Raw genomic sequence first — 60,948 nt, 5'->3', positions numbered from 1 at the left:
TTCTTCAAGTGTTTTTGGTATAATGCCTTCTTATTGGAAGGGATTTCACCTCAAAGTTTTCAAGGAAGATAGGGCATCTTTGATACACCTTCTCATCCCACTAGTACTCAATTTGGCGATCCTCATATATGCATTGCTCCTCCTCCAAGTCCTCACATTTTCTTGGCAAAGTTTGCAACACCCCCTTCTCCAATTGCCTAGACATGAACCTATCATACATGGTGTATTACATATGAACAACACGATCACAAGATAGCATTGCAAATATGCTTGTACATAAGTTGGCTAGCTAGTGAGGGATTCAAAGGGGCTATCAACTTGTATGATGCATGTTAGTAATTTGGCCATTGCTTTACTACAAAGCACAAAATGACATGCCTTCATTGGAGGAGAGTTCCATAAAGCTGGACCTAATGCAAAGAAGCTTTTTAGTTGACTATAACAAGCGAGTAGCCCCATACCAATTGTGGGAGCAAGGATGGTGGAGGAAGTGAATTGGAATTGAAATGCATCAACAACCCGATTTTAAAGATGACAATACAACTATAGAGAGGAAGTGAAAGGTTGATGGGAAAGTGGGGTCAGAGAAAGTGAACGCTTATTACACGCCTAAGTATATAACTGAAAACTAGCCTAGAAGAAGGAAGGGTATAAGAAAGTCAAATTTTGAAGGCCCTTCACCTTCAAACCAAGGGTAGTATCTTCGATTTCTTTAGAGGAGGTGTTGGTGGAGATAGACCTTCATAACACAATATGGGCCATAAGAAGGATTCCCACTCGTAGCTATGTCTAATGCTAGGGTTGGTTGGGGACTTGACAAGGAAAATGCAAGAAACCAATTAAAAATACGATATCGCACATTCTCTTTGGGGCATCATGGAGTGGTTCAACTCAAGAGGGGAAGTTAGCAATTAACATGGACTATGGTGCCAGTTCATGTGGTTTTGCAATGATAGTGTAGACCTTACCTTGAATATATGTGCTTTCATTTAGCACACACCACCTAGAGTTCCATGGAGGCATATTTGGTATGCAAGTACTTGTACTACATGCACCTTCAAGTTTTTGGAATAGATGCGAATGTAAACATATTTATACACCAACCTATGCTTACCGAAGGAAACTTACACCTCGTATTTGGAAGCAATCACACCTTCGCTTTGGGATATCATGGAGTGGTCCAACTCAAGAGGGGAAGTTAGCAATTAACATGGAATATGGTGCCACTTCATGTGGTTTTGCAATGATAGTGTAGGCCTTACCTTGAATATATGTTCTTTCATTCAACACACACTACCCAGAGTTCCATGAAGGCATATTTGGTATGCAATTAACACAAATGCATTTTATTTTATTGAGAAAATACAGACATAGCTCACTTGGTTAGCTATAATAAAAATTTTAATAATCTTTTAATATCCTTGTCTCTATAATAAATTTTTAATAATCTTTTAATATCCTTGTCTCTCTTAGTTTATGAAGCAACAATATACTTGCCATAAGACAATGCAATATAAATCTAGATCTATATTGCTTGCATGAATTTTTTTGTGTTGTAAAAGAGAGAGAGAGAGAGAGAGAGAGAGAGAGAGAGAGAGAGAGAGAGAGAGAGAGAGAGAGAGAGAGAGAGAGAGAGAGAGAGAGAGAGAGAGAGAGAGAGAGAGAAGGTTGTGGTGTTGGCAGTGGTGGTGGAAGTGGAAGTGGAGATTACATTTAAGGGTGGAAGAAGTGAACTGTGTGGAACAAGAATAGAGGGGTTGCTTAAAAAAAGCTCGCTTCTTGCCCTTCCCCTTGAGGACTTGTGTCATTCATTTGGTCCTGTGAGAGCAGACAAGCAAACAAACATTTTTGATAAAAGTGATTTGGAAACGATTTGTAACTCCCACTAGTGGGAGTAACTTTCATTAGAAGAACATGAACCAACCCAACAAACCAAAATCGTTGCGAGTCTTTTGTGCATTAGGCTACTCTTATATTCACACTATAAAGTGGTATTAGAAATTCAGATAGGCTTCCATTCAACTTGTGTGAATACAACCTTACAAATCATTAAAGATGATGAGATTTAATGGCTCTAAGGAAGATGCACATCAATCATCAAGAAAAGCTTACATTTTAGGGGCAATGCATGATAATTGAACATTGGCCCCCCATGGTTTAAGTACCGATTTAGTAATAATTAAAATTGGGCCATGAAGATTAAGTACTAATTTACTTGCAAAGATGATATTAATTAAGGAAAACGTAAACAATTTAGAAGTAAGGCAAAAAAAGGAGAAATTCAGGAAAAAACAGTATCATCATCATCATCCGTCTCTGCATCAATCGCGTTGTTCTGATGCCCTTTGCTTCCTTCTCTTCTGTCCATCCCGTCTGTGCTTTCTGTAAATGCAGCCACTGCGAACTCTGGCTATGGTGATTGCCCTATTTTATTGACATTTTCTCATTTCCTTCCCTATCACATCTCCCCCCCCCCTCTCAATTACTTCGTCCAATGCCCTCTTCCTCCCTCCCTCCCTCTGCTGAATCGACACTAGCCGGCTCGCCTTCCTTCCTGATTTGAGCTGATTTTCGCCCAGCTGCGATCTCCGGAATGTCGTCCTCTCAAAACCCTAATTTTTGCGCTGCGGCGAGTTTTCCTGGCCCCCCTTTTTTTTTTGGAGGGCGCAAGCTCGAGGACGTGGTCCGAGAGTGGATTAACTGATTCAAATGCGCAGTCCATCCATGTCCAGACGGGGTCCTTTGTGGCATTGATTGTGAGAGTGTTCGGTACTTCTGCATCTTTTCCGCAAGGTCAGCAGCATTAGAGTAGGTTCTCATATTGGTAACACATAATTACAGCATCAAGGGTGATATGATGGACGTGTAGAATGGATGTTACTCAAGGGAATCTATGATCAAGAAGCAGCATGAGACTTATAGTCAGGATCAGATAGCATCGTGGAACTAAAGTGCAGTTATTTGGCAGCCAGTTACAGTGATTCAGGTGATAGAATTCCCTTTGTAGAGCCCTTACATTGAAGACATGTGCTGGGCTGATCGTTGGAATTTCTCGGATCATGTTCAGCATGGTGTGAGCTGCTGAGCTGATGTACTCACTACCACATGTATCATTACTATCCCCTGGCGTCCCTTGAGGGAGTTATATGTATAAGAAAGTAGGCCAGTGGGCACCATACTGGTGCAGAAGAGCAGGAAATGGCAACAAATCCTCGTTCTGAGATTAGCTCCAGCAGTCCAGACAGGGCTGTGTATGGATATCAAAACAGTCACCGAGGACATGCCTCAACTGGGCCAAACCTTGAAAGAGTGTCCAGTTTCCGGGAAACTCATGAAGGTCGTTCAGCTCAGATCCAGGGGGCAGCAGGGTTGGGCATGACTGGGACCAGCAGTTCAGAACTTCCTCCCCTGTCCCAGGTTTTGTCCCTGGATTTGATAGCATCAGGAGAGCAGAAGTATGCACAACAGTTGGAATTGCAGAGAGCGACTGTTGCTGCATTGGGCATGGTGGGTGATGTCCATGGGAACCTGCAACCAAAGCCTCTTGAACAACAAGGACTGGATGATCTGAAGCGCATCAAAGCTGGTCTTGCTGATAATGCAGCCAGGGCTAGGTAACTTTGCTCTCAAAGTGGAAAATTCAGTTTAAGCTAAGTGAGTGGTCAAGTTTGTCTTCTCTTTTCTTTGGAAAAGGGAAAAAAAGGGCCTCTCTTCTCTGTACACATAGACCTGCAACTGTTGAATGTGAAGCTGGTAATACATTGTTATATAATGAACTCATCTCCGGTATTATGTTGTATCAGAGAAAGGTCCCGTAGCTTGGCGGAAGCAATGGCAAAGCTTGATAGGTACCGGGCCTCATGGCAGACACGGAAGCGAGCTCGGGCTGAGGCTGCTGTTCATGAACGGCCTATCACTACCATATCAATGGAACGCAATTGTACCACTGGAAATCCTGGAAAGGCAAACTTTGTCCTATCACCTAGCAATGTGAATGCTGATGGTGGCACACTCAAATCTGAAGATAAGAACAAACCTTTTGTTCCAAACAAGCGTGTTAGAACATCCATGGTGGATTCACGGGTAAGTGAATTCAAAATTTACTTATTTCCCATGCTTGGTAAGTCAGTTTTTATATCAACTTAATCATATCTCAAAGCTGCTTTAGGGTCAAGGGGCTCCTTCTTCTTAAGGAACAGAATTACTGTCTGTCATGATGGCTTGTGGCTTTTTGGCCTTGGTAAAATTCTTGGCTGGTTATTTTTTTGCTGTAATTACTGGGTTTACTGACTAGATGAACATTTCCTATTTGTGCAGCATGAAGGCCGCATGAACCTGCAAAGATCTTCTGGATTAGGTGATCGAGATTCTTTGAAGAACAGCTCCTCTGCTGGCTTGGCTGATGAGAAAGATCGAGTTGTTTGTACGGGTAGTGAAGCCTGGGAGAAAACCAAAATGAAAGGCAGAAGATCAGGAACTAAAACTGATAACATTGTGGCAACCCCAGCAAATGGAGTTTTGGATGCTGAGAGGGAGCAAAAATGGGCAGCCCATCACAGAAGTACTGTGGAGAATCGTTCCAGGCCAAGTGAAGGCCATGGATTTAGGTGGTGATTGTTTTTCTTGAGCATTCACAATATGTCTGTACTTTGAATCTATGATTGTACCTTGTAACATGAGTATGTGGGTTGGTTGTATGGCCATATTGGTCTGATACAGGAAGCTTATGGTGTTGACCCTTTTTGTGGTATTTTGGGTATACACGTGTGTACGTCATCTGCATAGTACATGTGGCAGTGCACATTTTGTATTGATACGTTTACACATTTGCTCTGTGTGCATTTGTACTGATATGTATACACATTTGTATGGATGCCATCCCTTCAAAAGAAGACATGTTCATGCATATTTACTTTTTAAAATTCCAAGATATAAATTTTTTGTTGAAACCGTTCCTAGTTTCAAATCCCTCAACATATATGCTTCACTTGCTATTTGATAATTTATGACTTGGTGGCTCATTGTCTTTACGTTTGTGAAGTGTTCTTCAGCCTTGAAATTTTCAAATCTTTATAGTCCTCATTTGGTATTTTATTAAACATCTCCAGGTCTGGCCCTGTTCATGGTGTTGTATCTTTGCACAAAGTGGAAACTGCACAGCAGGCTGCAGTGCCAGTTCGCTGTGTAAATAAAAATGAAACTGAAGGGCCTCTTTCTATGGGGGATAAGGGAGATCGTGGTGGATTTATTACGAAGGAGCGTTTGCACCAGAAAAATGGTGTGAAGTAAGTTCCCTTATTCTTCTTAATGCTTCGCTAAGCTCACAATTCTTGTCCAGGATTGAAGTTAGGTTTCTAGATTTCGATTTTATGATTTTATTTCTCTGGATGTACTGCAGGTTGACACTTAAGGAAGAAGGTACTTTTTCAAGTGCAACAACAGTGACAAAAGCAAAGGTTGCCCGGGCTCCTAGGTCTAATATAGGGGTTGCAGCCAATTCTGCTAATTCTTCAAGGCCACTGCCTGCAGCTGATATGATGCACCGTGCCCCTGGCAGGCCTCAGCTCCCTGTTGGTCCAGGCAATCGTAAGCGGCCTCTCCAATCAAGGCCCTCATCTCCTCCAGTAGCTCAATGGGTTGGGCAAAGGCCTCAGAAAATGGCCCGTATAGCAAGGAGAACGAATCCAGTGCCACCTGTTGGCACTATACCTGCCAATGATGAAGTTTGTACTCTGAGTGAGGCCCATCATGCTCGTGAGAATACCTCCATAGAGGGAGCTAGATCAAATTCTGGCACCTCTGCTGGAGGGCTTGTAAGAAAAGTTGCCAATGCCACTGCTACTTTGTCAGCCAACAAACCAAAGGTTGATAGAGTTGCCTCCTCCATGGGTCTTTCTGAGAGTGAAGATTCAGAGGCTGGTGATACCAAGTCCAAGGAGAAATGGAGAAAACAGGGGGAGTTTGAGGGCAGGTTTGGAGCTGTTAGTCAGAAGATGGCACCTTTGGCTATATCTAGCAAAAAATCCCGTGTAGGGTTAAAGGAAGATTCTGGGGATGGGGTTAGAAGACAAGGTAGAAGTAACAGAGGTGCGATTGCAGCAGCAAGAGAAACTGCAATTGTAACTCATATTGAGAAGGTTGAGGCCAATATAGTTGCAAAGCAGTTAAGAAGTGGAAGGCCTGGGCTTGAAAAGCTGGAGAAACCTATGGAAATGTATGTTGAGTGCATTTGTTTGAGACTGATTTGTTTGCTACATTTCAGCTGCATCTTCATGAATGATCACTTTCTCTGTTTCTTCTCTTTTGATGAGTTCACATTATAACATATCTGAGCTCTGTTGTGTATTTTCTGCATTAAAGCTGACTGGTTGTCACCAACCACTTTTACAGACATGCCTTGTGTTTTATCTGATACAGAGTTTTTTGGGGAACTAATGATATCTTTTTATCTGCAGCAAACCTGGTCGGCCTCCTTCAAAGAAGGCAAGTGGTGATCGTAAAAGCCTAACGAGGCCACGTCGTCCACCTGTTAATGGTGTGGGAGATGCTTTAGGTATCAGCAACTTGAATATGTCTCGGTCCATAGCTCTTCAGATCTCTTGGGTCCTGTAAAATCCCACAGTTAAACTTCTGTATGAATTTGCAGGCGATTCAGGCAATGACCATGAAGAGCTGGTAGCAGCTGTGCAGGCTGCTGTGAATGCTAGTGGTGAGCTCTATATGTTTTGGGGAATTTCTGTAGGATAAGCAATGCGAGTGTGTCCTAGTGTTTTTTTTTCACATGGAGTGGGCATGTGCACTTATGAGAGTATTTTGAACTTGAATTTTGATTTTTTAGCAGGCTTTGTTTAATGCATGAGTGTTGATTGCATGGTGTTACTGTCTTTATATGTTTGCTTTTACTTGAGTGTATGATTAATGACTTGGTCACACAGCTGCACGATGCACCAATGGGTTTTGGAAGGATATGGAACCATATTTTTTGTACCTGATACCTGAGGAGGTGGAGAGTTTGAAGAAACAAGTGAGCATATTGCCTGACCTTTTCTCGGACAAATTTCCAAGCTGATTTATGTTTTTTTTGCATTTGTTTTAAGTCCTGTGCTTTTAATTTTTGTGAAGGCAAGAGAACTTGAAGAAGCAGAGCTGTCATTTAACATATTAAGGGCTGATGACAAGTTTGACAAGGTAATCAGATTTTATCTTTGAAACCATGATCTTCTCAAGGATTCATATGTAATAACTGACCAGAGTTTGTGTTTGAAGCAGAGTGACGCTGTTTTGGCAACATCTCCTGGATCTTCTGTGGTTTCTGTAGAAGGCAGGCTTACTAGATCTGGAAATGGAAGCATGGATGTTGATGGAGCCACAGTTTCAAAGATCTTCAACAACTTAAAGGGTCTGGACAGCAAAGAGTTGCATGGAAGCTGGTCCGATAAGGGGCTGCCTCTGTCTCAAAGACTCCTAGCAGCTCTCATTATTGAGGTAGATTCAGATGATGGAAGCCAAACTGGGCGGCAAGGGTATAATACGGTGGATGGATCTTTTCATGATCATAGTGACAGTGAACAGGCCGATGTGGAGAGAAAGGACCAAGATTCAGAACCAGAAGTAGAAATGAAAAGAGAGGGCAGGAGAAAGTTGAATGGTTGGGTGAAAAGTCCATCATATGATATTTTACATAACTGCAATGGAGTTAAACCTTGGGATTCGGAATCAGAAATTTTGAACTCTCCAGCCAAATCTGAGTTTCGGAAAGATGAAAAGCAACATCTCTATTTAAACGGTGTAAACAACTGCGAGTCTCAGTATCAGAGCCTGAAGTTGGATGAGAGGATAGCCCTAGAGCTTCGAAGTGCTGGATTGTACCCAGACCTGGTGCGCTTGTCTCTCTCTCTGTGCTTTTCGTCTTTTTTAAATGAACAAATGAACAAGATTTTGGGCTTTGGACAGCATGGGAATTTCAAAATCATTTTTCATTTCAAGACGATTCTTTGACCTTAACATATTTTTTGGAGGATTCCTTCAGCAGTCATTGTATGACTGCTTTAGCTTGGAAGATATTGACCACACACAGTACCTTGCATTTTCCCACCATTTCTGGCATTCTTGCAGATATAGATCACCCTAAAGTATGTTTGAAGTTCTTTTGACACTCTTGGAGGTCTAGACCATCTTGATCTGGCATTGCATGTGAATCTAAGAGAGTAATAGTCAGTGTCGAGAAAGAAAGAAAGAAAGGAAGAAAGATATATTAACGTCTACTGAGGCCTAAATCGGCCTATGAGACAACCATGTACAATGGTGATCATCACTGAGGATCAAAGTGTGACATACTGAAATGTCATCTGTGATGACAAGATGTGATCTGTGATGGTGATATACAGTGCCAAGAGAAACTGCAAAAGTCTATGATGCAAGATAATGTGAGTACAGTAGAGAGAGAGTGGAGGAATCTATGGATCTGCGAACTCCATCCAGTGGGGATTGGGGGGTAGAGTATGTCATACATCCTTGAGGAGATGGTGTAGGGGTAGTATTTGGTTTGATCTCCCGTCTCTCCTGGGTACTGGTCCTGTCATTAGCCTCATCTCTCTCCAGTGTAGCCTTTGTGTTATAGGCTCTATGTCAGCATTCATAGTGCTCCTTGCTCTCTATCTTCACCTGACACAATCTATAGATCCACTCTGCACTGGGGATATGAGTTGGTCTCCCTGTTTCTATCTCAAGTTGATGGGATGAGACCTTGAGCTGGCCAATGGCAACCCGCATCTTATGCGGCATTTTTACATCCAAATATCTAGGTCTCACAACGAAGTCATCTGTTGTAGTCCTCAAAAAAAATGGTCTTTGTCGTAGGACATCTTTGTAGGGAGGGGTTGCCGATGTGAGATCCATGTGTGATGTATGTGTCGTTGGTAAAGATCATGTTGCATGACAAGGTTTCTCTTTTGAGTGGGAGGTGTATGGAGGGGGAGTTAGGGTCGCACTGGAAGGCGGGAGGTGGCCCATGTCAATCTCAAAACCTATAGGCCATTGCTCCACTTGTGCATGCCATGAGGTCTCACATCCTATTTGAGCTCGTTGTCAAGAAGCCTCAAATGCTCTCTTGGGTAGTTGATCTAGATGCATTGCCTGCACCTGATGGATAAAGGTGATGGTCTAGTGGTCTAAAAGAGAGCCTCTATCATCATGGGAGGTCTAGTGACCTTTGCTTTGATGATCTCATGTGGTACTGATGGCTTGATGACATGTGGTCTCTCAATCTGTGTCTATAAGCTAGTAGCCAAGCTAGGGGTCCAAAGTGGTGCACCACACATTATGGCCGGTGTGACTAGTGAATCAAATAGTCATCTTTGTGTGTGGGGCTCTTGGGAATGTGTTGGTGGCACTATTGCTCCAACCTGGCCAAAGTAGCAATCCTTGTGTGAGTCGATCCTTGGCTGCCTACTCCATGGTGAACCTCCTTGCCGATGTAGTAAAGGTGACTTCCAAGTAAACTTATGAGTCTACCACCTCCACTTGTCTCAATTCCCTCTCTTAGGGTGAAGATTGACCTCATAGGGGCTGATGTGTGGAAGATCAAAATCTTGGTCGTCCCAAGATTCATTTTGTCAATCCACACTGTGTATAGAAATCGTGAAGGACATGTAGATGCCACTGTAGACTCTCTTGTGAGTCAGAAACAAACAATATCATCAGCATAAAGTAGAATGGAGACTACAATACTACTATATCGAGTCCCTTCTCCTCCTCACATTATGTGGCTCTCTTATCCCATCAATGTAGAGTCCAAAGAGCATGGGGAAGAGAGGACATCCTTGCTTCACTCCTATAGTGCTAGAAACCTTGTCCTATAGTCCTCCTAGACATCTCACCTGATGAGTCACCCTTTTATATATGCATAGATACCCCAAATCATATTTGATGGGATCTCTAGTCTATCACATGGAATTGTGTCAAAACCTTTGTGGAAATCCATAGAGCGTCAATAGAGCTTCTTCTTCCTCATCTTTGTTTGCTCCACCATAGCCTTGAGGTGGCTCCCTCAATGTGCGCCAAGCTATGGCTGCATCTCTACTCATAAATACGTGGTAGAGGTCCCAATTCTACGTCTCCTTATATGCTTGTCCCTTACAACAAGTTAAAACTCATTTGCTTGTGAGCCTCTTGCTTGTTGGTAATATGTCGTAATCCCCTCTAGGTTTGGAGATGTTTGTATATCTTTCTACTCTCATCATTATACCATTGGTTCTAGGCCATAGTCCCATATCTTGCAGAGCCATTGGTGCATGTGGAGTGTGGGAAGCATTTAAAAGGGCAACTAAATGTAGAATGGAGGTGAGCTGAACAGTGAAAGGTGAGTGTCCCAATTCTCCATTCTTTGGTAAAGGGAAGTGGATCCTCTTTTTTGTACCCCAAGCGAATGCATAGCTCCGTATCATCATCTTTGGATGTTGAGCCCTCCTTTTTAGGATACCATTTACCCTCACATTTAGTCTTCTTGCTTGCCTCATTCTCTCTTCTTCAAGGGTAGTATTAATAATGTGTATCTCTTCTTTATGATGCTCCTTCTCCACTTCCTTCTTGATGTTCACCTTCACGCAACCTCGACCCATCCTTCTCGTGTGGCTTCAAGCTTGAGATCCATTGCCTTGTGGATTTGCTCTTTAATTGCAATGATGGTATTCTCTCGGATTCTTGTGTGGCTTTAAGCTTGAGGTTGATTGTGCATGCGCGCGAGAGAGAGAGAGAGAGAGAGAGAGAGAGAGAGAGAGAGAGAGAGAGAGAGAGAGCAATGACAGCGGAAGAACAATTATTGAATAGTATGAAGAATGAGCAATGAAAGAGAGAAACCAAGAACTCAAAAAAATAAATGAATAGGCAATGAAATTTGTACACAAGAGATGATATGTATTTACAAACTACATAGGTGATGGCACTTGTGATGACCTATAGTATCTTTAGTCCTCTCACAAAATGGATATGATTTGATGATACAAGAGTGGAGTGGAGTATACATAGAATGAAGAACGAGACCCAAGACAAATAGGATAGCCCTAAATGAGTCACCTAGCTGCCCATATGGGTGCCAAATAAATGTGCCTAACACCCATGGGATGTTCATTGCTTACAGCTTCTCTTAAATCATGTTGATTAGTACAATAAAATATACAATGATAGGAGCATACAAGCTCTTAAGAGCCACCATCATGTTCCCTATCACAATTTAGTTGCCTTCAGTTTCAGAAACGATGGAACGAAAACGCGTGTCAAAGTCACGAAATGGAGTTTTGGCCCGAGGCTGAAATGAGAAAATTCATGTAAATTGAGAATGCACACTTACCACTTTAATCTTGGACATTGAACACCTTTTTGTCCCAAAATTGGCACCCCTTGCGGCATTTCTTTATCTTATATTGCAAATGGAAGGATTACAATTGAGATCCTTTGATCTCCTCTGCTTATCCAAGTGCTTAAATTGCTGAAAAATGCTAGGATAACTTGAGAAATGGTTGGGAAATGAGAGAGAATGTTATAGAGAGAAAAATTTCAGAGTTTTATCGTGACAAATGCTGAAAAGTTAGTGCTATCCTGCTCAAACAGCCATGGAAGCTGTTACCTACAGCTTAGACCACCACAGCCAAGAACTTGCCAAGTAATGCTTTACAATGCAAATAGTACAAAGTATCCTTTTTGCTGTCCTTAACAATCAACATAGAGCTCTTGTGGACCTTCCAGGATCCACCACCAAATGTAGTAAAATATCCTCTTGCATCAAGATGTCCTATTGGCAACAGACTTTTGTTTATGCTAGGTACATATTTGACATCCTGTAAAATCAGCTCTTGGCCGTTTTCAAGGGCCAAGTGAATGGTATCTACATCCTCTATCTCACATGCATAGTTGTTGTCCAAGTAAACCTTGCCTAGGCAACTTGTAGTGTATTTAAAAAACGACTCCAAAGAGGGAGTAACATGAAAAGAGGCACCGCTATCCACTATCCATTATTTTGATAGCCTATCATGAGCTAAAAGTAAAGCATCAATTACCTCCTTTTTGGTGATGTGCGTATCACTTGCTGCTGCCATAATATCTACATCATTGCATGAGACTGCAACAAGTAATCTCTCCAGTGTCAGAGAGCTCTTCAATGACCACACTAGATGCGACATTCACCTTGGCAACTTCTTTTGAAAAAGAGTTGCATCATCTTTCTTGTCATTCTTCTTTTTGTTTCCTTGCTATTTCTTTCTTTCTTGCTCTTTCTTGTAGTACCGACAATCGGGCTTTTTATGCCCTTGCGCCCACACTAATAGCAAGTAATATTTTGTTGTTTGCCCTTGCTTTTACTCTTGCTTTTACCTTTACTCCATTGGACTTTCTTATGATCTCCTCATTGAGAATAGAGCCCCTAACACCATCAAAGGTTAAAGCGGGGTTGTTGCTAAGTGAAATAACAAAAAACTCCCAGCTTTCAGGCAAAGTCATCAACAAGAAAATGGCCTTTAGTTTCTCATTGAAGGGTTGCTAACCAGAGTCCTACAATTGACTCAAAATCTTTGTGAAAGCACTCAAATGCTCAAATGTTGGCTTAGACTCATCCAACTCCATGTTCACAAGTTTGCGCATGAGGTGTACTTGATTCATTGGAGTTGTATTTTCATAGGTGTCCATTAACTTTTTTCATATGGCATAAGCCGTATCAAGGCGCTTAATGTCTATGAGTGCATCATGAGATACTACCATTTTAATGTATGCAATGGCGTTCTTGTTGAGTCTAGCCCAATCCTCATCTATCATAGTTGCTAACTTGTGCAGGCCATTGCCTACTCACGCCGTCGCTAGCTGATCTCCATCTGCCCTTTTTGGTCAAAGACAACCATAGCTTGTTGACCCGCTGCCCATGTTGGCGTAAAACGATACAACTAACCAACTTGACTAGTTGCTTGGTCAAGTCGAATGCCTGCTGTCCATCGACTAGCTGAAAGATAAACAACTTGGTTCCTTCTTCGGCACCTGTATGCTGAATTGACTCGCATTGTCCTCCGGAAGTGTGCACGCTCTTGTCGTAGCTCTAATACCAGTTTGTTGGGATGAGTATGCAATGAAGTGCAAGACAGAAATGGAGCAAGAGCAGTGTTGAGTGAGAGTGAGAGAATCCCAAGATGTGTACTATTGAGTGACGATACTCAAAGAATAAAATGTGTTTATATGTCAGGGTACAAATAAGGGTGTGTTTACCCGTATAAGTTTATACACACGGAGATTAAGGGACTTTACACCTGAAGGGAATTTACATCCAACATTGTTTGTGATACTCAGAGTGCAGTATGTTTGGCTAAGAATGCCATGTTCCATGCATGTACCAAACACATAGATGTTTGGTACCACTTCATTTGAAATGTCTTGTGTCAAAAGATGACGTACCAGCGAGACAGTAGGGCTTGCGGGGAGGAATATGGAGTGAACTTGGAAAACATGGAGAAGAGAAGAGAAGAGAGAAAAAACTCTGATGAATGGAATGATGAAGTTCTGAATTTTGGAGTGAATGTGATACAAGGGAACAAGGGTGCCGTAGCACAAGGAAGATGATGATGATAGCCACGAACCATGAACCTCAATGTCCTCCTGAAGGGGTGTGAGGGTAGTGGAGAGGTTGGAGAGAAGAGGTGACGGATTGAATGAATCAGCCGTGAGGAATGAATGAGAGAGTGGCCTATAAATAGGCACAGTTAGTCTAGGATGGCGCCCCTTTTTGGGGCTGCAAACCCTAAATGCAAAACGCAAACTGCGGGTAAAGGGTTTCTCAACACCCCCTCTCAGGCCCAAAAAGGGGAACAAGAGAAGAGTGAGGTGGAGATGCAATGCTACATGCTGAAGAATGCTCATGCAACAGGTGCCACTTGGACAGTGTTCCTCATGGGGAAATTGTTCACTTGCCTAAGCGCCCTAGTACAAAGATAATGAAAACATGCAATGCATAGGAGGAAGGTCGGACTTTGTGTGGTGCCGAGAACCATAAGGATATACCCGTACTCGATCTCGGGAGGTGGCTCCATGTTGACCAAGGGACGAAGAAGATCCACCTTGTAATCTGAGAATACTACCTGAAAGGAGACCTTTGAAGATAGTCAGGAGATTGGATGAGTTGTAGAACTCGAAACTCAACCTCGGGAGAGAAGCCATTAGCCTCATGACTCCATGCTGGAAGGAATACGAAGGCTTAGCCACCAAGTTGCTGCTGAAGGTCCAAGGGCCCCGATCTAGGTAGATCCTCTAGATCCTGGGTATAAGTAGAGGAAATGATTGCTCAAAGGAGAGCCACTTCTCGAAAGTGAAAGGTGGTAGTGTGTGAAGAACTTCATGGCGCATAGGATCCCTCTCTGAATCGGAAGGAGTAGAAGTAGGAGTCCCCTCTAAAGCTGAAGAAGAATTGGAAGTCCCCTCTAAGGGCAAAGTAAGAAAATCCCCCTCTGAATCCCAGTCTGAGAGAGAAAGGAAATCCAACCACTCATGGCTCACGGATTGCAAAGCATCTAATGACGAAGAAAGTGCCGCTGGTTGGAAGAAGGTATCTGAGGCTCAGAAGAAGAAGCTGGAAAGCATCCAAAAGTGACTCCTTGAACCTGAGTGGAAGAGGGTGGGGAAGAAGGCTCAGGATGAGCCAAGGGTGGGGAACAGTCATGGGCTCTCAGGAGAGTGGGTTGTGGAGGAGATGTGGGCCGTGGAAGCCACTGTGGTAGGTGGGGGAAACCTCCGTGCAGTGGGGTGGTCTCCAGGAGGGCTTATGGCCTTGTAAGGTCTTAGAGCCTCCGTGTGCTCGAAAGGACTCGGTGCGTGTTGGGTGTGGCTTATTGCCTTGAGCATAATACTGTGATAGCTGATGTAGAATGATCTCTGTGGCCGAGAAAGGAGAGGCGGCACAAGGAGTGCCTGGTGGAAGATGCATAGACTCCGAAGGGGTGGGGAGCAAAGGTCGATGTCGATAGTCTTTGGTGGGATGATTGTCCGTGCCGCAATAGTAGCACCTAGTAGAAGGACAATCTGTTGGTGGAGACGCCATGGTATCGGTGTGGCAAACTGGAGAAGGGAGGGTGGGAGGGAGAAAAAGGATATCTCCCAATGTGCAGCGGAAATGATAGAGAAATCAAATGTGGATGCCGAACTCGCCACCGGTCTTGTCTTCTCTAATGAGGAGGAGAGAGAAACTAAAAACGCAGGCTGCAGGAGAGAGAAAGTCTAAAAACGCAGGAAAAACCCAGCCGTAGCAGTCAGCATGCTAAAATCATCTTTGAACAGTGTGTGATAGGCTGGAAATAGGCTCCAAGACTGTTGTAGGCAGCAATGGCCAGCTTGAACCGCGATGTCCTCCGCATTCGGGGTGTGGGCAGCAAGCTGAAATACCTGAAATCTGCAAAAACGAGATTGTTTTTTGAATGGCGAGTGATTAGCAACAATCACTTTGCTGTAAACAGCTGCAAACTGCAGGTGGAAGGCTGGAAACAGGCGCCAAACTGTAGATGACAGCAAGGAACAGCTGAGACTGTGATGTCCTCCGCAAAAGGGGTGTGGGGAGCAAGCTGAAAACACTTGAAACCTGCAAAAATGAGATGTTGATGCAGCAAAAGAAGAAGAGAAGGGGATGCCAAACCCGCCACCGGTCTTTGCCTTCACTACTAGGGCGGAGGATCTTCGTTGCTAGGTGCGCAGATCCAGCTCTGATACCATGCCAAAAGATGACGCACCAGCGAGACAGTAGGGTTTGCGGGGAGGAATACAGAGTGAACTTGGCAAACATGGAGAAGAGAAGAGAAGAGAGAAGAAACTCTAATGAATGGAATGATGAAGTTCTGAATCATGGAGTGAATGTGATACAAGGGAACAAGGGTGCCGTAGCACAAGGAAGATGATGATGATAGCCACGAATCACGAACCGCAATGTCCTCTTGAAGGGGTGTGAGGGTAGTGCAGAGGTTGGAGAGAAGAGGTGATGGATTGAATGAATCAGTCGTGAGGAATGAATGAGAGAGTGGCCTATAAATAGGCACGGTTAGTCTAGGATAGCGCCCCTTTTTGGGGCTACAAACCCTAAACGCAAACCTTAAATGCAAAATACAGAAACACAAAAACACAAACTGTGGGCGAAGGGTTTCTCAAACACTTGGATGATGGTCTTGTCACACAAACTAAGGCCAAAACTCAAAATAACCTTGCAAATGTTCTCACTAAGAGTCTTACAAAGTCTTAGCATGAGCATTGCATCCGATTAGTGGGAGTTGGTTACTTTAAAGGTACCATTTCGGGCCTTTAAGTGGGAGGTTGTTGGGTGTAAAGTCCCTTCAGGTATAAAGTTCCTTAATTTCCATGTGTATAAACTTATATGGGTGTGAACCACCCTTATTTGTACCAATGTATAAATACATTTTATTCTCTATGTACCGCAACAAATTGGTACACGCATCATGCACGTGTGGCTCCAAAATGTATCCTTCACTATGACTGCTCCTTGTTGGAAATAGAGGAAACCAACAACAAAGTTGGGGAAAGCTAGCTCGAACTAGTATGCACAGCGAAGGATGAAGAGAGGAGAGGGATTGCTTGCTGGAAACACTAAAAAACAGCTCCAAAACTGAGGGAAAAGTGCTGCAAATAGTATGGACAGGAAAGGAAAAGCATTGGGCAGCTGAGGGATGTGGGATGTAGGGTTTCAAGGCTGTAGACAACAGTAGATGTGAAAGGAGGGAAGCAAATAGCAGGTAGGGAGAGTGATCAGTTGAGAAAGAGGGTGGAGAGTAGATGAAATAGAGAAAAACTAGTGAGTTTACCCTTCTGTCCAAAACGGTTGCTTCGGGGCGAAACATTTTGGGGCCAAAATATTCCCATTTCGTTCAACCTGAAACATTGTTTTAGGCAACTATGAGATTCACAATAATGATTTGTTAGAATTTGTAAGATCATAGTACATACAATAGTGAGTGATGATTTAAAGAAGATGCTCAAAGTACTTGAATGCACCATCGAAAATACTCAAGATTTTAGCTCTAGGTCATGACTCCTAGTCCAAGAAGACATTTAAAGAAAAAGCACCAAGTTGATGTCGATCATACTCAAACCTAGATCACAAAAAGTGAAAGCAATCAAATCTTGATGTGTGTCTCGAATAGCCTTGAAAAAGCATATCATGACCATGGATTTCTTTCCTCTAGCAATATCATCGAAGTGTCCCCCCATGTGGAAATACATTAAAAGCAAACTCCACTTGTTGAACGATTCCGTCATGAACCTAAAAGTCAAACCAGCTTGAACCACCAGAGTAATCTAATGCATGCAGGCAAAGATCGACATTCAAAGCCTCGTTCTTACTTTGATAAATCGAGAAGAATATAGTCTTCTCACAGTGCACGTATTGTAGGTTCTTGCATAGCTATGATGGCTTCCTTTGTTCAAGTGCCCATGCTTCCTTCTCTTCCCAAAGAAGATTGACTTGATGTGCAAACTACTCCCTTTGGTTTTGCAAAGTGGAGTGCATCCTTGACACCTTCGACTTATGGGATTTTATTACTATTTCAATATCTCGTCTAGTGGAGGATCCTTGTATTGATTCTATGATGAATTAAGTAGTCCTTGGGATTGGTTCAATTCTAGAGCATGATCTTTTCTCTTCATGAGTTTGTAGGATTTTGTCCTTGTGCATGTGCGTAGATTCTGGACCACAGCCTACCAATTGTTGTAGCAACTATGGCAGCCCTCCTCTCTCTCTCTCTCTCCTTAGCCTAAAACACGTCTCCCACTTTTTGGGCAAGTTTCCCATTTTCTAGCATTATCCAGCTAATTAAATTAATTTCCAAAAGTAAAATTTTAGAAGTATTATTCTGAAAATTAATTTAATAATTATTCTAGTGCTTAGAAAAATAATTCAATGATCCAATAATTAAATTAAATTGGCCAAGACAATTTGTCTCGTTAGTATCCTTGAGCAATTATTGACCCCTTGGCATTAATTAATTAATTAATGTCTAGTATTTAATGTAACCATTGACATTAATGGCCAAGAAATTGGTCTAGATCTAAATTTGACATCGGGTACCACCTAGTATCTTTTAAACATAACCTATTACAACTTTTTACTTTTGGTAGCAACTAATATTTTGGGGCTTTGGGTCTTCCACATTGTGAAATAATTAACTTGCACCTCACATGTGCAAGTCACATTAGCACATTTGATTATCTCTTAATCAAATGCTAAGCAAAGCAATAAAATTTCATACCCTCATGACACCTTTAGCCACATCTAGGATCTAAGGGGGGGTGTTAGTAGCCATGCATTTCATCCACAATCATCTCTTGCTTGTGAGCCTCAGTTTGAGTTAGGTGGGGACATTAGAAGCTCTAACATCTAGTTTGTCATTTGTTTTGACAAAGTATGCAGCTCTTTGTGAAGAGTATGAGAGGAAGCACTCAAGAACTGCGCGCCTCAATCGAGGTGTGTGCAGCTGTTTAGTATAGTGAGAGAGTGAAGAGTCGAGAGATAGGTGTGTACCAGTGTGGTACACACAAAGAATAAAAGAACATATTTATACTTAGGGTACGGTACACTTACATCCACAAGGAGCACTCAAGAACTGCGCGCCTCAATCGAGGTGTGTGCAGCTGTTTAGTATAGTGAGAGAGTGAAGAGTCGAGAGATAGGTGTGTACTAGTGTGGTACACAAAAAAAATAAAAGAATATATTTATACTTAGGGTATGGTACACTTACATCCACAAGGGTGTGTTTACGTGTAAATTAATATATACACGGGAGTAGCATAAGGGCCTTTACACCCAACAATCTCCCACTTAAATGTCCTAAGCGAAGCTTTAACCAACTCCCTCTAGTCGAATGCAATGCTCATGTTGAGCCTTTGCAAGACTTTTAGTGAGAACATCTGCAGGGTTATCCCGTGTTTTGATCTTAGTCAGTGTGACTAGAACATCACCCAGAACATGTCTAATAAAGTGGTATCGCACATCAATATGTTTAGTACATGCATGAAACATAGCATTCTTAGCTAGGCATACAACACTTTGGCTATCACATCCAAGTACATGTGTTTTGGTGGGCAGCCCAAAATCCTTGACCAAATGACCAAGCCAAATAGCTTCTTTCAAAGCTTTAGTGGTGGCTGAAATATATTCAGCCTCAATGGTAGAAAGTGCCACTATCTTTTGCAATCTAAACCACCAAGAAATTGCCCTACCAGGCAAGGTAAATATGTACTTGCTAGTATCCAAGTCACTTGCCATGTCTGCATCACAATACCCCTGTAGATCTAATGTACCCTTTCCATAGCAAATACATTTTCTTTGTGCCCTTAAGGTACCGGAAGATGCATTTCACTGCTTCCCAGTGTGCTTTGCTGGGATTTGACATAAACTTGCTCACAACTCCCACTGCATGAGTAATGTTCGGTCTAGTGGCAATCATAGCATACATGAGTAAACCACAGGTTGAAGCATAAGAAACACCCTTCATAGAGTTGGCTGCCTTATCATCTTTTGGACAATCTACTTTGCTAAGCTTAAGGTATGGTGGTAAAGGAACACCAAGTGGCTTAGTATCTGCCATAGAAAATTGATCAAGTACTTTACTGATCTACTTTTCTTGTGAGAGAAATAAGAGCTGCTGCTCTCTATCTCTTGTCACATGCATGCCCAAAATGTGTTCAGCTGCACCCAAGTCCTTCATGGAAAAGGCTGAATTCAGCTGTCTTTTCAATGCATTAACTTGACTTTTATGCTCACCAACAATAAGCATATCATCCACATAAAGCACGAGTATTACCATCATCAGTCTTTTTTTATATATAAGCAATGATCTGCATTGCTTCTTTTAAGCCCATGTGAGAGCACGAAGGCATCATACTTTTTATACCATTGTCTTGGAGTCTGTTTTAAACCATATAAGCTTCTTTTAAGCCTACACACCAAGTGTTCCTTGCCTGGCATAACAAAGCCTTTTGGTTGTTTCATGTACAACTCTTCTTCTAAATTACCATGCAAGAATGCAATTCTAACATCCATCTAATCAAGTTCAAGATCCATAGATGCTACGATAGCAAACAATACCTGAAGAGTGGTCATTTTGACAAGTGAAACGACTTCCTGAAAGTCAATCCCTTCTTTCTATGTATAGATAGCCCTTAGCTACAAGCTTGGCTTTGTATTTGGGTTTGCCATCCACACACTTGATTTTATAGACCCATTTGTTAGGAATAGCTTTCCTATCTTTGGGCAATGGAACCAAATTCCAAGTATCATTTTGATACAATGACTTCATTTCTTCGTGCATAGCTAGCTCCACTTCTTTAACTCACATGATAATGCCTCTTTATATGTGAGATGCTCACCCTCATCTGCGAGAAAAATGTAGTCCAAATAGGGATTTAGGCAATGCATCCACATCCAAAGGAATGTCAATGACCTCATTATTTGGCTACTGAACTGCATGTTTAGGTTGCTGTAATGCATTTTCAGGCTGCTGTAATTCATTTTCAGCATGCTGATTTTGTTGCCCAAATTGATTTTCTTCATCCCTTTGCTACCCGTTTTCATCTTGCTCAATGATGATACATTAATTATCATAACTAGTATCAAATAGAGCTGAATTTTTAGTGGTTGATGGTTGTTCAAGTGGCTGATCATATTGAAATTTCACTTTTTTTTTTGTCCAAGTCATTAGATGTGGCAATTTTCAGCAGCTTTGACTCATTAAATACCACATCTTGGTTGCATAGCACCTTTTTCATGCTTGGAACCCAAACTCTATAGCCCATTTCACCTTCATCTCCATAACCCATGAAGATGCCTCTATGGGATTTCATGTCAAGTTTGGCTCTGCTATCAACATGTACATGTGTATAGCATTCGCAGCCAAAGACCCTTAAGTGGTTATATGAAGCAGGTTTGCCAGACCAAACCTCTTCAGGGATGCCACTTTCAAGTGCAGAAGGTGGAGATTGGTTATAAATATGCACCGCGGTTTTAAGTGCCTCTTCCCAAAATGATTGCGGGAGATTAGTTGTGGATAGTATGCTGTAAAGAAATACCCTAACACAGAACCATAAACAGAAACCGTACGACAAAGCACAGACTGATAAAAGAACATAGTTAGGGTTAGGGTAACTCAGAGACAATGAACAGAGTGAATGAATGAAGTGATATGACTATTGAATATACGATGCTCATGCAGCAAACACACTATGCAGTGAATGAATACTGTACCTAAGACTTCTGTATCTCAAGGATCAGGGCAGGGTTAATGAGTTGGAGAGTGTGTCGTACTCCGAACGGATTCCGAATCGCAATAAGGCAGCCTATGGATGTTGAACACTAGCAAACACAACAGTGAGAAGTTGGATTTGATGCAAACAGCAGTGAAGAGAGAGAAAGACTAAAAACGCAGGCAGTAGGTGAGAGAAAGACTAAAAACGTAGGCAAGATAGCCTGCAGGAAAGAGAAAACGGCCAGTCGACAGGCAGGACAGTTGGGCGACAGCTTGTAGGAAGCAAACTCAGGGCTGTGATGATGTGGCAAGCTGTAGACAGTAGGTCTGCGCAGGAACAGCAGTCGCCTGCCTAGAATCAACTTCGAACTGCGTGAAGAGGGCTAGAAATCAGGTGCCCACTGATGGAGACAGCAATGGACAGCTTCGGTTGAGATGTCCTCCGCGAACGGGGTGTAGACAGCAAGTTGAAACACCTGAAATCTTCAAAAACGAGATTAGAGAAGAGTGGAGGGCTAGCTGCCTATGGCTGCCTATTTATAGAAAATTAGGGTTCTAGATCCTCTTCCACTTAACTCTCTTAATCCGCTCCCCATTTTAGGGTTTTGGCTAAAATAAGCCCAAAGTATGACAGCAGGTCTGTGCAGGAACAGTAGTCGCCTGGTTGGAATCAGCTTCGAACTGTGCGAGAGGGCTAGAAATTAGGTGCCAACTGATGGAGACAACAATGGACAGCTTCGGTTGAGATGTCCTCACGAACGGGATGTGGGCAGCAAGTTGAAACACCTGAAATCTACAAAAACGAGATTAGAGAAGAGTGGAGGGCTAGCTGCTTATGGCTGCCTATTTATAGAAAATTAGGATTCTAGATCCTCTTCTGCTTAACTCTCTCGATCCGCTCCCCATTTTAGGGTTTTGGCTAAAATAAGCCCAAAATAAGCATGTTTTGGGATTGTTTAAGTGGCTAAGTGCATTTCTTAGCATAACACATGCATAAAATGTTCACATAAAGTGCGATTCATTTTCTTAGCCACACCATTTGATGACAGATTATAAGGAGCTGTAAACTATCATTTAATCCCATTGACATCATAAAACTTACTGAATTCCTTAGATACATACTCTCCCCTGTTGTCTGTTCCAATGCATTTTAATTTTTAGCTCTTTTGGGCACTAATAAATGTATAAAACTTTTTAAAGGCATCCAATGCCTTGCTTTTGTGCTTAAGCAAGTAAACCCATAGCTTTCTAGAATGGTCATCTATAAAAGACACAAAATAATGAAAACCACTATAAGTTTTTATTGGCATTGTACATACATGAGAATGGACTAAATCTAAGATACATGCCTTCCTAGCAGCTCCATGAGAATATGAACTCTTTACATGTTTTCCCGAAACACAGTCATCACAAAAGTCAAGCTTTGAATTTTTCATATAAACTTTTCCAAGTGAAGAAAGTGCTTGTAAACCCTTTTGGCTCATGCATCCAAGACACTTGTGCCATAACTCCATGTGTGATTGCACTTTAGTAACTGCAATAAACTTTCCATGAAGTGCCTTGCAGTGGAGATAATATAGAGTTTTCTTTTTACCACCTCTAGTGACTTTTGTATCTTCCACATTCCACCATCAAAGGTAGTGAAGTAACCTCTGCTGTCTAGCTACCCAATAGAAAGCAAGCTCTTCTTAATGCTAGCTACATGCCTAACATCATGAAGGATCAATTCTAAACTATTTTCAAGAGCCAGGTGTATGGTGCCCATTGCTTCAATATCACATGCATGGTTGTTGCCTAGATAGACTTTCCCAAGGTTACCTTCTGTATAAGAAGAGAAACACTCCAAGGATGGAGTTACATGAAATGAAGCACCACTATCAACAATCCATGATTGTGACAAACCATCATGAGTTGACAAGGCATCTATCACATCCCTTTAGTGATATACATGTCTTCCATTGTCATAGCATGTGGATCTGAAGATGCAACCAGCTAATTAGCAACTTTATCTTCTTCTATCTCCTCAATAACAACATTAGATACTACATTTGCCTTTTCTGTTTCTTTAGGGATAGAGTTGCCATCCTTCTCTCTCTTTTTATCTTTTGCATTATCTTACTTTTTGCGCTCTTGCTCTGTTACATTAATAAGGTCATTTATGGGAGACAGGCGCGAGGCATGACCGTCCGGGGGCCTTGGGCAGCCGAACGGGGTCAAGGGGAGCCTAGAGAGTAAGAGAGTCCAAGAATAGTAGGACTCACTTGAAGCGGACGGCTGACAGAGGAAACGGGGAGAGGGGAGCCAGCACTTATCTAGGCGAGGTTGGGAGGTGAAAGGAGGAATCACTCGTGCCATTTCACACACGCCAGACTTAACCGTCGTGAGGAGTTTTTTGCTACCTCGTCATCTCGTCATTCATCCACACTGGATACTCGTCATCCGTCGTAATCTCACACTGGTATCAGAGCCGACGGGTCCTTCCGAAGAGTTGACGGGTCTTGTCCTTGCGAAGAGCCACCGGGTCCTCACGAAGCCGTCGGATCCTATCTTCATCGGGACACGTCAGTCAACAAATGCGACCACGACGGATGGAGAGCAAAACGGATTACGTTTATCGTCAACAGTCCTACGGGCGATTACAATGGGACTAAGTCCCACTTTAATCTTTAATCTTTAATCTTTAATCTTTTTGGTTCACAGCTTGTTTTCCCACGTGACCTGTCAGGGGGTGATTAATTACATCCATACCCAGCGCTCCTACCGACAAGCCGTGTTCCCTGCTGCCTCCTTCCCACCATCTCTACTTTACAGAGATCATTGACTTCTGTTTTATTGTAATCAGGGAAGTACCCCAACTTTGTACGCAAATTTCTTATATTTGCTTTCCAATTCCAGTGTATTAATGGAGGGAAAAGGGAGAGAGGGGGTAATTGAGGGCTCTAGTTCTGGGGACCACCCTATGGTAGATCCCCATGAAACAGTAATACAAGAAGAACAATGGGAAGATTTTTTTGCCACACGAGAACAATTCGATGATCTAACTGCTCGTATGCAGGCACAGGGGGTTCAAATGGAATTTCTAACTCAAACACTCATCGAAATAAAATCTCAATTAACCTTACTACTAGAAAGGGATAAAATAAGCTAGAAACCTCGGATATTCCATCTTCATCGAAAGATTTAGATGTGACTATGCGAGATCCTAAAGAACCCCACCAAAAGTTGAGGGATAATCCAATGTTAAAAGATATGAAACCCCCTCAGTTTCACGGGGAGGAAAAAGACAGAAATAAAGACACTATCTTTAATTTTCTCCAAAAATGGGAGGATTTGCACAAACTTAAAAATACTCCACCACATCTCCAAGCGCTGGAGGCCAGTTTAACTTTGGGACCAAAGGCATATAAATGGTGGCGAACTTTAAAGGAGGCAAATAAAATACCTGAAACTTGGGCTTAATTTGAATAGGTCTTTTTGAAAGAATTCCTTCCTGAAAATGAAGTGGAAAGAAATTGGGAAGATTGGGATTATGTCATACAAGAGGGAAGACCCCTGCTGATATATCTGGAGGAATATCCTGAGATAATCCTCAAATTGGAAGGAATAGATGAATTTCAAAAGACAAGAGGATTCATTAGGGGACTAGATAAGGCCTGTAAAAAGGAAGTGAAAAGGAGTTTACCTAAGACGCTTGAAGAGGCAATTAAATTTGCATTAATCAATGAAGATAGTACGTGTCCAGGTATACTCACTAGTCTCACTGATACGGAGCCCAAGACTAAGGAATTGGAAACCTCAAAATTTGTAGGAAAATTTAAAAGGAAAATGCCATTTCTTAAGGGCAAGAAACAACCCTTTGAAAAGATACAATATGTAAGGCCAAAATTAAGTCAAGATGACTTTGATAAGGCCAAAAAAGAAAGGCTGCGTTCCAATTGCCTATCCCCTAACCATGTTGCTTGGAATTGCCCTCAAAGGAAAAAGGGGGAAGATAAAGGAAAGGATAAGGACAAGGGCAAGGGAAAAGAAAAACAAATCCATGTAGTGCAGACCCTGGAATTAAAGGGGCATGAAAAGTATAAATCTTTAGAGGTCTTGCACAAGGATGTACAACACAGGTGTTGTATGTCAACTTCTATGTGGCAGCCTACCTTTGGGCCACATGATTTAGTTAGAGTGTATGGATTGATAGTGGGAAAGAGGGTTAGAGTCTTGATTGATGACTCTGCTATCCATAATTTCATAAATTATGCACTTGTCAAAAAATTGGAACTTCCCAACAAAAGAGTGGGCATCAATATGTTGTTCGTATGATGCAAGGTCAAGATAATAAAATATGGGATACAATGGTATCCAATTTGAAAATTGAGATCCAAGGATATAAAGATAAACTTGATTTTTAAATTATGAATATGGAAAGAGTTGATATTGCTTTAGGAAGTGAGTGGCTATGGGGATTGGAACCATCCTTAAAACGTAGTTATCATCATAATACACTGGAATTTGAAAGGGATGGTAAGACTTTTGTGATTCAAGGTGAACATGAAGTATTTGATAACCCTTTGTTGTGTTCCATTTAAGTTCAGAAGTTGATAAAGAAGGAAGCTTGTGAGGTATATATGTTATGGTCTCTTCCTGTACAAAACACTTTTACTTTCTGTAATATAAAGCAACAATTTTCTTATGTTTAAAAGTTGAATGTAAGTAATGAATTAAGTGATTTGTTAGATGAATTTAAAGATGTGTTTCCTTCTAATTTACCAAGTGGCCTTTCACCAGATAGGGGTGATATAAATCACCCAATTGACACAGATAGGGATACACACCCTATTTCTAAACCACCTTATAAGCTAAGTGAAACACAACACCAAGAAGTTGAAAGACAAATTAAGGATTACCTTGATAAAGGATTTATACAACCCAGCAATTCACCTTGGGCTTCGCCAATTTTATTGGTAAAGAAAAAAGATGGTTCTATGCGGCTTTGTGTTGATTATAGAGCACTTAATAAGATAACAGTGAAGAATAAATTTCCTATGCCCAGAATGGAAGATCTTTTTGATCAATTACAAGGGATAAAATTCTTCACAAAGATAGACTTAAGATCAGGCTATCACCAAGTAAGAATTAAGGCACAGGATGTTCCTAAGACAACATTTTGTAGTAGATATGGGCATTATGATTTTTTGGTGATGCCTTTCGGCCTCACTAATGCACCAGCTACCTTTATGAAGCTGATGAATAGTGTGTTACGGTTCTATCGAGGACACTTTATAGTAGTCTTCTTGGATGATATCTTGATTTTTAGTAAATCAAGAGAAGAACATTTGGAACACTTACGATTAGTATTCCAATTGTTAAAAACATATTCCCTTTATGTGAAGAAAACTAAATGTGAATTCTTCGCACAAGAGGTCAAATATTTGGGGCATATTATCTCGAAAGAGGGAATCAAGATGGATCCAAAAAAAGTAAGGGCAATTATTGAATGACCATCTCCAAGGAACCTGAAAGAGCTGCAGATCTTCTTAGGATTATCTGGATTTTATCGTAGATTCATTCGAGATTATGCCAAAATAGCTGTTCCAATGACAGACCAACTTAAAGGGAAAGGGAAGAGCTTTAATTGGGGAACAGACCAAAATGAATGTTTTCAAAAACTTAAGGTAGCTATTGCTACAGCTCCAGTACTATTAATTGTGGATCCCAATAAACCATTTGTGGTTGAAGCTGATGCCAGTGATAAGGCGATAGGCGCGGTCTTATTACAGGAAGGTCGACCAGTTGCTTTTGAAAGCAAGAAATTAGACCGTGCAAAACGGAATTATTCTGTTTATGAGAGGGAACAATATGCAATAGTACATGCAATGAAGAAATGGAGGCACTATCTGTACGGTGTCAAACTTTTGATCTTGTCGGATTATGAAAACATTAAGTGGCTTAATGACCAACCAGATCTACAAGGGCGTAAAGCCAGATGGGCCGAACTCCTTCAAGAGTTCGACTACAAAATAAGGTATAGAAAGGGGAAGTACAATATAGTGGTTGATGCACTCAGTAGAATGCCCATCATAAATGAATTGAGTTTTACTCAGTTCACTTCCGATTTACTTGAATCTTTGAAAGGGAAATGCCAGGTTGATCCGGCATATTTCAACACATGGAAAGCAATAAATAATGGAGATCCAAATGGAAGAGCCTCCACAGAGGAAGGAATATCTGAGGATGTTCATCAAGGAAATGGAGCATCAGGGGTTGCTCAAATGAGATTCAAGTGGAAGAATTTTACCATTGATAATGGTTATTTACTCTACAAGGGTAGGGTATGTGTCCCGAAAGATGAAGAAATAAGGTACCAGATACTCTTTGAGTGTCATGATACCCCTAGCGCGGAACATCCAGGAGTTAATAAGACTTGTAGTCTTATTAAAAGGCAATTCTATTGGCCTGGAATGAATAAGAACGTCTTTGACTATGTGGTCAAATGTAATAAATGCTAGGTTAATAAAGTTGAAAGATTGAAAATGGGAGGACTTCTCCACCCATTAGAGATTCCTTCGGGAAAATGGGAGAGTATCTCCATGGACTTTATTGTTGCATTACCCAGAACACAGAGGGGGCATGACTCTGTGTGGGTGATTGTGGATAGGTTAACCAAAATGGCTAGGTTTATTCCAACTTCAACTGATGTTAAAACACCAGAATTGGCTAGATTATTCGTGTAAACGCCCCGAACAACGTAGTATGCTTAACAATTATGATATTTGCTTGTTTTCGAGATTTAATAGAAAAGAGAATGAACACTTAAAGCTGAAAATGAAAATCACTCACAAAATTACAGCCATAAAAATGTAAAAGTAATGGAGACAAGATTGAGGGTTGAAGATGGGCAACCCCCCCCCAAGGAATGTATTTCTGCTCAACCCAAGTCCCTTGGGGAAGAGCTCAGTTACAATCAACCTGAGAGTGAGAAGAAGTAATTCTCACTCTCACAAGATCATGCAAAGATGTACAAACACACATGCATTATCTATTATGCAATGATAAGAACTGATTTCTTTACAGTATGAGAGAAGAAAAAGGGGAATTCAGCCTTTCTCCATCGTTGATCAGCAGTACAGGGATAGAGCTTGCTTCTTGTAGCTAAAACGGAAGAAAGAGCTCAAGAAGGAGGTGCTGTAATGAATTTACAGGCTTGCTGTCTTGTAAAACAATAGTGATAGAAGAGGGAATATGGAGGAATTTGATAATGGAGAAGTGGGGGATGATGATGGGGATGGATGGGGCCAGTTTCTGGCTATCTGTGGGTGCTGTACATGAGTTTACAGCAAATAAAAATGATGCTCAATGAAGAAAAACGAGCTCTTATTTGTAGGAGAGGGGAGAGCTAGTACAAAAGGGGAAAGTGGAGTAGCACAAGACAAGTGTCCAGCCACATGTCATGAGATGTGACAAGTGGTGGGACACTTGGAAACTTGTGTAACAAGTGTCTTGACACTTGTCTCTTCTTTATGGCCTTCCTTTTTGGGTTGAATACTGTCAAGAATAGAAACAACCAAATTTAGTAAGCACAGTCAGAGTACAGAACTTACTATTTTTAGAATGACATCCCTATTTTTTAGGACTAGCATTTTTAGGCTAATTCGAGGCTCCTAAAATTTAGGGACATCCTAAAATTTAGGGATCTCCTAGAATTTAGGGACCCCCCCAATATGGGTATCATATGAAAGCTTTTTCCGTGTACATCGCAAAAATGGTATCCGAATCTTCATGTGACTTTCCTATGCAAAGAAATGTGCATTTCAAGCTTTCAGCCCACACATGCACATTATACAAGCATTTCATGATCATGCCATCTTGTTGATTGTAACTGTCTGTTCTGGTGGATCTAGCCCACACTTCAAGGCATCAATCCTTTCTGTGTGCGAGTCTAACCCTGATATGCGTGAGTTCTAGTCACAGGCGCCCAATCGGGTCATATAGGTGGAAGTGTGAACTATCTTTTCTCTAACCCACTGTGTGGGTCCACCATAACCTGTGACCACTCATCAGTGGCCAGCTCCAATGCACTTTTCTTTATATCTAATTAGTGCAAAGGAAATAAATTTAATAAATCATTATATAGATAAATTAATGAAAAATGATACAAATTCTGTTTCTATAGAGTTGTGACAATTCGTAGAGAACATATACCGATTGTATGGCCTTCCGGCAAATATAGTTTTTGATCGGGATAGAAAATTTGATAGTCAATTTTGGTGTGTTGTATCTAGGAAGTTGGATACTAAACTTAGCATGAGTACAGCGGACCACCCGCAAATTGATGGGCAAAATGAAAGGGTTAATCAAATCCTTGAAGATATGCTCAGGGCATATGTAAGTAAAAGGCAAACTAATTGGGAAGAGTATCTTCTACTGATAGCAGAGTTTGTATATAATAGTGCCAAGAACTCTTCCATTGGATATAGTCCATTTATGTTAATGTATGGGTTTCAGCCCAGAGCTCCTCATGCAATAGGACCGTATAAGGAAAAGGTTCAGGCAGCCAAGGACTTTTTGGAGGATATGAATAGCATGTTAAATTTTGCTCAAGAAAATATTAAGAAAGCTCAAAATCGAGCTAGAGCTTATGCAAATCCTCACCGAAGAGACATCTCCTTTGAGAAAGGAGAATTGGTCTATCTTAAGGTGCTTGAACAAACTAAAACCATGAAAACAGGACAATGTCCAAAGCTTTCACCAAGGTATTGTGGTCCTTATACAATACTTAAAAGAGTGGGAGAACGGGCTTACGCGCTCCAACTACTTGCTGGTAGTAAAACACATCCGGTTTTCCATGTAAGTAAGCTAAGGAGGAAGCTAGGTGATTTGGATAATCTAATCTTAAATGATAACATTGAGAAGCTATTAGATGACCAATCTAATCCACATGAACCAGAAAGAATATTAAATGTTCGTAACAGATGAACACGGAATACTATTCATCAAGAATGTTTGGTCAAGTGGAAAGATTGTTCAGAAGAAAGCTCAATATGGGAGCGAGTAAGTACCCTAAGGAAAAGGTTTCCCAATTTACAGTTGGACCTTCCAAAGTATCGTTTTCGAGGACGAAACCGATTCTTAAGGGGAAGGAATTGTTACATTAATAAGGTAATTTATGGGAGACAGGCGCGAGGGATGGCTGTCCAGGGGCCTTGGGCACCGGAACGGGGTCAAGGGGAGCCTAGAGAGTAAGAGAGTCCAAGAATAGTAGGACTCACCTGAAGCGGACGGCTGGTAGAGGAAACGGGGAGAGGGGAGCCAACACTTATCTAGGCGAGGTTGGGAGGTGAAAGGAGGAATCACTCGTGCCATTTCATACATGCCAAACTTAACCGTCGTGAGGAGTTTTTTGCTACCTCTCGTCATCTCGTCATTCATCCACGCTGGATACTCGTCATCCGTCATAATCTCACATGCTCCCTTTTATAGTACTTGCAATCAGGCCTTTTATGCCCTTTTTGTCCACATTGATAGCAAGTGACATCTTGCTATTTTTCCTTGCTTTTGCTGTGATTTTTATTCTTATTTGCAACATTTGACTTCTTTTCAATTCGTCCTCTTACATTGTAGGCTGATCCATTGTTTTCCCCACTTGCCTTGCGTCTAATCTTCTCATTGAGAATAGAACTACACACACCATCAAATGTCAAGTTGGGGTTGTTGCTCAATGATACAACCAATGCTTCCCATGAATTGGGCAAAGTCATGAGCAAGAAGATAGCCCTCAATTTAGGATCAAAAGCTGGCAAGCTTGCATCTTGCAACTGACTCAAAATACCAGTGAAAGCATTTAAATGCTTTGGGGCAGGCTTAGACTCATCAAGCTTCAAGTTGACCAACTTTCGCATCAGATGTGCTTGATTGATAGGAGTTGTATTCTCGTATGTAGCCTTGAGTTTCTCCCAAATTGCATAAGTAGTAGTAAGTTCCTTGATATCAACCAAGATGTTATTTGTGACAACCATTTTAATGTAAGTAATGGCTTTCTTATTCATTTTAGCCCAATCCTCATTTGACAAAGCAACAGGTTTATGTTTTGCCAAAGCATCATCACAATCCTTTAGAAAAAGTATACCCTGCATATGATCTTTCCAAAGATCAAAGCCATTGCCATCAAATTTACGAATCTCACACAGATTCTTGTGTTAGATGTAGATGCATTGCCAGCCATCTTTAGCAATAAAAAACTGCAAGAAAATGCTGAATACTTTCAGCCAATAGCAAGGTTGCTGAATATAACAGCAAGTATACACGTGTGTTTCCAAAGGTGTCCAAGAAGCAGATGTTTTGCTGCAAGTTCAGTCCCAAGTTCTGATTATAGCATGTACATGAATCAAATATGATACAATTGCACAAATGATAGCTCCCACTTCAATAATACATCACCATAATGCCCAAATGCAATAACCTAAGTGCTGTATGTATCAGTGTTTCATTGCATAATGAGCATTCAGCAATACATGTACGGAGAGAAGCTGTCCTTTTATAACATTTGATACATCCCAAGTCCAAATTTCTCCCACTAAGCAGTGAATCTGCTGTAATTTCACTATCAAAGCACGAATCGGCTCGAAATGCATCACTGATGCAAAAACCCCCAAAATTCTTGCAATAGATCCGTCCCAATTGCATCAATACATCATCCCAAGCATCAAATAAGGGAAAATGTTGCAGAAATTTCACAAATTCTGCAAAGCCCCCAAATTTCAGGGTCCAAATATGCACAAATTACAGTGAAATTGGCTCAGCTGAGCAAAATTTCACTTGTGTAAGAAAAGCCCCAAATTTTGAGGCAAATGCACACAATGTCTGCAATTTTTGGATAAGATATCACTCTTTCGCATGACTAGCATCAAATCCGAGAAAAGCCCCAAATTTTCAGGCATAAATTTGCATAGATCTGGGCTTTGTGCTTGCATATGTGAACCCCCGTTAATGAATAAGGGGCTTGCTTGTTGGAAAGAATTAAAAATGTGAGAAAAAGTGTCAAAGAGTCAAGCGGTTGACTTGTTGACTGCTTGCAAGCTGTTACCAATTGAAATGTTGCCTCAAGATGCTGTGTCTAGTCGCCGTTGACTTGTTTGCACCCTGCGACTATTGTCATAGGCTTGTTTGTCGCCTACCAGCTTGTCACAATTGCGCCTGACTGTGCAGACGTCGCCTAGATGCAAATTGCCACGCTTGCCTGTTGCCTGTGCCTATGCCTATTGGTCATGACTGCTGGTCAGATTGACAATGACTACTTGTTCTGTTCCTCAAGAGCATAGACACGTTTTCCAATGCTCTGATACCAGTTTGAAGAGTACGAGAGGGTGCACTTGGGAATTGCGTGCGTCAATTGAGGTGTGTGCAACTATTCAATATAGTGAGAGTGAAGAGTTGAGAGATGGGTATGTACTAGTGTGGTACACACAAAGAATAAAAGAATGTATTTATACTTAAGATACGGTACACTTACACCCGCAAGGATGTGTTCACATGTGTAAATTAATATGTACACGGGAGTAGCGTAAGGGCCTTTACACCCAACACTTTGTAGAGCATGCATTGCTCTTTTAGTTAGTTCAGGTGTGTCCACAGTGGTTGCTTAGTTTCCGGTCTGCATTTTTTTTCTCTAGTGGATTTGGTTTATATGCACACTGGCCAGGATGAGTGACCAGTTGACCTAATAGGTGACAACATTTTCTTGATTATTTTGTTCAGGTTGGCCAACACTTTTGGGGCTAGTTTGACTAGGTTGGCTAGATCTGGGTATTTTCAGCTATTTACAGCAGGCCTAGTTAGTTGGTTGATCATTCTTAGATTCAGCTTTGCAGGTTTCAGCACACTTTGACATACAAGGACTCTTCTCCATCTTCCAGTGCTGCCTTTCATCATCAGCCTAATCCATTGTCCTCATTGATGCCTTGGGTTGCGCGCAAGGACTAATCCAGTCCTCTTTGTACGCAATGTTCTTGTGGAGTTCAATGCAGATTTTCTTCTTCCATTCTCTTCTTTCATTGCAATCTTTCTCTTTGCTTCTCATTAGTGTTCATGTTTCCTCTTCTGTTGTGTACACTCGCACTTAGTCTCAAAAAGGTGCTCAAGGAGGAGTGAAAGAGACATTCTCCACTTAGTAATCCAAGTATTCCATCTGAAAGGAAACTTGTAAGAAAGAACAATAGATAGAGTGTGTAGATAGTGCCCAAAATTCAACCTTAGGAGATAATCTATTAGCTGTGTGTCTCCATATTGGTAAGAGTGTGAAGGTAGAGCCACCAAGTCATGGCTGAAACATCCAAAGCCTTGACCTATGTAGAACTTGTAGATCATTAGTGTTAGTATCAAAAGAAAAGGAGGACAAAAACCACGGTTTGGGCCAAGGTGCATGGATAGTCGCAGTATGGAGGGGAAAAAACAATGTCCCTTGATGAATGAGAAGAAGAGAAAGTGATCCGCACTGAAAATAGAGGATTAGAATCCTCCTTTGAAGGAGATAGAAAATCCAAAAACTCATGAATTATGGACTCAGATGAGTTTGATGACCAAGGAAGGACCGCTGATGTTGAAGAATGTATCAGAGGTTGCAATGGAATAGAGGCTAGATAACTTCCAAAGGTGGCCTTTTAGAATTGAGTAGGAGGGGAATGGGAGGGAGGGAAATCACAAATAATCTCCTCTACCCTCATTAGAGTTGGTGTCCATGGAGCCATACAAGGGAGTGGGAACAAGTAGCTCATTGAGAGCCATGAGTAGGTGATGACTTGTGTCTCTTGGTGGAGCAGAGTGTGGATATTGGTTGGCCTCAAAACTAGTGCCTCTTTCGTTATTTCTTTAACTTTGATTGCTAATGGAATGAGTACAAGCTGAGATTCCATGATCTCCTTTGTTGTTTTAGAAGCGCCTTGTTGTAATAACAATCAGTAAGCAATTCGGGCCATTTGCCCCTTGACTTTTCACCCAGGACTTGCACAATTGCAACCACAAATTGGCCAAATGTTGCCCCAATTTACAATAGATGGTTTGGCATCTAAATTTCGTGATAACCACACAAATTTTAGATGCTGAATTCAGTGTATAATGCCTTCTCCTATTGGCATTGGTTTTGAGGTGGCAGAAATTTAGGGTTTACAGTAGAAATCCTCCTGTTGTCCACCAAATATGGTCGAGATCTACTCCAAATGATTGAGAAATGTTATAAGATATTTTGAGAAATTATTGGAGAAGATGAGAGAAAGCCAAGATGTGAGAGCAATTTGATTTTCTTCGTGAGAAAAAACCTAAAATCTACCTGCTGCTTACTCCAGCCTGCATTTAATGTAGTCACCTATTGCCAGGCACCTCCAAAATGTTGTCACCCAATTTGCAATGTTGTTGCTAGCCCCTAGAATGTGTCTCCCTGTTGAGGCTCCCAAATGGCTGTCTTCTACAGTAAATTGCGGTTCTTTGATCAGAAAATGAACTAGTAACCTAAAGTGGTCCTCAAGATTGACATTAATTGATTTATTAATGCTAGTCTCTAGTATCACCATTGACACTTATTGGCTAAACAACTATCCTAGGGTCAAAACTGACGCCAAGTGACCCCCCTAAGCCCACTAACTTATCATAACTTTTACCTTTGACATGTGCTGCAATCCTCGGGGTCCTTGGCCTATTACCATGAAATAAGAGCCATGTGTATCACATGTGCTAAACAACCTTGCACATTTGATTAACAACTTAATCAAATGTTATCAGCTATATTAAATCATCTTAAAAATCTCACGTCTTTGTGATAGAAGTAGTTGCCAGGCAGCTGGAGGAGCAGATGGAGTGATGGCAGTAGTCGTCACGGAGGTTACAGCCACATGGTGGAAGACTGATGGCTGAAATTTGCACATAAGGGTGAGAAACTTGCACAAAGGATGGGGCTGAATGGTAGGCAGTCTATCTATTTATAGATGTGGAAGGATTCACCCAAATCATGGTTTTGCATGTGGAACATAATAACGCTCTAGAACTATCCCTGTCTAATGAAATTTTTGGTAATTTGTTGTTTTGGGGCCATTTTAAAGAGCTAATCAAGATGTAATGAAGTTTTAGCTCAACATCATGTGTATGAATCACAATTGTTTTAAGTAGCTAGAATTTTAGACATGTAGACGGCGTGACAATGAAATTTGCACACAAGGGTGAGAAACCTGCACAAAGGATGGGGCTGAATGGTGGGCAGCCTATCTATTTATAGATGTGGAAGGATTCACCCAAATCATGGTTTTGCATGTGGAACATAAGAATGGTCTAGAACTATCCCCGTCTAATGAAATTTTTGGTAATTTGTTGTTTTGGGGCCATTTTAAAGAGCCAATCAAGATGTAGTGAAGTTTTAGCTCAACATCATGTGTATGAATCACAATTGGTTTAAGTAGCTAGAATTTTAGACATGTAGAAGGCATGACAATGGTCAAGCAATAGGTGTACATGCTATTTAACTATGATGCTAACATGTATTTCTAGCGGTTACTAATGCCTTCGTGTCATTGCAATGCACTTGAGGATGATTCCAAGGATTTAAGGGGGATGTTTGTCACGGGGATATGTATTTTTATTGCTTAGCTTTGGCATAGTTAAGTTGTGTACATGTGAGGTGCATACGTGAAGCGCAAGTTAAATTAAGTCATGATGACAACCTAAGTACGCTAAGCATGTAGTGGTGACATTGGCAAAAGTTGTAAAAAGTTCTGCTAGATAGGTACTTGTAGGTGCTTGTTGTCAATGTGGGCCTAGGACATTAAATGGGCCCTTTAAAATGTATCGTGATAACATTAGAACTAGGCATTAATTAATAAATTAATGCTAGTCTAGGGCCATCTAACGTTGGGAACAACTTAAAGTTCCAAAGGGATTAGCAGATTAATGTGGATGGGCAGTAGCCAGTTAACGGGTAGGGTCAAATGGATGCTTAATTAATTTCAGAAATTAATTCTGAAAATTACTTTTGGAGGCTGTCACTTGGCAAACTTGCCAATGCAAGCTGAGAGAGGGCTGTTTGGGGTTGGTTGAGTGTGGAGGCAGCCATTTAGGGTCTGAGGGAGGAAGCAGGAGCTGCTGAATGCTGTTGGCACTTTTGTAGGAGTGGATTTCAGCCAGGGAGGCTTCTAGAATCAGGCGACAGCAAATTGTGCATGTGCAACAGGACATGGCAGCAGGTTTCCTAACCATGTAATGTAGTATATGTGCACATGTCACATGCTACCTATAATCAGGCATGAGAATTATAAGTGGCTGACCTGATCTGGGAGGCCTAAAAATGGCCGAGACCCAGCCCCGACAAATGCATGATAAATGGATTGATCCTAGTGAAATGGTGTAAACGATAACTCGTAGGTTTTACTAATGCAAGTCATATGGAACAGAAAATGATGACATCTTCATTTAATCCAAACATTTTTTCTGAAAAATCCACATGGTTTAAGACAAAATTTTGCAAGTATGATTAGCCCATATCATACATATGATATGCAAAGTATGATAAGTGTGGTTCAACCAACCTTATCTCGGATAGAAAATTGGAAATGGCAGGCTAATTTAGCTTTTATTTCAGAGTAGACACATATACTAGCTGGATCTCTCACCTTTTTTTTCTTTTAAGCTGGTAGCTAAATTCCAACTTCCATCTTATATTTGAACATTACACCTTTAAGTGAGGTGAGTCTGGAAGTATGCTATTTTCCCACGTTTGTCTAACTAGTAACCCATTTGCTTTTTATTCTTGTGATTTTGATCTCTGATTTTGTGGTTGACCTAGTAGTCCAAACTCCATATGAAACGTTATGAGGGTTTTTGTTTTGCGCTAGCAGTCAGAAGAGACAGCACAAGAAGATGATGAGGTGAACGAGGAACTGCAGAAGTCTTGTTTCGAGCTTAAAGACCAGGTTTTGACCTGCTCCTTCCAGTTTGGCATGCACATAATTCTGCTATCAGAGACACTCTTGCTTCTATGAGATTGTACTGCAACCTCTATTCTTTTGGCTTGACTGCAGATACGTGTAAATAAAGGAAGACTTTGCTTTTTGGAAAGAGCTGTTTTAAATAGGAGAACAGAAGAAGAAAGGTTTTGATTCTTTCCCTCCCTACTTGTAGGTGCATGCCGTATGTTTTGAGTCAGTAAGCGTGGAAGATTGCATATTCTGTGATCAAGTTTGTTGACTGCCATTCACCATGCCGCACCGTTGATTTGGGATGCTTGCTTATGGAAGTACAAGTTTTTTCAAAATGGAACTCCAGCATTGAGGACATGTAGTGTAAAGGAAAATGTCGTCATCATTTTAGAATACAAAGTATAGTTTTGTCATTGAATATTCAGACAAAGTAAATGTTAAAGTTAACTTGGCAGGGAGTTGGAGCACATGGCTATGTCAAAACTTTTAGAGAGTGCTTTCAACAAACGATTGGTATGGACCTCATCCTATTTACTTTGCCACGTTTACTTTTGGTAATGTTTGCTATAATGCACATGCGAGTTTTTGAATGTTGGCATGTCTAACTATTTGAACAGATTCAGCATTTTTCTCTTTGAAGGTTGTTCTGTTTCACCAGAAATAAACCATTCGTTCTTTCACATAGAGGAGACTTATCATTAGAAATCATAGAGTCTGTAGCTGTGTCTGTGGTACGAAGGTGCTACTTTAGTATTGTACATTCTAACTATCTACCGCTTGGCTGCTTTTTCCTCGTCCCTTTTACATGAGGAAAAAAAATCATACCTGTCCTCTCTGGTAGCCGTTGGTACTTTTAGAGTTAGTCTGATGGAGTGCATTTTATTTTGTTTCACTTCAGTCCGACCTACTACTGAAGCTTTTTCTACCTTGCAGGGTTCTCGTGGGGGTTCATTAGGATCATCTGGGAGTAAAACTTCAGCATCCAAGGCTGCCAGAGGTGCAGCCTTGATGTTTGCAAAGCGAACACTTACAAGATGGAGGCATTATGTGGAGACCGGAGAGAGTTGTTTCACAGATGCTGGGTTAAGGGATAGCCTCCTCTATTTCTCTTCAAAGGATGCAAAAGTGAGAGCTTTTGACAACTGTAGAACTGTGCGAGGCAACAGCTTTGCGGGATTGCATAGCATGAGTCCTTTAGAGCTGAAGCCATCAGGTTTGCAATCTTGTTTGGATATATTTGTAGTTTTCCAATTCTGTTTTGAGGTTTCTGGATGCCATATGTTTATTGAACGCAGTAACTCCTGTCTTTCCTATTATAGCCTCTATTGGATATAGCTTGTAGTTCATATCTTACCTATTTGGTGGGAACTACATAGATATTGGACATGTTTTGCTGAAACTTGCCAGCTGTACTGAATATTCAAGGCACACTGCTAAGGAGCCATCTTTTCTAGGAGTCCATTATTAATGATCTAAGTGTAGTACCGAGGGTTGTCTGGCTCTGAGACACTGCATCTTTGGGGTTCCATTAGCAATTTTTGAGTGCATGGCCCAGACATTATTATTCACACCAGCATGGAACATCTGAAGCAAGCTGTGCAAGCAATTGAAAGTTTTAGGAGTCAAGAACTCTGTGTCAAGGCAAATTAAACATAAAATCTTTTCATGTTAATTGCCCCTTGTAACTGTTTGTGACCTCTGCTACAGATTCCTGATAATTGGTCTTTGTAGTGCTTCACTGCACTTTGACAGTGTTTTGAATGAGCGTGAGTAAAAGGCATGCCCTTCTGTGGTGTTGTTTTACTACTCTCTGAGAAGTTGGGGCTTGTATGAACTAATACATGTTGCATTGTTTGTGCTGAATTGTATGCAGTAAAGTAGCTGGTTCATAAGTTGATCTTTATTTTTAAGAAGAGACTTTGAAATTCCAAAGAACTAAATGAAACACTGCACTGGCAAACTTGGACTTCAAATTTTGACACTGCATTCCTTTTTCTTGACTTCAAAACAAATGGAGAGTTCCTGCTTCAATCTGTGTTCTCAGACCACAAAATTCAGGCCTAGGAAGAGCTCTAACAGAGAAATTAAGTCCAGATTAAATTTGGTTCTTGAAACATACAATTAGTACTATCTGAATTTTGATCTTTGCCTTGATGGCTTCACTGTTGCAATTTTTGAGCTGCCTTAATGTCTAATAAGGATTTTTTATGAATAGCGTCTGAAGGAACTGGACAATTATGCCATACGTCTCATCTGGAGAAAGCAGACAAAGAGTCTTCTGAGAGTGGCCAAATGACAATCAATTTTGAAGCAGTTGGAGAGAGGGATGATACCTGTTCTTTCAAGCCTAGAGAGATACCACTTGATGTTGTGGGGAGTGCCAATGTAGGCAATAGCCTTCTTGCTGGAACCAAGGGAAAGAGGAGTGAAAGAGAACGAGATTGTAAAAGCCAATCCAAGGAACTAATTGGAAAAAATGATAATGGTAAGGGTACACGACAGGGCCTAGGGACAATCAAAGGTGAGCGGAAAAACAAAACAAAGCCCAGGCAAAAGACTGCCCCTCTTCTCAAGGCTGTGAATGGCTTGCTAGGAAAGCCTTCTGAAGGTACAACTTTTTCTTCAGAAAAGCCTGGCCTTACAAAGGCAAAGGACGAACCCTTGCTACTTGATCTTGTTGGTGAATCAGCTCAGGCTGAAGGGGATGGAACTCTGGATCTCACCCATTTGCAGATACCGAGCATGGATGATCTAGGAGGGCAGAATCAAGACTTGGGATCTTGGCTGGATTTTGAAGATCCTGGATTACCAGATGCGGGGGGCGATTTGATGGGTCTGGATGTGCCGATGGATGATTTGGCAGATCTTGCAATGATGATGTAAATAGTGTAGGACACTAAAATGTTAATGTAGGGAAGGGGTCCATGGGCCCTGCCAAAGAAGTCATCTCTTCTATGGGCTTGGATATTGTATTGTAGTAGGTTCATGGCATTCTTTTAAAGTCTTGTATCAACAGCCTCATGTGGAAGCCACAGGTAAACAGATGGCTTTCCTTTGTAACAAAACCCCAAGTCCATGGTCTAAGGTTAACCCAGTTGACCTTCTAAAGGAAGCGAAAGGGCACCTTATCAAAGGGTGTCAATTGATACTGGTGTACGGGTTTCAACCCATTCTTTAATAATGGCTTGTGTTGTAGTTAAACTTTTCATTCAAGCAGTAATCACAATGTCCAATCTTGGTTTCTTTTATAGCATTTTTGTTTGTAATAAATTGGCTGTGAAGTGAATGCTCCCATTGTTTAACTGCAAGTAAGGCATTGTCTTCTATCTGTTACCACTCATTTCTCAATCTGACCACTCAGATCTCAATTTAGGATTGCAAAACATCCAGTAAACATTAATTACCTATGGTGAGCTCTATCCATGATTGTGTTCTTCACCAACTTTTTGTTTTGCTGATTCATTGTATTGTGCGCCACCAAAGTGCCACAGGATTAAATGGCAGGCCCATTTTTTCTTTTCAATGAAATGGACTGATGTTGGGGTTTATTTTCGCAACATCTTTTTCTTGATTGTTGACAAAAGGCAAGGTAAGGACACTTACAGAGCCTCTGAGCCCCAAATGTTACAAACTGACTTCTCTTTTAACATGGCTCATTTCCAACAAAGACCTCAGGTATTGTCATGGATGAACGTCTTTCAGGTTGGCAGGGGTTTGTCTTATTGCTCTTTAGAAGCTCTTTCTTTTGATGATTTGAAACTCTCAAGGAAAGTTTACATTTCTTCTGTTGATGTCTTTAGATTACAAGAATGTGCGTAAAGACTCCAGGTTTCCTTTATAAACTTGTTAAGGTCAGTGTGAGGTTGTTTTGTGACTATTTGAATACCCTATGTGCTTGTGAATCATTACTAAAACCTCATTACTTGCCTTCCCCATTGCTTTTATTGTCACATATTCAGGCTTGAAACGAGAGTTTTCTTCCAATGGACCTTGAGGGGTACATACTTCACCAGAGTCTGTTCTTTGAATCGGTTAAGGTCAGTGGGAGACTGCTTTTTGTGTAGAGACTGATGATTCGTACAATTGCCACTTTCTGCCCACCAAGGTATTTTTGTTCCATGTCAATCATATTTTGAATAAAGAGAGGGTTTTTGTTATTTTATGGACTTAAGATAACTAGGCTTCATATATTGAGAACAGTTACCGACCAACCTATGGAGATGTGTACACATGACAGACAATCTTGTTGCAAAGTATAAAAGTATACATAACTAGCACAAGGGAGCGACTTTGAACATGTATTTATGGTCATGAGGCTTGGTTACATCATAGACAATTGTGTTGGTAAGGCTAGCACGATTCTGAATATGTATGCATTTTGTATGCTTTTAAAAACAAACAGAAGCCAGGATGAGTTTGCGTTAACGTGTTACTAATAGAGGCAATTTAGCCATTCAGTGTTGATTAGCAGAGATGTAGTGTGAAAGGAATAGGTGTGTGAAAGCGTGCAGCATGGCCTCCTGCAAAGCTAAGAAGGCTGGACTGGACAAACTATTCATCATTGAAGACGATGGCTGAAGTGAATGTGTAGTGCATGAGGATGGCTTGTACGGCAGAAACCTAGCAGCCCAAATATCTTAAACCTGCTCTTGTATTTTTCTGATTACTTGTTTGCATTGCAAAATAATTCTCTCTCTGAAACGTAAAAGTTTAGAAAATCATTTGAAGGATTCGTTAAGCTATGTAAAGTCCCATGTAAAGCAATTCTGCCTTTTCTGTTAGATGACCAGATACTGCTCTGGAGAAGCTAGAGAATGCCTCATTGTTATTGCAAGAATGCAAAGCTTAAGAATTGTGTATTGTATTTATGGCCTGGGTGTGGTGCAAACTAGGCAAACATAAATAGTCAAACATATTAAGGATTCACTAAGCTACTTTAGTTTGATGTAAAGTGATTTTCCCTTTTTTGTAAGATGACCAGATTCTGCTCTGGAAAAGCTAGTTTGGTGTGGACAATGCTATATTGCATTGCAAGAATGCAGTGCTTAAGACCTGTGTGTTGTATTTATAGCCTGGGTGTGGTACAAGCTGTGTGTCTATGCAATCTCAGCACAGTTTCATCAACCATAAATACTAAGGGTGCTAATGATTCTACCTCTACCAGTATGATTGTTGGCTTTTTGCTCACCTTACAATGTGTCATGGATTGCTTGAGGACTATCAATGTGCTAATGATTCTGCCTCTACTGGTGTGGTTGGTAGATTAACACTCATCTTACGTGTCATGGATTGCTTGAGGACCATCAATGTGCTAATGATTCTGCCTCTACTGGTATGATTGGTAGATTTATGCTCACCTTGCATGTCATGGATTGCCTTAAGGCAGATTATCATTAATTTGACAATTAAGAGATTTGATTATTACATTTTGGCTGGTGCAAATTATTAACAAACCCATTCTACTGGTATGGTTGGTAACTTTATGCTCACCACCGTGTCATGGATTGCCTTATGGTGGACTATCATTAATGTGACTTAAGAGATCTGAGTATCACATGCTGACTGGTGCAAATTATTAACAAACCCATTTGTAAGCATGCATGTTGAAGCTATATATCCTAAAAAGTCACTCAATTTCATATTGTTTCTTAGATACCAAAATGGTGGTGGTGCTTTCGCAAGCTAACTGCTAGGTCTTATTGCTCTTGTAAAGCATTAATTTTTGAATGATGCATCTGTAATACAAAGGAGTTATCTTGCAATTGGTGCTGTTGTGTTCCATTATAGTAGCTTCTTGCTCTTATCAAGATTTTGCTCTTGTACAATGCATCACATTTACTTTTGGACTACCTTTGTTCCAAGTTATTATTTTATTTATACATTACATCTATATAATATTGACTACTAGGGCTCACCAAGCTAACGTGTCTTAGGTTTAGACATACCGCCCTTTGCGATGACTCTTTAGGTGAATGCTTTGATTTTGAACCGATAGACAATTAGCTACTTTAAAGCTAGTTTTGTTTAGAGAAAAGCCATTGTGCTTGTACATATGCCTCCATTTGCCTACCAAAAGTTTTGTTTATAGTTTCTCCCACTTTGCTGGAGTACTACTTTTGAAACAATGTTACAAGAAGAGGAAGGATGAAAGTAATACTCTAGAAGAAATAGGTCTATCTAAAGAGTGTTGTATCATTTGTACTTATATAAGAACCATGAACAATGTGCATGTTATAAAGGTGGCTACATATGGATGTATATTTTACCTAAAGGGCTACAAGTTAATGTACAAAGAGAGTTGACTCGGTGAACTTGATAAACTATGGTATATAGGGGTGAGTGAAATAAGAAGGTTCTTTTTTGCATCACATAATGTCAAGGAATTGATTACAAGCTCATGTCCAAAGTAGTTTCTACATTGATATGAGCAAGGTCTATGATGTACAACAAAGATTCCCAAAAGAATTTTTGTAAAGATGTAATCAATGATAAAATCTAGAGTAATCAAAGTAGTGATACGTGTGAAACTGGGCATATTGTCGTACATTTTGTATTGGACCATAAAAAGCCTCTATTTTCTAATGCCAAGATAGTTGCATGTAGTGTGTAGCTCTCTTTTTTGTGGATATTTCATGTTTGGTAATGGTTGAGACTTGGCACAAGTTTAAGATACTTGGTATTACAATCTCCTATAGAATTCTCTCATTTTACATATATCCTATGTAACTCTTATGTCACCTATATGGATATAAATGTTCCTTGCTATTTTGAGTGATTCTTCCATCTGACAAGTACATTTTATTGACATCCACTGCAAAAAAGATAACAAATTCATGGAAAAGAAGCTTTTACATACGAAATTATCCTACCTTATGCAACTTGGCATTTGTCGCTTACTCTTAGGCAGTAGGATAGGATGGGGATTTTCTACCCTTGACCACATCTTCACCTTGAGGGGCATGATTGAGTAGATGAAAGTGAGGAGAAGAGACACTGTTGTTGCCTTTGTGGGTGTTTGCAAAGCCTTTGATACAACTCCATGAGATAAACTATTCTAGAGACCACAAACATTGGGGATGCCATTAGACATGATTTGGGGTATTTATGTATTGTACAAGAGGATAGTGGGTTGGGTGAGATGTCCAAGAAGACTTTTAGACATGGTCCCTAGCACCATTATCCATGGGGTGTTGTGATGTATGTTGTATGCATTTGGATCGCCAACTTGGCTACATATTTATGGATATAGATTGAAAGACCACATTTTTTAATGCTCTTATAGATGATGCACAGCAGGCCATTAGTACCACAGAGTTCATTAGAGCCAAGTTTGTTTTACCCCCCATGATGGAGGCCCTTTATACATAAAGTAAGTAATATGCATCTAGATAGACTACTTAGGAGAGCCTTTGAGGTCTCTGATAGCTCCCATGGATAACATGAGACTTCATGGTATGGATAGGTCAAGCAATGGCTCATAGGATATGGGATTGACATGGACCACCTTCCCCTATCAGTGTGACTCTAGACTTTTACCACTCTCTTCCATATAGAGAGAAACTTGGTCATGTGATAGGACCTTTACTAGTATGGATTTCACCTAAGTAGCCTCTTACTTTGAAGATGTACTACTATAGGGGTCATTTATGAGGGTTGTAAGTGATGGTTTTATCATGAGACCTAGATATCTAGATGTATACATGCTACATGAGATGTGAGTAGCCATTGGCTAACTTTGGCTATCCTCTTATCGGTTGGAGATTGAGAGTGAAAGGGCTAGCCATATTTTTAGAGCTGAGCAAATTTGTAGACTATATTAGGAGGAGATGGAGAACAAGGAGCAATAGATTTGTAGATGTAGAGCCTGTAGCACAGTCTGAGTGACTAGGCTAGTTTTTAGTCGATATTCAGAGGCTGCATATCATTATAGGCAAACACCTTGCAGATAGGACATTAGTCACACAACTTATGAACTTCTTTTAGATAGTGACTCTATACATACTATCCATATGGAGGGTTGACAGTCCATAGAGTTAAGAATATTAGAGTAACATGCTGACCATGGATATAAGGATAGTAGACACAAATACTACCCTAGAAAGAGGGGAGTGAGATTTTCTTGCGATGTGAGCACCACACGATAGAGTTGAAAGATCAGTTTCCCATACTATTTTATCAAGAATGTATGACATATTGTACCCATTGGTTCTATCTAGGTGGAACTAGACATCGATATCTCATTCAACCATGGTGCTAGACATTATCAAGAAGTGAATTGGGAGAGAGAAACACAAGAGAGAGAATACTAATGGAGAGAGACAGACTATAGGAAGACAAAGAAGGAAGAGGTATGAAACACTAAAAGAAGAGAGAACACAGAAAAGGAAAGAAGATGATAGCCATGAAAGTTGAGAGAGATGAAGCAAGAAAAGACTTGTACTATTTCAAAACTATGTACAAAATGAATGATACATTCCATCCTATGTATCCTATTTTCCATTCTTTACATTCCATCCTCACTTAAAATGAGTTTTTAATCTCAAAACATGTTAGGATTGTTTACAATGGTTGAATGTAAGATAAATTAGAGTATTGCTCTATTTCAAGTGGCTACAAAAATAGGGAAATCACTAATATGTACTAAGTAATTGATGGAATTAGTAGTGGAAAACTAAATGGATCACATGTGCATCCTTCTAGATGATAAAATTGAGAACTAGACCACCATAACTCAAAGAAAAGACACCTGCAAGCAATAGATAATGTATTGTTTGTTACAAACGCTATTGTATTGAAATTGAAATATCTTTTGATAGGTAAATCAAACATGCTATAGGTAAAAAGAGAGCTCATTGGATATACTTCTATTGCAAGCAGGTGTTGCTATAGGTTAAAGAGAGAATGACTAGTTTTTAGTGAAATAAACCTTTTTAAGATAAAGATTTTGATCCCAATATGGATGTTGGTTTGATGAAGGTACAAAAGCCATTTCATAACCTCATGAATTAAAAGGTATGCTATCATAATAAGGATCTAGAGTAATAAAACTATCATCAAACTCATAATCTTAACTTCTCAGGTTAAAGAAGTGTCCCCAAAATCACAACCATAAACATATCCATCCTCCATCAAATCATAATCATCATGAAGCTCATGACATCCTCATCATTAGCATACCAATCATAACATTCATTAGCAAAGTCTTTGTAATCATAAACATATGCATATCACTTTTCTTATGGTTGGTCTAGACCTTAGTTGAATGTGAGTTGATGTATATTCTCAACTAATCCATCCTAAGAGTGATCAAAGACTTCAAAATTTTCATTTTCAACATACCTTTCACAAATGGTCCATAAAGATACTAAGCGATTCTTATATGGAATGTGCTCTTCTAGGTGATCTTCATATACATTGTCTTCTTCTAGGCAATCCTCTGACTCATCATATTGCACATTGTCCTCTTTAGCATCATCATTACCTTGAAGAAACAAAGAAGTCAACATTGCATTTGGTTGATTCCCATTGACATGTTGTCCGAGATCAATGGAATAATCCTCTTCATTATGGCATTGTACAATGTATAAATTTTGCCCGTGATTTATTTTTGCACATTTAGATATGTGACCACCATCATAATGCTCCAAAGAAATAAGTAATGTTGTACAATAGGTTGAATTTTACCCTCTTGACTATACGAAGTGGCAATCAATGCAAGCATTTTCTTTTTCAATTCAACATGCTTCAACAAAAGATTTATTGCCATCTCCACACAAATACGAAGATTCTCATGGTAGATACAAAGACGATCAATATGAAAATAGTATATTCTTTTACCTTGGTATAACCTCTCCCAAGAAGTTTGACCAATGAATTCATATCTACATCTACGATTTCCCATACTAGTCCTCCTTCCAATGAAGCCTATGACCGCTTCTTAACTAATGGAGATATATAAATTATCATAGCACACTAATTAGCATCAATCTCTGCAATTAGAGTGAAAAGCAATACCAATACATTTCTAATTGCTGCTAAGATCTTTGATTAAGCAATGATACAAGCAAATGTAAAACATCCCTTCCTTGAAAAGATTGTAAAAGAGTAGTGCCACTACTGCAAAAATACTTTAATGGTGCCAATACGTAAGCTTGAACCTCCAGATTATCCAAAGTTAGCAGTCCCACCAACATTCTTTTGGATTCCACATTACATGTACATCTTTGTAAAACACTTTTATCATAAAGATTGATAAGGGCTTGCATAATACCTTGTTGAACCAATTAAGAAACATGAGGTTTTAGCTGGAAGGTAAGTACTTGCTCAATCAAACTCACATCTACCACCTTTATTGCCATTTTAGAAATATCAAAAGTCATGAATGCATGTATCGAAGTACCCATTATGTCTACCAAAGGGACGTCCATCCTATTAGAATCAATGTCTTTGATAAGACTCGTGATATTTTGTTTTTCTACCTATGGAGATTGCCGTCTTGCAATACCTATAGCTACTAAATTAGCCATAAATTTTGATTGAAAGCCCTGATGGATAAAGTCCTTGATTCAAATCGAAGCTAACATCGCCTTCTTTGAATGGAGCACTTAACATTAAATTTATTATTAGGATTAAAAAAGATATAACAACCCAAAGTTAGTTGAGTGAAACTATCCAGAACCTGTTCCTATTTGGATGAATCTATAAGAGATCTATAGATCCAACTTTAACCATGTTTAACCCTATAGACTCACTAATAGAGCTAAGGGCACTCTGTAGGATATCAAAACACCAAATAATGATCTATGGGAAGTAATTGAAAGGGAGCGACGGATCGAAGGTTGGACTCGAGAGCTATGGCGGGAGAGCAAGAGCAAGAAAGGGAGAGACTAGAAATGGGAACTCCAACAGTCACAATGTGTGATCGGGCCTTCCTTTATTCAAACTGTCACTAAAAGAATAAAGAATAAAGTGACGGTGATGGGTGCCCGCCACCTGCAGTGTGCAGTGGCGGTGACTATTAGTGTAGTAATACACGGGCGGCTAGGCAGAGGCGCCTTTACCCCCAACAACCTCCCACTTAAAGGCGAATCTGCCCCAGTGAGGAGTGAAAAGAAAAAGAAAAAAGATAGTACAACATGTACACACGTACAACAGGATGAGGAAAGACGACATCTCATCCCACGCCCATCAATCTCCTGAGGAAGGCAAAGCGCTCTGTAGAGACGCTTTTCGTGAGCAGATTTGCATGATTCTGGTCAATCGAGATCTTGACAAGATCAACAGACTTGTCCTCAACGACCCCACGTATGAAGTGATACCTCACCTCAATGTGTTTCGTCTTCACATGGAAGACTGGATTCCTGGCTAACTGAATAGCACTCATAGAATCCGAATGCAGTGTAGGGATAGTATCAATACCAAGGTCAGCAACTAAATGACCCAACCAAATGGCCTCCTTGCAAGCCTCAGTGGTGACTGCAACATACTCAGCCTCTGTAGTAGAAAGGGCCGTGCATTTCTGCACCTTGGACATCCAAGAAATAGCACCTTCGGCATAGGTGAATACATAGCCAGAAGTGGATTTCCTACTATCTGCATGTCCTGCATAATCAGAGTCAGTGTACCCCATGACTCTTGTATCCTGGCTGCCATAGCATATGCACATATCTGCAGTGCCCTTCAGGTAGCTCATGATACCCTTCACGGCATCCCAATGCTTCTTGCCAGGTGTAGCCATATAGCGTGCCACAACACCAACTGCAAAGGCAATATCTGGACGAGTGGCTATCATGGCATACATAAGACTTCCCACTGCGGATGCATAGGGAATCTTGGCCATCTCGGCCCTTTGCTCATCTATCTGCAGACAATCAGCCTGTGATACCTTCACATAAGAAGGTAATGGACAGCTAATAGGCTTTACGTCCTGCATGCGGAAGCGCTCAAGGACGTTATGAATGTACTCCCTCTGTGACAAGTAGAGGAGTCCCTAATGCCTGTCGCGTCTAATGCACATACCAAGTATGTGAGCGGCGTGTCCCAGATCTTTCATCTCAAAGCTCTTCTTGAGCTGAGCCTTAAGAGTATCTAGCTCATCATGAGCTTTTCCTGCTATCAGCATATCATCCACATAGAGTACCAAAATCAATAAAGAACCATCACGGGCTTTCTTCGTGTAAAGACACGGATCCATAGCACTCCGGTTGTAGCCCTATGACTGCATAAAGGCATCAAACTTATGATACCACTCCCTAGGTGCATGTTTCAAGCCATAAAGACTTTTCTTCAATTTGCACACTAGGTGCTGCCTGCCAGGTTCTGCAAAGCCCTTAGGCTGCTCCATATAAATCTCATCATGCAAGTCCCCATGTAAGAAAGCTGTCTTGACATCCATCTGGTATAAATCCAAGTCAAGCTGAGCAACCAAAGCCAAGACTAAGCGTAGGTTGGTCATCTTAACCACATGAGAAAAGACCTCGTCAAAGTCCACACCATGCTCTTGCTTAAAACCCTTTGCTACCAATCTAGCCTTGTATGCCGGCTTGGGGTGTCCAGGGGTACTTTTTAGCTTGTACACCCACTTTCATGGCAAAGCCTTCTTGCCTGTAGGCAAGGAACCAAATCCCAAGTGTCATTCTTATGCAGGGAGTCTATCTCAGACTGCATAGCCCTCTCCCAGGAGTGACTGTCACCCCTGCACATAGCCTTATCATAGGTGAAAGGCTCTCCTTCATCTGTAACCAAGACATAATGCATGGAGGGCTGAAATCTATCAGGTGGACGTCTGTCTCTAGTAGACTGTCTCAGGGCAAGCTCTGCTGTCTGCCCAACTGCCTGTCCAACACCCTGACCATGAGCATCTGCTGCAGCTGTAGGCTATCCAATTGGCTGTGCGGGAGCCCTTGGCTCCTCCTGAAATATGACCCTGCGGATCTCAACAACTCTCTCAGGCTGCCTATGCATTTTGTCTTCATGGAAGACTACATCATGACTGCGGATAACTTTCCGTGCCTGTGGATCCCAGAGACGGTAACCCATCTTGCCTGCATCCCCATAACCAATGAAAATGCATTTGACACTCTTGGGATCCAGCTTACTTCTCTTGTCCCTGGACACATGGCAAAATGCCTCACATCCAAAGACACGGAGATGCGCATAAAAGGGAGGTTTTCCAGTCCATACCTCCTTTGCAACCTGGAAATCCAAACCACTAGAGGGTGATCTGTTTATGACATGCATAGCTGTACTAACTGCCTCAGCCCAAAAGCTCTGTGGTAGGCCTGCATGGCTAAGCATGTTGCGTACACGCTCCTAGATGGTTCTATTCATCCGCTTAGCCAAACCATTCTGGGGGGGGGGTGTAGGGGGTGGTCAACTAACGCTTAATACCCCTCTCATCACATAACTGCTCAAAAGCACGTGAGACATACTTACCCCCATTATCTGTCCTTAGGCATTTTAGCCTATACCCAGACTGGTTCTCAACCAATGCAAGCCATCTCTGAAACACAACCAAGACATCAGATTTCAGCTTAATGGGATAGGCCCAAACTTTTTGTAAAAAATCATCTATGAAAGTAACAAAATACTTGGCACCACCCATAGACTGACAAGGCATGGGCCCACAAACATCCGAATGTACCAATGCCAAGGGCTCACTCATGCGTGGCCTACCAGACTTCTTATGCGTAGACCTAGTCTATCTGCCATAAAGACAATGCCCACATGGATCAAAACATGCATAATCAAGGGGTGGTAAGTACTACAAACTAGAAAGCATTTTCATTCCCTTTAAAGACATATGGCCCAAACAACAGGCATGCCAAAGAGATACATGGGGGATAGAACCCACAGACAAAACATGATCAAGGGAAGAAGCTGATACAATGAAGGGATAGAGGCTGCCAGCCTTGGCACCTCTTGCAATCACAAGTTTGCCACAAGTGATCTTCCATACAGAGTCTCCAAAACATACATGATATCCTGCATCATCAAGCTGTCCAGCTGACATGAGACTACGTGTCAAAGCAGGTACATGATGTACATCCTGCATAACAAAACTGCTGTCAGAAGGAAACTGCAGCCTAACATCACCAATGCCCACAATATCAAGAGAGCTTCATCGCCCAAGCGCACAGAACCTTGCCGAGGGTAATTCGTACCATCAAGCTTAGTGATGTTGAAATTAGTATGATCAGTGGATGAACTCGCCATAATGCAGGCTGGAAGACTGTAGACAGTTCAAAACTGCTTGCTATTTACTATAGAAAATGACCAAAAAATCACCAAAATCGAGAAAAAATGGCGAAGAAAGTGGAACGGAAGCTGTTGCCCACCAAGTGCTGGTGAAAGTACATCATTTGAGAGTATTTTAGCATGAAAAATCCATGTCAGTCCATACATATATGCTTGCTGTAATAAATTTCATATCTCAGTAAAAGAGAGCTAACAATGCCAAAATTGGATCCCAAGGCAATCAGATACTACCAAGACCAAAGCCGGCATCATGCGGGCATAGCATAAGCATATGACGGTCGATAAGCATGAATCCAACACCCAAGTATGTCATACAAACATCTGCCAATGAGTAGGCACACCCCCCAAGCAACGGGGCAAAGTGTTCCTGCCACTACCAAAACTTGACACAAGTAGGTGTCAGTTCACAAAGATACGGATCCAAAACTGATACTTAGCTCATAAGCATACAGAGAACCAAGACATATGATGTATCATCCCAAAAGGTAAGAAGTCCCAAAGTCTCAAGTGTTTGTAACCGCTCAATAGCATGTAACGACTCAATGCATAAAAGTACCACCTACTCAATGTCTGATAAGCATTCAAGAATGCTCCCACTGGCACAAAAGCCATATATATGAGCTCAAGAGCTCAAGCCAAGGCAAGACACAGTGCCAATGACATAAGTCCAAGACAATACATCAATAGTACATCCCGAACATATAGGCGGTAGAGCATCCGTATGTAGCATCCATAAGCATGTAAGACATCAAGTACATCCCAAGATACAACTCTGGCAAGCCAATAAATAGCTCAAGTAAGCTCCGAGAATCCAAGGTCAAGCCAAGACCGCGAGCTCCAGTAGTAATAGGCTCCAAACAATGTAACTAACATGTAGTAATGGCATAGGCTAAGCATATCAAGACTGGTCAGACATAAGCAACATACATGCCATAAGTACATCCAAGACAGAGCATCCAAATGCTTTTCAAAGTGAGCTCAAGCTCAACCAATGATCCCGAATCAAAACCAAGCTCTATGTCGAGCCCCGAGTGTCAATACATCACCATATATGTCCGAAACATAGCTAGAAAAGCATAGGCATAAGTATACATGAGTAAAATGACTTCAGCCCAACTGTGTACAGCAATGATTTATTGTTCAAAACTGAGAATTTCAGCACCAAAATCAGCTCCAAATGGTTGCCAAACAATAGGCATACATTCCCCTAACATCCGGGCATCAAATGACAATGCCAAACAAGTTGTAGCATCAAATGTCAGTGTAGCACTGTCATAAACTGCCTGTGGACTATTATGATAGTCCCAAAACAGTGTTAAATCAGTCCAAATGCTATACCAACACATCAACCATCAAAACCAAGCATCAAAGCATGTTCATATGCCCTAAATGGAGCCTTTCTAAGTGCCAATGGAGGGGGAGAGCTGTTGTTATGACTGTCAATGCTAAAGACACATATGAGAGGGCTGCGTGATTCTGCCAACTGTAAATGTTGGTCCTGGGGCTGCAAAAAATGGTGGCCAAGCTTCGGAGGGGTCCGGTTAAAGCCAAGGAAGGCCTCAAACAAGCTCTAGCAAGTCTTGTTCAAAGGCAAGTGAGAAATAAAGCAAGGGAGCTTCAATGGTGGCTGCCCCAATCTTGTTTACAGCCTGTAAGACCTAAGAACTAAAGTAAACCCTGAAGAAAATGATCAAATACCTCTGATGTAATGCCCTGAAGGTGCCCAACAATGCCGAGAAGGTGTTGGGAAGCCAGGGAGTGACGGGAGCTCGAAGGAGTCGGATATGGCTGCCGGGAAGGAGACCCAATGCAAGTAGGGAGTCGATGGGATGCTGAGAATGCCACAAACCAAGCTCAAGAGTCGAAAAGCAAAGCTCTGATACCAGTTGAAAGGGAACGATGGATCAAAGGTCGAGAGCTATGGCGGGAGAGCAAGAGCAAGAAAGGGAGAGACTAGAAATGGGAACTCCAACAGTCACAATGTGTGGCCGGGCCTTCCTTTATTCAAACTGTCACTAAAAGAATAAAGAATGAAGTGACAGTGATGGGCGCCCGCCACCTGCAGTGTGCAATGGCGGTGACTATTAGTGTAGTAATACACGAGTAGCTAGACAGAGGCGCCTTTACCCCCAACAATAATCAAATACCCGTACCACCCATTTAATGACTGTAATGAGTAAGCAATGTCATGTAATCACTGTGTGGATTGAATCATTGACAAGATGAATCAAGCATTGCCAACATGAACATCACCTTACCACCACTGCCAACAAGCACTAAGAAGCTATAGTATTTCTCTTCTTTACCTCTCCTTTGCTTGAGTAAGCAAGTTTGGTAAATCTTCTTACATGATCAGCTTTGGATAGCAACAAATGTCATTCATACTTGTTGATTACTTGGATGATTGATGGGGCCAATGATCTCTACACTACTCTAAGCCATGACAAGCTTCCATTGGTTATGATGAGGACTCTCTATCTTCCCTTAAAGCAACATTGAAATTCTTTTGCAACAATAACCAAGACAGCCATGACTTCTTGACCAATTTTTTTTCAAACTAGAGGACTTTTGCCTTCGCAAGATCACTACTCTATAGCAGTGCTTGATGCTTGAAGCATTATGGGGCCAAAATTTGAAGGATTGAAGTCAGAATTTGGATGCAATCTTATAGGATAGCCATATTCCACTCTTTGAAGTTTAAGATTTAATAAGGATGCATCAGTGTTTGGTCATTAAGATTTCTTCACATTGACATAGCATCAATATTGGGTGTACTTACAAGGTTTGAGGTCTATTGGATGACAACAAGTCACTATGGACCATATCTTGATGATCTCTTTCTTCTATGCTGAGCTTCTTCAAGAGTGAGCTCTTGGATAATTGGACATTCTCAAGAACCTCATAAATTCTTGGTACTAGAGTAATCTTACAATTTCATTCCTCAATGTGGACTCATCTTTAAGCAATCTTGAGGCTTCTAACTAGAGTCTATGCTTCTACAACATATTTGGGTCAATCTCTGTATGAGTAATGTTCTAGAGCTAAAGGGGTTTATGGAGTATGCTGAATCATTAATATGCTTATGTCTCTATGATTTTATCCTATTGGCAAAGAGCTTGGTACATTGGTTATGTTGATGATATGCTTGTGATGATATGGAATTGTTCATGAAGACACTCAAATGCTTATGTGATATGTCAATGTGGCAGTGGGTTCATAGCTATACATATGCTTATGACGGCAATGTCTTGCCAAATTTGCATTTTCTACAATGTTGGCCTCCTAGCTACCCAATGTTGAGCTTTGAATCTCTAGGATGTTGTATCTTGAGTTGGAGAAGAGATCCTTAAAAAGAGATCTTGAGCTAAAATGCTCTCTTTTTCTCTCTCCAAATCCTCCAATAGAGGTGGGTATGGCAGGTAGTTATGGAGGTGAAGTGGTATAGTGAGAAAATGACATGCTCATGTGCACTTAGTGGGAAATGGAGTTGAAGGAAGCTTGTTGGATAAGAGATGGCTCTGATACCATGTTGCAATATTAGAGTGAGAGCAAGAGAAAGTGTGCACAAGAAGGAGAGAGAGAGCTCAAGTACATGAAGAAGATCTTGCTTAATGAGTTGTTCACAAGTGCAACTGGTACACTCACCTCTACATTGAGAGTGACCTCTAGGCTATTTAAAAAGCCTTTGGATGGCTAGGGTTAGGGTTTCCCCTGCCCTCCAGTTCATTCATACCTAGCTACCCTTATCCACCCTTGCATACATAGGGTGCACATGCTTATCTCTTAACATCTTATCTATTTTCATCGTATCAGAGTCGTTCCACGATGACACGGAGCTCGATTAAAGGCTAAGGTGAAGGCATTGGAGGAGAAAGCAAGCAAGTAAGCAATGGGTAATAATCTCTTTCACCTTACTTAATTTATCTTAGGTTATAGCTACAAGAGGCTCCTAAGAATGGCAGGGCTGCAATTTTTGATTGCAGTGAAACTTGGTGAGTAGGAAGAACAATGTATATACTGCAGATTAGCCCTTTCAGGCTAGTAGTGTGTTTTTTGGCATATGAGGTCATTTTGGCCTCCATTCTAAACCTGCAAGTGGTCCGACAACAACTTTTGGGTATACTATAGTTTTGGATATGTTCACCATTTACATGTGCACAGGTTATAGATTTGGAATGTATAACCTATTATAGGCATTTACTAGGTTGCAAAAACAAAAGACATTTCTATACACTTTTTAAACTATAGTTATTAATGTGCAATTAGTGAAAAAGGCTGTGTGTTTAGTTGTGGTGCACCTAGTATTAGCTTGCTTGCATATTGCAAGTTTTTGCAAAGTTTTCTATTTGCAATCAAAATGTCTAGCAACTTCAACTAGACTATTAGCGAGAAGCTTGATAAGAATAATTATCCTGTTAGATGCCCAATTGACTACCTTTACCTAAATTATACAACTATAGTGGTGTTTAAACTTGTTCAACTTCCAAAAGCCAATTTTACTTTTATTTTGAAAAAAGTAAAGGTCAAGGATTTGTAGCACAAAATATAGTCACTAATATTTTTGGCAAAGAATCATGTAGTGTGTTGATACAAAGATGAGTTAAAATGAATGCAATTGGCCCCAAGGTGAACTTAGGTTGCAAAGACAAAGGTGCACACAATTTTGGCACTTTTATATCCTTCAAATTTTCAACTTGAGGTGGCGATTAATTTAGATTGAGGTGTTGATTTCAACTTGAGGCTGTGGTTTTTCACCCAAAACCAAAAATTGTGGTATACCTTTTAGCTTAAGGTGCTAGATTCAACTTAATATGATAATATTTTTAAGCCAAAATCAACAATTATGAGAGCACATTAAACCTAGTCCATCAATGGGATTGTTTTAGGTTTTTAGCATCCCATAAGTCTAAAATTCACCTCAAGATTTGATTCTTAGCTCAAGGTGAAATAAAGAGCTAAATATGGATAGAAAACACAAAAAAGCAAGATATTATCTCAATCCTATGCAACTAATATGACAACAAATGATGGTCAATGCTAGTCACGAAATCAATGTTAAAAAAAACCATTTAGCTATCTAATAATTTTCTTAGATTTCCTTTCCTCGTACAAATCAAAACTTAGTATAGTGTCCATAGGTCTTTGCTATAAGTTTTGCCAATGTACATGAGAGAAGATTTGCAATTGAGTGCACATAGCTTTTGAGTTCATGCTCCTTTTTTGTGCGTCTTTTCAATAAATGATCCATCTTTAACCATTTTTTATTGAAGCCTAAAATATCTTCAAAAAACCTATATGGGTTATTTTCTAGCTTTTGCTTGCCACTTCAAAAAGAATGCAATGCATATAGATTTCACAACATAAGACATATTTATCGATGCACAACAACCAATTTTCATAATGTTTCGTATTACCAAGTCACTACAAATAGTTATGCATCTAAGAAAAGCAAGTAGAGATTACAAAAGTCACTCCTATAAAGGTAGTTTCTATGTTATAATATTGTTTCAAGAAATTTCACAAACGATGCTGATAGTATCATTGACTGGGATTGGCAAGAGTCATAATAATGAGCACACATTCAACCATTTTTACCCTTACCACATACTCTCTCTCCCAATTGCAATCACACCACATCAATCATCACATGTCCTCCTTGTTGATATAGCACTTGAAAGGCCACAATGGATAGAGAGGTTAATGGTGGGTTGGGCATCATGGCTTATGATGTGGTTAGAATTAGCATTGTCCTCTCTCTCTCTCTCTCTCTCTCTCTCTCTCTCTCTCTCTCTCTCTCTCTCTCTCTCTCTCTCTCTCTCTCTCTCTCTCTCTCTCTCTCTCTCTCTCTCTCTCTCTCTCTCTCTCTCTCTCTCTCTCTCTCTCTCTCTCTCTCTCTCTCTCTCTCTCTCTCTCTCTCTTTATACATACATACATATGCATGTATGTATGAACTATTTCTCTCTTCTAATTCTATCACTGTTCTTTTTGTGAGAGTTTGTATCATCTCGTAGAAATCAATTAGTATTGAATTACCAACCTAAGTATTTGGATTCATTGTTATGCTATTTTCTCCTCCACACATGAGGGAGAAAGGTGACACTTTCTTCAAGCTTCCATAAATATTTGATTACTATGTAAGAAAGTGAGTGTATGTGTAACACAATGTTTTAGGGCAAAAGACTCTAAGTTGTGAAGAAAAGTTTATGTAGAAATATAAGCAAGCACAATGTCACATCAACCATTATAGTAAGCGAAAGCACATTGTGTATTTGAAGTATCAAAAGGTGTGCAAGATGAAGATTTACACATCCAATTTTTACTAGACATTGAGTGTTTCGATACTTATGTAGCATTTTGCTTAACATGACATTTCTAACACAAAGATGCCTAGAAGTTGTAAAAATAGTTAGTTATAATAGTGTTTCTATGTCTATCCAGTGTGTCCAAGTACCGTGGTCAAAGTGACTTGTCAATTCCCATAGTCAAGTGGGAAAAGTGATTGAATATTAAAATAAGGTGTTGTGAAACCTATTTATGTGTAGCCAAGCATGTTCATTGAAAAATCTCATCTATCTTTTCATTAGATGTATGGTAGTTTTCATTAAGGGCATAAAGTCATAATATCTTTATCATATTTATAAGTGGCATTGCTCAATAGGTAGGGGATGATGGGTTTTGTATGCACATTGAATGTGTGTGAATTTATACACATGTTTGTGGACATGTGGACATGCACAAAGGCATATACAAAAGTGACACTATGGATATACAAGGGTGCATACATGTGTCACACCACATCAAGGTATTCTTAGATAGATACATAGATTACATTGTATGTTGCATTTGTAATAGCTCATAGATTATGTTGCAAGTTGCTCTTCCAAACCTCTATTCTTAAATAAGTGTGAAAGTTCAAACACTGAGGGTTCTTACAAAAACAACACTATGGATATACAAGGGTGCATGCATGTCTCACGCCACATCAAGGTATTCTCATATATCTCATAGATTACTTTGTATGTTGCATTCTTGATGACTCATAGATTATGTTGCAAGTTGCTCTTTGAAACCATTATTCTAAAATAAGTGTGAAATTTCAAACAATAAGGGTTCCTATAGCTACTAATTTCATGCATGTTTGTGTATATACATGTGTGCATGCATATTTTGAGAGTGAGAGAGAGAGAGAGAGAGAGAGAGAGAGAGAGAGAGAGAGAGAGAGAGAGAGAGAGAGAGAGAGAGAGAGAGAGAGAGAGAGAGAGAGAGAGAGAGAGAGAGAGAGAGAGAGAGAGAGAGAGAGAGAGAGAGAGAGATGTACAAGAAAAGACCTTGCATACTAACCTATTTATGAATATAGCTAGGTTGTTTTTTCTAAATGTGCAAGGAGCTCCCTTTTGGCCCACTATATAGGCAACTCTAGGTTAGGGCTAGGTAGCCCTAACCCTAAGTCATGTTTATACAAACACATACACACGTGCATCATGGTCTCACCCTTGTTCACGTGCCACATTCTAACAGCTCCCCTCAATGCCAAGGGTGTGGCATTAGAAAACTGGCAAAGTCCCCCCCCCCCCTTAATGCATTTATAAATAGGCTTCTAGGGATGATTTAGAGATATGTGTATTTACAAGAATTCTCTAGTGGAATAAGAAAGCTTGAACAAAGTTAACCTCTTTATCCTTGTTAGAGTGTGGATATTTATTGGTAATATGCCCTATCTCTTTGCCTTCTTACATGTCATGTTTTTAAGATAGTTTTTTCTAACAATTATTTATTATATATCCCTTCTTATGATAAAAGGAGTATCTTAATATACTTGGGTTTTGAGAAATTATTCCCTAGGTGTTAATATGGATGCTTCACTAAAACTTCATTGCCTATTTTCTTCATCTAAACAAGATTTGATGGCTCCTTCACAAGTAAGATTTGGAAAATTGGTTAATGTAGTGACAAGGGTAGGGTATACCTTCTGAATAGACTTAGTAAAATGGCTTTGGTATCCTCCTCAATAGTTGGTCCTTATATCGATATTAACTAAGCCATCAACCCCTTTATGTGAGAAATGAATCTTCTCGATGACTCCCCTTGCTTATATTCCAAAGTTGACAGACTCTATCTATAGGGAGATGTTGGAATTTTAACCCCTTTCTCCAAAAGGTTTCTCTAACCTATCCTAGTTAGCTTTGGCAATCCACATGATGATGAACAAACTCATCCAAGTGTAGCATGATTATGGATTGAGATATTTGACATGCTCTCATTAGAAGTGTCAATAATCCCAATACCTTTGATGAAGGGCCAATAACATCTCTTAATCAACTTGTACTTGAAGCATTTGCCATAGGTGGAAATTCTCACTTTAATATTTGGGTTTGAGGTTTAAGTTCATCCTTTGCCAAGAGGAAGGTCTTATCAGTTGCACAAGGCAAACGTAGTGTCTAATCATCTTAGAATAGTGGCACTAGTAGAAACAATACTTATGTAGGTGATGAGTGGATAAAATAAGGGTTCAAGATGAAGGCTAAAGGAACACTTATTTTTTATTTAAAAAAACAACAATCTCATCCTACAAGGTGCAAAAAGGCAGAGCGAAATGCTTTTACACATGCACATCCTTTCACAATGAACAAGAAGGATGAAGAAATAGAAGTAATGGATGTTGGCTTTAAATAAGGGCACTACTAGTTGTGGCTACCTTAAGATGCTAATGAAGAGCAATTTTTGGGGTGTTGAAACACATTGATAAGATCAGAAATCTTGGTTAAGTTGGTATAGAAGCACACCAATGGCGGTTAGAAACACCCTTCTCCAAGCTTATGGGATGCTTGAAGAGGTTTTCAAATATGTTATTGATGGTCTCAAATGAGGATTCAAAGACTCCAAACTTGATTTTGAGTTAAAGAGGATGAGTTGTATAGTGTGAAGTGAGCTTAGGAGCTCATGGCTATGGCTACCAAAAAATAAAGTCTAAGAAAAGTGGATTGCATGACCAATTGAAGTCGAACTAGCAAGATCCCAATTTCCTTAATCCTTTTTCAAATAAAGATTTACACAGTAAAATTTTCTAAGAAAGGGAGGTGAGAATCTTGAAATGATGTAGATTGGAATCACATATGTGCTATGCTACTTGAGAGTTCTTCATCTCACTACGGAGCTTTTTACAAATAAGGATATCCCAAGCACGAATGTCATTCAAGATGCTACCAACAACTCTACACTCCTTAATCCATGCTTGTAAATTTTCATTCCAATGTTGGGACCCATCTAATTTCTCGAGCAAATGGAAAACCAATTGGTAGACTTATACTAAAGTGCTTTTAGGCCCAAACTACCTTTGGGGCATGGAAATGTCACTTACTCCTATGAAATAGCATGCAGACCCTCTCTTTCCCTTCACATGACTAGCACAAAGACATGAGTAGCTTCTTGAATTTCTATTAACATGATTTAGAAAATGAAAACAATGAAGCATTGAATATAGT

General features: G+C 40.5%; 1 protein-coding gene across 2 annotated transcripts; it reads left to right on the top strand.

Moving 5' to 3' along the window:
• Positions 1 to 2,284: 2,284 nt before the first annotated feature.
• LOC148040402 (uncharacterized) lies at positions 2,285 to 40,463 on the top strand. 2 transcript variants are annotated; one of them, XM_087699326.1, is made up of 15 exons: positions 2,285 to 3,614; positions 3,804 to 4,083; positions 4,318 to 4,607; positions 5,109 to 5,285; positions 5,399 to 6,214; positions 6,456 to 6,553; positions 6,647 to 6,709; positions 6,936 to 7,024; positions 7,123 to 7,188; positions 7,270 to 7,878; positions 37,130 to 37,204; positions 37,313 to 37,383; positions 37,666 to 37,723; positions 38,144 to 38,423; positions 39,426 to 40,463. In XM_087699326.1, exons 1-15 carry the CDS (start codon positions 3,199 to 3,201, stop codon positions 40,091 to 40,093), a joined length of 4,056 nt encoding a protein of 1,351 aa, XP_087555452.1. In that variant the 5' UTR covers positions 2,285 to 3,198; the 3' UTR covers positions 40,094 to 40,463. The 2 variants fall into 2 exon arrangements, with proteins under 2 accessions (XP_087555452.1, XP_087555443.1); XM_087699317.1 differs by having other exon boundaries at positions 37,127 to 37,204.
• Positions 40,464 to 60,948: the final 20,485 nt, after the last annotated feature.

Source organism: Lygodium microphyllum, chromosome 2 (genome assembly GCF_053477565.2).
Source record: "Lygodium microphyllum isolate KBCC chromosome 2, Lygodium_microphyllum_v1.1.10, whole genome shotgun sequence".
Lineage (NCBI taxonomy): Eukaryota > Viridiplantae > Streptophyta > Polypodiopsida > Schizaeales > Lygodiaceae > Lygodium > Lygodium microphyllum.
The sequence above is the reverse complement of the archived record's forward strand: the minus strand, read 5'-3'. Positions and strand labels throughout refer to the sequence as shown.

What these genes read in the sequence shown, in the direction of transcription:
- LOC148040402 (XM_087699317.1), top strand. Translation starts at nt 3,199, where the DNA reads ATGGCAACAAATCCTCGTTCTGAGATTAGCTCCAGCAGTCCAGACAGG. An exon ending in GGCTGCTGTGAATGCTAGTG is followed by an intron (nt 6,710 to 6,935) that starts GTGAGCTCTATA and finishes TTGGTCACACAG; the next exon opens with CTGCACGATGCACCAATGGG. An exon ending in CTGATGACAAGTTTGACAAG is followed by an intron (nt 7,189 to 7,269) that starts GTAATCAGATTT and finishes TGTTTGAAGCAG; the next exon opens with AGTGACGCTGTTTTGGCAAC.